This window comes from Arachis stenosperma, chromosome 5 (assembly GCF_014773155.1).
Source record: "Arachis stenosperma cultivar V10309 chromosome 5, arast.V10309.gnm1.PFL2, whole genome shotgun sequence".
Classification (NCBI taxonomy): domain Eukaryota; kingdom Viridiplantae; phylum Streptophyta; class Magnoliopsida; order Fabales; family Fabaceae; genus Arachis; species Arachis stenosperma.
The window spans coordinates 17,396,759-17,468,847 of NC_080381.1; the positions used below are offsets into that span (position 1 = coordinate 17,396,759).

Genomic DNA, 72,089 nt, shown 5'->3' on the forward strand with positions numbered 1-72,089 from the left:
TTTTGGGGAATGCTTAGATCACATATGCTAGTGATTTTGGTTTTTTACCTGAACAAGAAAGAAAATATGAGGAAATCATCCAAATGAATCGCGAAAATTACGGGAATTAATTACTATATAAGTATATGAGAGTATGGTCAAATGGGGATATGACGATGATTTTGCAAGCAGAACAACGTACTGCACCAGAATTTTGCTGAGAAAAAGGAAGGTAAGAGATCCATGTGATGATGTGATGTGATGGGCATTGATATGTTTAGCAAGATTAGAGCCATGACTTGTTGAATGTTGATTATAGGAATAGTAATCACCGAATACAATAGGAAATTAGGAATAGAGTAATAGGGTCGATCAAGGTAAGAGTATATGTCACGGAACAATTTAGTCCCATTCCATCTCATATTCACAAATACCAAAACCGGCTACTCGGCTAGCAACATTCTTCGTTATGTACAAAAATTCGAGATTATCAATTGGAAGAAGTTATACTGCAAACTATAGTACACGTGACACTAGCACCCACTCCATCCCTTAATATATATATATGGACGTTGGTTTAAGTAGTAGTGCATTGAGTTATAACTTATATACAAGTAACGGCCATTCATTCGGTCCTGTATAATACTATTGGCATACAGAAATTAAGCTTAAGAGATAGATCTCGTGATGACAATGGTGGTGTATGGCGTATTAATGTTGTGGTGTGCAATAGTTGGGCTTGCCATGAGGCCCGGGGTGATGGAGGATCAGACGCCGCTAAGGTCGTCATCATCAGCAGCTAATAGTAGTAGTTATGACTACGCAGATGCTCTGGAAAAGGCTATCTTATTTCTTGAAGGACAACGTTCAGGACAGTTGCCGTCCAATCAAAGAGTCACCTGGAGAGCAGACTCCGCTCTCTCTGACGGCAAACTTCAAAATGTATGCATGCTTTATTGCTTACATATTTGGTCACCATATATTTTTTTTATATTTTATATTTTAACATGTATTTTATATTCCATAGTTGGATTTGACCGGAGGATATTATGACGCTGGTGATAATGTGAAGTTTGGATGGCCAATGTCATTTACAGTGACGTTATTGAGTTGGGCAAATATTGAGTATCAGACTCAGAAACAGACTGATCAAAACCTCCAAAGTGCAATCCGCTGGGGCACTGATTTCATACTCAAAGCCCACACTTCGCCGACTACGCTCTTCACACAGATCGGAGATGGGAACGCCGATCACCAATGTTGGGAGCGCCCAGAGGACATGGATACTCCAAGAACACTCTACAAGATTGATTCTTCTTCCCCTGGAACCGAGGCTGCTGCTGAATCTGCTGCTGCTCTTGCTGCTGCCTCCATTGCCTTCAAGAAAACAGATCCCGCTTATTCATCAACCTTATTAACCCACTCTAAATCAGTAATGACCAACAATTCATTATGTCTTATTATATATGAATCTTTCGTCTTGAAGAATTTGCTACCTCTATATATATGACACACTACGTTCTTTAATTTGTCCATGCATGTTCATTGTAGCTGTTTGATTTTGCTGACAAGTATAGAGGATCGTACTCGCTTTCTTGCCCATTCTACTGCTCCTACTCAGGTTACCAGGTATAATCTGCCTTCAGTGCGATATGAACATAGAGAATCTCTTGGAGTTAGTAATTTTTTATTATTATTTAATTAATATAAATATTAAATTATTTTTAATAAATAATATAAATTTATGTATATAAATTTTAAAAGATATAACTGCAAACTATATATGTTTTAAATATAAAATTTTTATAAATATTAATATAAAGGGTTACTAATATAATAAAAAATATAATATTTATTGATGATGTATCATTGCTTGCGAATATATATATTCGCTTAATTATTTCATGTTGAATAATGATTGTGTGAGAAAATTAGGATGAACTGTTATGGGCGGCGTCTTGGCTATACAAGGCCACCGGAGAAAGCCAGTATTTGAACTATATTACTTCTAACCAAGGATGGAGTCATGCCGTAAATGAGTTCAGCTGGGATAACAAATTTATTGGAGCTCAAACAATACTCACCCAGGTTTATATATTATTACATTACATAGTAACTCAAATAATTAAAATAAAGAAACTAATTATATATAATAATCATCCTTTTTACCTTGATCAAAATTTCTCCAGGAATTTTATGAGGGGAAGAATGAACTGGGCAAGTTTAAGAGTGACGCTGAATCATTTGTATGCGCATTGATGCCAGGAAGTAGCTCTCAACAGATTAAGACGACTCCCGGTACACACTATTATTGTTTAATTCTACTAGTTATCAAATTAGAGGTCCACTACACATACAAAGGTTTTTGGTTTACAAGTTTTATAAGTTGGTACAAGTCCAATAAAATACACGCATTACACTCCCACATTTAAGAGTAAATAAACGCACGTTATTCAACCACTTCCTGTTTCCAAAGCGCGCTACTCACCATGCATTATGAACGACTCTTCTTCTTCCTCTATAAAAACGAGTTTCTTGCCAAATTTGAAGATAATGTAACTTCAGAAATACACCCAAACGATTACAGAAATACACCCAAAGGATTACAAAACTACAACCAAAAGATTTAAGAAATACACCCAAAATTCGTTGAACTACATCTTATGCATAATTTAGAACTCTTTCTCTTTCTCTTCCTCATCTTCTGCTGCTTCTTCTTCAAAAAATAATGGAAATCGAGAATAACGAAGAAAGAAAACAGAGAGAAAAACACGTAAATGAAGAAAGAGAAAGAGAAGGCAAGAAACGAAAGAAGAGGAAGAAGAATATGCAGCAAGAAGAAGAAGAAGGTGCAGTAAAAACGTGCAGTAACGGTTCGAAGCGCGTTAATACAAAAGATTTGTAAAGACTTGTATAAAAAAACGTTTGTATGTGGAGAATTATCCATCAAATTATTAACTAATGATTTATTCATACATATTAATCAATGTTCTGGATGAAGGAATAAAGTTAATAACAAACTATTGTGCCTACTGATCAGGCGGTCTATTGTATACTAGAGACAGTAGCAACTTGCAATATACAACAAGCTCAACCATGGTGCTATTCATTTTCTCCAAAATCCTAAGCAGGAACAACGTCAGTGGAATCCAGTGTGGCTTTTCACATTTCACTGCCCCCCAAATTAGAGACTTTGCAAAAACACAGGTCCATCTAATATATAATATACTAATTAATCTGATCTGAATATATAATATCTGAATATATTGATGATGTTATGTATATGCACTGCATGTATTATTAATTCAGGTGGACTACATACTGGGAAAGAATCCAATGAGTATGTCGTACATGGTTGGATTTGGCAGTAACTACCCAAAGAAATTACACCACAGAGGCTCATCAATCCCTTCAATCAAAGATCAGCAGGGAAAAGTGGGGTGCAGCGATGGTATGTCAAACTATTACAATTCACCAAATCCAAATCCCAATACTCACGTTGGTGCCATTGTTGGAGGCCCTGATTCCAATGACCACTTCGGTGATGAAAGATCTGACTATTCTCACAGCGAACCTACAACCTATATTAATGCTGCTTTCGTCGGTTCCGTCGCTGCTTTGCTTGCTGAATGAACCCACACACCACAGCAACGCTACTTAATATCATCATTGCATGTGTCATCAACTAATAATTCATTATATAAGCTGAGTGATACTACCTAGGTACCCCAGCCACATGTATACATATATGTCATTTGAAATTTAAGATTCAAATAAACTAGTATTGTACGTTATTGTTTTAATAAGTTATATACAATAAAAATTTGAAATCAAGATGTTATGAGCTTGTCTACGTTGTTTTCAACCCCTCATTTCAAATGCATAATATATATAGTTAACATTGTGAAAGATATAATTCAGAAAAAATTAAATCATGCTACTTTAATTGGACCGAAATTTGAACCAAGGATAGATATTTAGTATTTGACGAACAGCGTACAAACTATATATAATATTAATAAAACAATATATAATAAGTTCTCTTGACTTGTTGTATGAAAAGCAAAATTATATATTGATGAAGGCGCACCCATCTAAAGCAAGTAGTTGATTGAAAGCACAATTGGCGCCTCATCTATAGATTGGTTCTCCTCTTCCAGCCTCTTCCTACTACTGTTCCTTGTGCTTGTGAGTTTGTTGGAATAGTAGTGATGGGGTGAGGAGGATGGGTGTGTTCAGCTGTGTAGGTAACTATGAAAACTTGTGGATCGGAATGGCTCCGTTCAACTTGTTTCCTAGCCAAGCATCCTTTGCAGCTGCTACACCTATAATAGCTCCGCGGATACTCTGATCCTTTTATTGGTTTCTGCCCGTATTTACGCCATGCCCATCCATCACTGTACCCTTCTTCTTCTCTCACCCGCTTCACTACCCTCTTATTCTTCTCTTCATTCTTCTTCCTTCATTTATAATTGTAATTATTACTCACACAATAATTAATTACCATCAACCCTGTATTTTGCTTGATGCAAATTAAAACAAATCAATCTTTTGTACTATATATATGTATGTCGTACCTTCTTTTACATTTAGATGGTGTTGGTTCTGAAGGTTTGAGATGGAGTACTTTGTTGACTTCAGCGGAGGTAGGGTGGGAACTAGTTGTAGTATCAACAGTAGTAGAAGGGTAGAAAGGTTTGTAAAGCTCTTCCAATTCATCATCGACGATGGCAGTAGTGATGGTTTCTGTTTCTGAGAATTGGTGAGACTTGAAGAAACGTTCATCTATTTCTTGTTGAGGACTTAACTGGAAATAGTTAAGATCACCTAGGATGTTGTCGGGTTGATGAGTATTGGTGCATCCTCTCACTATAGCGTGCAAATCCCAGTCCATGAAGCTCATTCATCGAAGAAGAAGAAGCTACAAATACAATATATTAATACAAGGGAGCATGAATGAAACTCACAGTTCACAAGCCAGAAGTTTTGTGCAAGATGACAAACAACGTTTTCGGCCATAACATATTATATTATTAAAAGGACTAAGATAATAAGATTTGTCAAAAATTGTAGCCTGTACGTTAGCGTACCTCGTGCTTTGAGCTTTTCTGTTTTTTCCGTTTTGGTGAACTGTTGGCCCTTTGAACAAGTGAAATACAAATACAAACTAGGAGTAATACATGCATACATACAGTACCCTATAGAATAATTGAGTTGACTTACTGTTAAGTCAGAAGGGTGAAAGTCTAATCCTGAAGCCCCTTTTTTCGGCCATTCGGCCAGCCTTCATATCCTATGCTATACCTAACATTCAACTCAATATTATAATAATACACTTGGATGTAGAATCTGATACGAGACAATAATGTTATTCGTGCATTTATATAAGTAGGTATCTATTTTGAGACAATTTATTAAATTCAAAAATGACATAAGTAAACTAAATAAAAATTATAATTTAATCAAATGATTATAAAGTAGATATTTAAATATTATTAAATAAGTAATTAAGTATGCAATAAAATTATTATCATTTTAAACTTTACTAGCTCTCGCTTGTGTTGTGTAGGCCGTTTTCCCTCAGTCCCTCACCGATAAAAAGTCTTTGTTTGTCGCCGTCATATTCATGCCATGCCCCAGAGGATCTTCCTCACCACTCATCTTTTCCTTATTTTTTTTCAGCTGATGAAAGGGGATTCAACTTTTTGTTTTTTGGTGTAAAAGGGGTTCAGCTTTCGCTCTTATTCTCTGGAGTGTAACCCTTTATGTTAAAGCTTATGGGTTAAAGAGCCCAAAAGAGAAGACAGAAATAAAGAACAAAAAAGTAGGCCCAGGACTAAGCCCAATGTACTTTTTCCGCTGGCAACGAAGGAGTATCGTCAAGTCCAAAACAAAGAAAAAGAAGGGGTATCGTGGGCGAAGCTGGGGAATCTGTTAGCTACTGCCTACTTATTGCTCTCTCGGGTGTATTTGTACACAAATTTATCTGTAGTTGATTTTAGTGTATAAATAATATTTTTGATTTTGTTAGTTTTCTGGTAAAATAGTTTTTTTGTTCATTTGGAAATACTGGAAATTCACACCCACAAAAAAAAATTAAATTGTGTATTAGTCATTTAAATATTTCTTCCATTTATCAATTTTTGTTTTTTGTTAATTTGAATTTTATACAATTTTAAGAACGATTATGTTATGTGTATACTAAAATTAGCCATTAAAATAAGTTATTAGTGTAAAATATATATTGGAATATAAATACACATTAAAAATAAATTAAATCACACTTGTATTTATATACAAATACATTAGTAGCTGGTTTTAGTGTATGAATGTCATTTTTGTTTTAGGAAAAAGGAATAAAGTAATTTAATGACCAGTTGACTTTGATAAATTGGAATTTAATTATCTTTTAAAATTTGTTGGTCTATATAGTTTTATCGAATTTTTAATTAGGTTCTTATATTTTTTTCTTTTTAATTAGATCTCTATATCATATCAGATTTTGTAACTACGTCCTTATCGTCTGACAAAAAATATTGAAATTAACGAAATATTCTGTTAAACTATACTAAATATCCACTCAAGTGTTAGGCATATTTATTTTGTATAATTCTAGTATTTTTGTCACGGCAGGGACTTAATTACAAAATTTTATACGGTATAGGGATTCAATCGAAAAAGAGAAAAATGTAGGACCTAATTGAAAATTCAGTGAAATTATAGGAACTAATAGAATAATTAAATATTAAAATTATATCCATAGGACATAGGCCATAATATTGGAAGATTTTCATGTGTACCTAGTACACTGGTATACAATGAATATGAATCATGGATATATTAATTTAAAAATAACGATGGTTTAGATTTGGATGAAAATTATTAATGTGAGCATGTGAGGGTATAGATTATGGTGAGTAGGCTCAAGATTCCGTGGTCTCAGAACCTTTTGACCACTTAATGGTCCCATTAGAAAACATGTTTTTAGAATTTTTTTAACAATTGCTACATAGTCCTTGAACTAATTTTAATTACAAATTAACTTCATATATTTTATTTAATTATAAAAATTGTTTTTTATTTTATAAATTATTATTTTATCAATTATCTATTATATTTATTAACAATCAAATACAAAAACAACAACCAATTATATCCTCCATTAATCCTAATAAAGCTTTTGGCCATTCCAATCGATTAAAATATTAAATTTGATCTCGTGACGTTCGTCCATGGCTTCCAAATCGTGTTTCCTTGAAATTCAATTGATTGGTTTATCAAAACAATCGATTGAATTGTAACTCAATCGATTCAATTACAGTGTATCACAAAACAATCGATTGAAAGTAGTAAGGTATAATGGTTTTCACTTAAACCAATTGATTGTTTATACTTTCCAATCGAATGAATGCGCAAAAACAATCGATTATTTTTATTACTTAATCGATTGAATTGACGAAAACAACATGGATTTGCCAAATACAATCGATTGAAAAGTGATGACATTGAAGTTTTAGCCAAATTCAATCATTGGTAATGTAATTCAGTGTTTCCTTGAAAACCAATCGATTGGATTACAGTTTATCACAAAACAATCGATTGAAAATTGCAAGACAGCATGGTTTTCGCATAAATCAATCGATTGGTTATATGACCCAATCGATTGAACGATAAATAAAAAGTGGATTTTTGTAATTCAATCGATTGTTTATACTCTCCAATCGATTGAATGCTTGAAAACAACCTAAGGTCTCACCAAAACAATCGATTGGTTTTGTTACTCAATCGATTGAATTCACCAAAACAATATGGATTTGCCAAATTCAGTCGATTGGTTGTGTATGTGAATTCTAATTCAATCGATTGGAAAGCGTTGTAAATGATTTTTTTTTTCTGAATTCAATCAATTGTTAATATATTCCAATAAATTGAAATTTGAAATGCCTATCTATTAAACAAGAAAACCATGCGTATTCACACCCAGTCTCCCCCCGTTTTGAAACGTAAGAACACCAGTTCGGTTCCTCTCTCCTCTCTCTAAAATCCAGAAAGCTTCTCACTTCTTCTTCTCCAATCTCACCAACATCTACTCCAAACTACATACATAATATAAACCCTCATCCAAATCCTTACCAAACCCACCAAGCCAATATTCCCATAATGGCCAGAACTAAGAACACCAAAAGAGCTAGGGTTGAGGGAGAAAGCTCTACCTCCGCCAGACTAATTGCTTCATCCCATTACATGGCAAGGTGGCTGCCGTCTCCGAGGACATTGAACAACTATGTGGAGAAGTTCGAGTAAAGGGAAATTGTTCCTCCCAGGTATATAACAGCCGAGTTCATTCATAATAGGCATTATAATTTGGTGTGGAATGCTTTGCAAACACAACACTTAACTGATTTTGTACAAACTAAGGATGATTATTACCCGCACTTGGTTAGGGCTATTTATAGTACTTTAAATTATGTTGTTCCTGAACCTGATGAAGAGGGTGAGGTAATGCCGTTGATTGAGTTTGATTTAGGGTCAGAGCATTATAAAGTTACTTTGGAAGAATTAGCTGAACAATGAAATTTAGTTTATCACGGGGCAACATTTACTGGAGGTATTGTGGCAGATGAGGAATGGGGTGAATATAATAGATCGGTTGGTTTGGAGAGTCTACAGTATGAGAATCCACATATAGATGCTAGAGGTAATATAAATTGCAGTGGGTTGGGTAATGAGCAGCGTATATTGATGTATTTGTTTTCATACATGTTGATTCCAAGAAAACACAACCATGGAATCTTGTTTAATGAAGATATTCTAGTGCTTTGGGCTATGGTGACTAGAAAGGAGATAAACTGGCCTTATTTTATGGTTCATCATATGCTTGAAATGAAGAAAGGAAAATCAAGTGTTGGTTTAGGATATGCTTGCCATTGGACTAAGATTTTCACCTGGCTTGGAATTGACTTGGGTGAAGAGAAAAGTGTCTCATTGAGTAATGTAGCCAAGATTGATGAAAACACTCTAAGACAGATGGGAAGAGATCAGGATGCCCAAGAACCTCAGATCCAAGGACAACCACAAGACCCTGAGGTGCAAGCACAATCACAGGAACCCCCATCACCACCCCTTCCTTCGCCATCAATGCGAGATTTGATGGATGAATTGTGAAGCATGAGAGTATATATGGAGGAGCAATTTGCTGATATGAGACAGCGTCAAGACAGGCAAACTGAAGCTATCAATTGTCAAGGAGAAGCAATTGATCTTCTATACACTAATCTAGGCATCACAAACCCAAGGGGCATCATCCCAAGGCCTGGACCATGAAGAAATTTTGTCGAAGAATGAAGAAATTCTTTTATCAGTTATGAATGTGTCATTATGTGTATGATATTGGGGTTGCTTGTGTTTGAGACTTATGTTTGGAAATTTGATGAATTTGGCTTATTTAAATCATTGAATGAATGATCTAAATTTACTGTATTTTTTTTGTTGACATTCCAAATTGGGCAATAGATCAGTTAATTCAAGGCTAAGTTCTGCAACTTGTTGAATTGGGTTTGATATTTGAGGAAACCTTGAGGAATTTACTGCTTATGTTGCATTCATGTTATTGCCTTTCTTTTGTAATCTCTTTTAAAAAAAGCTTTTGGATTTTATCAGCTATTTTTCATTGATGGATTTGCTGGATTGAATTTAGTTATTTATATTTATTAATGCCCCAATTTTTTTATATTTTGAGCTTCTGGATATTCTTTTTCATTTGATGGTGAAATTGAATGGAATCAATTCCTAATGTGGAGTGGTTACTGCAAATGTCTCCGTTCTTGATATCAATTGAGATGCATTCAATCGATTTGATTAGAAAACCAATCGATTGAAATTTGCTTGCAATCAGGTGTTTGTATGGATACAATCGATTGTTTTGGTTGTGCAATCGATTGATGTATATTCAATTGCTAATTCAATCGATTGTTTTTTAAGTGTAATCGATTGAAGCACACTTAATTACTGTTTCAATCGATTATTTTGTTATTGTAATCGATTGAAGTACACTTAATTTCTGTTTCAATCAATTGGTTTGTTGGTGCAATCGATTGAATTATCCTCAATTAATGATTCAATCGATTGTACTGTTATTGTAATCGATTGAAGTACTCTTAATTACTGTTTCAATTGATTGGGTTGTTAGTGCAATCGATTGAATTATCCTCAATTACTGATTCAATCGATTGTATTATTGTAATCGATTGAAATACACTTACTTAATGTTTCATTCGATTGTTTTGTTAGTGCGTATCAACTAGTACTAAAACTGTTTTTATTTGATTATTAACTATCCATCTAATCTTATTATTATTATTATTATTATTATTATTATTATTATTATTATTATTATTATTATTATTTGAGTATTTATCTAGTTAAAAATAATTATAGATAAGATATAATCATATGAATTAATAAAATTTACTTTGTTATATTGTAAATAAAAATTAAGATAAAATTTTATTCTTATTTGGTTTTAAACCAAAAGATAAGATAACATAGAAATTTTTAAAATTGTTCACTCTGCTTGAAATATTAAGTGGCTATTAACCAGTTTAGCAGTGTTTTTATTTAATTATTAGTGATTCGTCTAATATTATCAGTATTACTATTATCTGAGTATTTAGCTACTTAAAAATAATTATAGATAAGATATAAAATTATGAATTAATATAATTTATTTTGTTAAATTGTAAATAACAATCAAGACAAAATTTGATTTGTATTTGATTTTAACCAAAAGATAAGATAACATAAAAATTTTTTAAATTGTTTACTTAATTTAAAAATTTTAAATAAGATAGAATTAATTAATTTGATTACCTTTTTTCGGTGTATATATATGTGCTCAACCTGACTAATTTTTTATACATTGACAAATTAGTTTAAGTAATTGCCTTTCAACCAAATCTACTCATAAAATATTCTTCCGTTGATAATAATCATGAATATTCCTCCTAAAGAAGATTTAGTCCTCAACGATGCATGTAATACACAGAATATGTCACTGGCTACAGACTGTGATCTTATCACAGTTGATCTTGATGATCAAATTGGAACTACAATTCCTAGTGCTAAGGTAAGACGTAATCGATTTTTAAATTTTAGTAGAATGTATTATGAGTAATTTAATCTTTTATGTTTTCTTTTTACAGGATGACCTAGTTATCAATGACGGTGTTATTCAAAGCAAGGATCTAAATAAAAGTGAAGAATTGTCTAGTAAAGTGGAAGAGGTCCTCCGTAGAATGGAGGTAATTTAATTTGACAACCAGTAATGTAATTTATATTAGTCATACAATATATATAGTATAAACATTTTTTTATCACTCTTTTTGTATTTTTACATTTATATGACATTATTTTACCTAAAATCTTTGCAGTCAATGAGAGTTGTAAACATGGCTCGGGACGAATAGATTGATAAAATCCTTGAATCTGTAAGCTGTATTAAGACAATAATTTCACAACTCAGTCTGAACAATAATTTTAAGACTCCGACCAAGCTTTCTGTACAAAAGACACGTCCATTCTCAAATAGATTGAAGGCTAAGAGTTCAGCTATTGATATTCATACTACTATATCAGACGATGAGGATGATCTTATCGAACTGGACAAGAGGTCTTTTATTCACGATGATGCATTCAAAATTGAGATCAATATAGACAACCCAGTATCCCCAACTGTAAGAGCTGCAACAAAAAAGAAAAACATATCAAAGGTAATGCATGTGCATTAATGGACAATAACTCATATTTTTTACTATTATATTCTTAAAATGATAACAAGAATTTACTGAATCTATTTTTTTCTTAGGGTAAGACCACTATGGGGACACAAAAAAAATTACCGTTCAATCCCTAAGCGGAATTAGAAAGCCAAAGATTGAGTCCAAATCATCCAATAAATCCAAGGCGTCTTATGCACTGAGCCAATCCAGAAGTGGATATAGAAGACCTGTTTATTTCTTTTTCATTACGGACGTAATTACCACTTAGACACCAATCTTTAATTATCTAGTCTGTTATGAGTACTGCTAATTAACCATATAGTTATGTATTGCTAATACTTTTGTGTCAAACATTCGTAGTCAATGCATTGTCAATTTATGCCAACTCCAACCATGCGTCTTTTGGAAGATCAGATAAAGGCCTGTGCATATGCATTTTCAGCCTCGCTAGATCCATCGTAAGTTAATATGATATTATATTTGTTGTCGATGAATGAGGATCAATCTAATGTGTTTTTGGTTTTTAACTGATACAGGGAAGAACTTGTGGTAACAGATACAATCAGAGCAACTAGATCAGATTTTGAACATTTCATACCTGACAGACCCATTACTGATAAGGTACACAAATAATCTATTCATTAAACAACATCTGATTTTTCACACAAACGAGTACTATATTTGGATTATGGTTCAGCTTCTTGAATTAGCGGCATTGAGATGCACTGATGACCAATCTGACGTAAGTTTCAAGACAACGTGGCAACTTCCACCGAGATTTGTGGTATGTTATATAACCCCTAACAAGATAATTTTATTGATTATATGTTATAAATGTAATGCTCATATAGAACCATGCTTTATCGTGTACTAACAGTTATATTGGTTTGCATTAATGAATTAGGTGGATGTCTTCAGCAAGATAAATTTAAAGAAGAAAATGGAACACTATATTTATAAATTTATGCAACCTACTCCTGATTTAAAATTTGTAAGATTTTTTTTGGATATTCATGGTTGAATGTAGTTTTTCATCATTAACAAACATAATTCACGGACAAATTTTATGGTCTAGATATATGTTCCTATTCAAGAGGGTGACCACTGGTATCTAATGGTAATCTCGGTTTGCGATCGCACAATCTATCACTTGGACACCCATTTTAATGATGACAGAATTCACCATCGAACGTGTTATCAAGGCACTAGTAAGGATTTGAAAAAATTTTACTAAGCTTATTTGCTGATATTTTGTTTTTATTATCTAACTAGTTAAATAAAATTAGGCAAACCTACTGAAGCAAGTCATCAAGTCGAACTTTTACAAAGATGATGGCATTCAAGAGTATAATAAACAATTTCTTGACTACAAAATTACAAGTCCAGAAGATATACCTCAATGTAGTTCAAGCTTGAACTCTGCAACTTGGGTGATGAAGTGGATGGATATGACTTTTGAGTTTAAACCAAATGGTAACAATAAGGTGCGCATTTATAAAACAACTCTCTAATATTTACTCACCATTTTTCTGTACTAATTTATAGTGAATAAATTGCAGCTTGAGAATAACGATATTCGCATGATAACTGCTGTGCATTTACTCCGGAGTCGGATCAACCATAAGAAGTCACAAATTATAGCGTCGGCCAATGAGTTTTGGAATTTGCACACAAACCATGAGATGTAAAGATTATAGTAGTAATCTAGATAAAACTTAATACTTTGGTTATTGCCTATTTATTTGTTATGTTTGGTGGATGTACTTCTTTAGTTATTTTTCAATGACTTCTTAAATAGATATTTATCGTTTTGTGGCTTTTACAATTTTTCTCTATTTCTATGCAATATATAGATATTTTAGTTTAAAAAACTCATATTATTTTGATGAAGTAATGTTATTTTCATTTATTATTTCAGCAACAATGGCATACAAATATTATGTCTTGTGAATTATATTTTATTTTATGTAATTAATTTATGTAAAAAAAATTCCATATCTTTTTATTTGTTTGTATTCTATTTTGTAGTTTTCATTTGATCAAGATTTGACTTCTTTATTTTAATTAAATTTATATATATTGCTAATAAAAAAAAATCTAGATAACAGTAACCATAAAAATAATAAATCATAATTACTATATATTGCATTTGGAAAGAGATACTTTCTTAAAAGTCATCCATTTTTAGGTAATTTATTTCGAATTATCAAAGTCTTCGTTTTTATACCATTGCCCACTCAACAATGCTACATACTGACCAGGAGTGGGAATAGATTGCAATTGCAATATATTTATATTTTGTATGTGAACACTTTGTGGCTCATGAATTATCTTCAATCAAAAGATACAAACATGATTAATAATATATATTTTAAATAAGCATGTTTATGGAAGGTCAAAATTCAAAACCCAATTAATAAGCTTTTAATTTGCAATAATGATAATGAATACGTACACGCCGCAGAAAATCGATTTGGTTCGATTCGGTTCGGTTTTTTCAATTATTTGAAAAATGTAAAATTCTATCCATTCTTACCTAATAAAATTAAGCCATAATACGAACATATGAATTATAGTATGAAAAACTTAAGCTGTAAAGAAATTGACTAAATCATAGCAATAAGAATAAGGGTAGTGGAAAGCAACAACTATTATCAATCAATTACTACTTTTATATGATGTATATATATCAGGTGATTTAAAACTCTGTCTTCTAAAAATTAAAACAACATAAATTAGAACATCAAACCACAAATTCAAATTAGATAATGAACCTGACTCAGAAAAATCAAGAAGCAATAAGAAAAGCAAAAAGGGACTGAATCAGAAATAGAACCAAAATGAATAAAAAATACAAACAAACTAATTTAAAAAATTTTCATGTGGTCCACCAATTCCACAAATTCTTCCTCTTTCACCTTCTCCTTTCCTGTATTATCATTAAGTAAACAAAAAGTACAGAATCAATTCTAAGTCAAAATTACCCTAAATCAAAACAGAACAAAAAGTTCTGAATTAAAAAACAAAATAAGAATCAACAACTCAACCATAGAATCAAGAAAAAACCAACCAAGTGTTACTACAAATTAGAATTAATAAGACTGAACCAAAACTAAATAAAATAGAATCAGAACAAAAAACAAAACCTGAGGCTTAGGGAAGAACTTTATATGTTAGGGACTTCCTTTGAGCTTGAACACTGAACATTGAATAATGAATAGTCAACAACAGAACAACAATCAAAGCAAGTTCAGTAAATCAACAACAAATAAATGAACCATAATCAGAAGCAATTTCAGTAAATTAACAAGAATTAAATTAAACAATGAAGAACAATCAGCAACAAATATACATTGTTAAACTAGAGGCAGAGGGTTGCATATTCAGCTTGACAAAAATGTCAGAGCTTCCATTTCCACTAACCTCAAAAAAAGCATTGAATGAGCTAATGAGCACAAAATCAAGAAACTTAACAACAGACAAAAAAGCCAAGAACAAGCCAGTAACAGTTTATCAGTACCAATTTAGCATCAATCAATAAGCCAGTAATAGAGTTAATTAATCAAGAATAGGCTAGAACAAGCTAGAGTAGTGAGCAAACCCAATCAACCAAGAACAAGCACTAAGCACTGACAGAGCATCTAATTAACTCAAGCACAAAGTAAAAAAAAAAAAAACAGCAACACATCACTTAATCAATAATCCTCAATCAATGAAAAAAAAACACCAACAGTGAGTATTAAAAAACGACGATCGCTAACCATGGAAGAACAAGCATGAAGAACAAGCACTAGCAGTGAGCATTGACCTTCGACAGATGATGGAGAGCGGTTGAGCACAATGGACGACGGCGAACAGGCGACTGATGAGAGCGAAAAGGGGATGGAGAGCGAAAAGGTGACTGATGAGAGCGAACAGGGGATGGTGAGAGCGAAGTAACGAACGCCGATAGCACGAAGATGGAAGTTCTTGAGTGCGACGGAGGCGACTGCAGCAGTCTCTCACTCCGACAGACTGCGACAAGATTGGTGGAGGCTAGGGTTTGATTTCTTTGGTGGAGGCTTGGGCATTTTGCTGATGACTAAGAAGTAAGGAAGGAGTTGGAGAAGGGAGCCAAATGCGTGCAATCCCTTTTTTTCCTTTCAACAAAGGAAACGGCGTCGTTTCTAGTAAATCGGCCGGGTTTCGGTCTGGTTTGACTGGCCAGTTTTTGGTCGGTTCAACGGTTTGTGTCCGGTTTTAGAACAACGGTTTCTGCTAGTAAATCGAACCACCTAAGCTTCCGATTTGCGGTCAGACCGGTTCGACCGACCGGTCCGATCCGATTTTCTGACCAAACTTTTTAATAGTTTTTTTGGGTTTTCTATTTGACCGGTTCGGTTCGGTTAAGGTTTTTAGTGGCAAAACCGAAAACCGAACTGAACCACAAAAAAACAGCAAAACATAATTTTTTAGGTTTTTTCCATTTTTGGTTTACTCGGTTTTCGGTTTTTCGGTTCGATTAGTCGGTTTTGTTTGGTCTGGATTGGTTTTGAGCACCCCTAGTCAATGAGAGACATGGTGAAAAAAAAAAGTTAAAGTGATAACACTTTTTTTTCGTATTTAAATTACTTTTAGTCAGAAAGAAGGAAGAGGCCGCGGAGGCGCTGACAACAACGGACGTTACCGGTAGAACCCTAATTTACAGACTTTGAAGATTTGCTTTTTTTATTCTAATTCTGAATGAAGAACGAAGGTGGGGAGGGAGTTAGGGGAAGGGGGTTGACGTGTTACGCATTTGGTGTTGTTTTTAATCAAACCGGCGTCCTTTTTAAGAACCGGTCGTATAGCACGGTTCGGTCAAACCGGTCGGTTCAACAGTTTTCAACGATTTTCAATCTGACGATTTTAAATACTGAACCAGACCGTTTACATTGTCGGTTTGACCGATTTTTTTACCCTTTTTCGCAAACCGATATTTAGTTGACAATTATTTCATCTAAAAAGCATACGCACGACTATTGGAAGAATATATATAATTTCATTAATATAGTGCAAAAAAATAAATAAATACAAATATGGAACTGATTCATTCTGCAAAAATATTAAGTATATGGAGGTGGCTAATTATCACTATCTAACTTAGCCGTCGGTTCTGGATATACGTCGCCATCATCCGAACCGTTAGCTTCATCTTCAATAACGTTGTTGTCAATGTCCTTTTGCCAAGGACATGTTGTCTTCTTATGTCCTTTCATTTGACAAACACTACAACGTTGCCGCTTCTTCCTAGATGGTTGTCCTGAGCCTACACCGCTTTGATGCACATACGGATTGCTACATTTAGCTACACCTGATTGAGGTTGATTAGTGCCTTCGTCTGTAGCCTTGTAAGATGAGTACAATCCCATAATTAGGTCACGTGTCTCTTCATATCTCTCTGGTACTTTAGCAGCAACAGCAGCCAATTGTTTAGAAAATTCTATCATGGCACTTTGACGACTAATAACAACAGCATCCCTGGTGAACCCACTTGGATCATTGAGTGTTGATTTAACCTTTTTTGTCCATCTATCCAATACCAATGACCGGGGAATCTCACAAATGTCTCTGTCAACTAGAACTTTCATAATATGTTCGCAGGGAATTCCAAATGACTCCATTCTTAAACAGGTACACATGAAGATCATTTCTTCTTGACAAAAATCAACGGTCCACATAAAATCGGGCCTCCCATGCTTACACATAATATACTTTATGCAATCATCGTTATTCTCTATGTTTAGCACCTGCATTGATCCAGCTCTAGAAAGAAATGGCCGAAAGAAAAGAAATATCTCATGAGTGTATAACTCAGCAGCATATCTCTCTAGCAGCTCTATACAAGTCTGCATGACGGGCACCCCATGTGTAGATTCATAATCAGCATTAAATTCTTTAAAGCGCAAATGTGCAACACACCTTTGAAAATGCTCTACAAAACTTGTCAAATCATACGGCGACCCCACATACCTTGCCATAACTGAGTGTAAACCTTCACATCTTGAGGTAGTTCTAAAGCCAGCAAAGAATTTTCCTCTTATATATGCAGTAGCCCACATATGCTTCTCTTTGTACATGTTGATCACCCACGGCTTATCCTCAAGGCCAAATTCTTTAATAAGTTGAACCCACTTACGCTTAAACACGGGAATCTCGTAGTCTCCCAACATGATTTTTCTGAATTTAGATGTAAACGATGATTTTCCAACATTGCTAGTTGCATTTTGAATAAGGTGCCAAGCACATAATCTATGTCTGACTTCGGAAAATACATCTCTTACTGCATTCCTAATCGCCATGGCCCCATCAGTTATTATTGAGGTCGGGGTCTTGCCCTTCATTGCAACAATGAGCTGACGCAGGAGCTAAATATATGTATAAGTAGTTTCGTCCACAATTAACGCAGTAGCAAAAACAATTGTCTGGTTGTGGTGGTTAACCCCGCTGAATATGACTAATGGACAACTATACTTGTTCTTTTTGTACGTAGCATCAAAAGCAATAACATCCCTAAAGAGTCGGTAGTCTAGTTGGCTAATCCCATTAGACCAGAACAAGTTACGTAACAAACCTCTTGAATCATGACATACCTTGAAATATAATTGTGGATCCTTCAACTGCATAGCCTCCAACTTCTTCAACACTCGTGCTGCATCACCAGAAATTTGACGCCTTTGTCGAGCAATCTCATTGTACATATCTCTGGGACCATAGCCAACAAATTCATACCCGCCTGCTTGACTAGCTAGAAGACCAAATATCTGTGAAGTGCTAATCCCTGACTTTAGCATGTTCATCATTTGCATAATATTTGCCTCTGACATTTTTCTGTGGGTAGGCAACATAGCACTGAATTGTGTATCCAATAGATCATGGTTGTGTTCGTCAAAGAAATAAAAGATATGCCACCTTCCAGTTTTTGGTACAAATTTAACATCCATTCGAGCTTCACATCCAATTCTTGTTTCCAATCTAGGCTCCTTCTTCATTTTTTCCATCGTGTAATATTTCTCCTCCCTGAATCCTTGCCTATGACATACAAACTTTTGTTGTAAATCTCGCCAATACTATTCTTGAAGGTCTTGCTCTTCCTTGCACTAAAGTCCTTCGACTTTGAGTACTTCAGATAAAAATCAAATGCAAGCTGCAAAGTAGAAAAGTGATATTTGCCAATTTCCTCCGCAAAATTTTTACTAAACTTCAAAGTTGTAATGTCTTGCACGAAGTCAACCGCATAAGCAGCTTCAAGGATATCTTTTGACTGATTAGATTCAAAAAAATACGCTCCTTCAGTAAATTCATCTCCGAAATCTTGTTCGAATTCATTCTGTTCATCCATCATATCTTGGTCACTTACTAGCTCTTCTTGTTGGTTAAAGTCATCGTCCTCCTGGTATTACTCATTCATCTCAGTGTCCGTAAATATACCTGACATCTTAAAAATGTCCAATAAAAAAAATAATTCAGTACACTCCGTCTTATAACATTACATAAAATAGATAGATTCTAATATTGCTAGCAGGGACGGATCCAGAGATTTTAATATGGAGGTGCCAATTTTTATATAATTTTTTTTAATCGATAAAAATACTTAACATATAATTATTGGGGTTAGTTTTTTAACATATTTATTAAGATACATATAATTATAATTTTTTCCACAATTTTATTTTTAATATGATAATTACATAAATAAAATATAACAATATCAATTGTATATTATAAATTTATAAAACACCCATAATTTATAACGAGATTTGCTAAAAATTATCCCATATCTTATTAATTAAAATTCATTCTTTCAAAAGTTTTAAAAAATTTGAAAATAAATTATAAATTATTAATTATTTGAAAGACACGGTACCCTTATAGAATACAAGATATACGATATCTTTATAAAATTTTTCTTTTACTAACATAAATTTAGAAGAAGAACTAATATTTTTTACAAGAAAATAATTTCTACAGTACATAATGTGATTACCAAAACATAACTACTTAAGTTATTATTAATATAAAAATATGAATGTTAAATATATTAATATAAAAAAATAAATTATTTTTTAAGAAAATAAATATAGAAATTATTAAATAAAAACTAATTTGAAAGGTACAAAGACTTGAGGGTATGATATTAAATTAGTTGGGTAAAAATATTAGTGAATTAAACAATTAAGACATATATCTATTACATAGTAAAAAATAATACACATAAAACTATTAAATTACATAATATTTTTTTATTTTTTAAACACAAATCTTATATATAAGTATAGTTTCTTAAAATTTTGGGGGGTCCAGGCCACTACTCGCCCCATCTAGGTCCGTCCCACAAAAAATAATAACATCTATTTTTACTTTTTAGTATTTTTCAATGTCTGTGAATTAATAAAAGATAAAAAAATATTTTTTCATTACACAATCAATTTCACAAATAAAGTATCGAAACGAATAATTGCAAAATTAGAGATTCTGTTCACTGACCTCGATTTTATAATCAAAACTATGAATTATTTTCTGAACACTACAATGAAAAAAATTGATTAGACCTTTGCTGATTGCTGCAGCGATGATTGTCAATTAACAATGAACAAATAGTGGATATTAAATAGACGGATAAAACATGAAAAAAATTGGATATTGAGTAGATAGATGTTCGAAAGAAAAAAATGAAATTTTTTATAATCAAAGAGAATGATACACGATTTTAATGGTGGGATTGAATAATTGGTGATGGATTATTCACCAATTTATAATGTTAATATTAAGGAAAAGATAAGATTAGAGCATCTAAATCAAAATAAAATCTTAAAAATGGAAGATAGAATTTTAAAGATAAGATAGATGAATAACAAGATAATTTCTAAAAACGATAACAAGATTGAAATAGGCGTAGTACACGCTTTCCAATCGATTGAATTCTCATGCCAATCGATTGAATTAGAATTCACATACACAACCAATCGATTGTTTTGGTGAGACCTCAGGTTGTTTTCAAGCATTCAATCGATAGGAGAGTATAAACAATCGATTGAATTATAAAAATCCACTTTTTATTCATCGTTTAATCAATTGGGTTATATAACCAATTGATTGATTTATGCGAAAACCATGCTGCCTTGCAATTTTCGATCAATTGTTTTGTGATAAACTGTAATCCAATCGATTGAGTTATAATTCAATCGATTGTTTTGAAATTCCAATCGATTGGTTTTCAAGGAAACACGATTTTATTGTTGATCACGAACGTCACGGATCAAATATAAACTTTTAATCCATTGGAATGGCCAAGAGGTTTATTACGATCAATGGAAGATCTAATTCGTTATTGTTTTTGTTTTTTATTGTTAATAAACATAATAGATGATTGATAAAATAATAATTTATAAAATAAAAAACTGTTTTTATAATTAAATAAAATATATGGGGTTAATTTGTAATTAAAATTAGTTAAAGGACTATGTAGCAGTTGTTAAAAAGACTTCAAAAACATGTTTTGTTATGGGACCATTTAATGGTCCAAACGTTCTGGGACCATCGATTCTAGTGCCAAGTCTTATTATTTAATTTGATTAGACTTGATTCATAAAAAGACTTAGATGTGTAACATTACTCTTAATTTTGGTGGATAATAACATGAAAATTTTACAATTGTCTTTATATAAAAATATTTTTTTTATTATTAGATGATAAATTGTAGGATTTAATTTTGATATATTATAATTTTTTTTAAATATAGCTAAATAAATAAAACACGTTTTTAACACGAGACTCTTCGTCAAAAAATATTTTTAACATTTTTATTTAAGTAGATGTCTTTAATTTTATCCGACCTGATTAGTGTCAGTTCAATAGACTATACTGGCAGATTCATTTATTGTTTAGTTTTTTATTAAAAATATTTTAACAAGAGCCAAGTGAAAAAGAACTTAAATACTCATTTTTTTATTATAACCAGTGTTTTTGTCAATAATATTACGAGAATATAAATTTTTTAAAATTATATCGATTTTGTTTTGTTATCATAAAAATTTATAGAATTATATTATTTTTTAAAAATATTATAGGAGACAAAAATTTTTGTTGACTAAAAAAATCAGGATCTCTACAAAAAATATCAAATAATAAGTTTTTTAATTATTATTTTCATGTGAAAGAGTTAAATTTTTTATTAATCATTAATTTAACATTTATTATCTAAAACTTGAAAGAATTTAGTATGTATATGTTTGCATTTAATTAGATATTAAATTTGTTGTATAAATAAAAATAATTAATTCTTATGCTTGTTATTTAAAAATAATATTTTTTGTATATATATAAATAAATATAATTAGATATTAGTATAAAAAAATTTATATTTATAGTTATAAAATTAACTCAAAATTAATTTTTTTTGAAATAATTAAATCTTGATTTGAATTATTAATTATAATATTAGTATTCTCCAACAAATTAGATGTAGTAAATATTTGAAGAAAGAGAAATGAAAATATAGATTAAAAAGATAAACAGCAAAATTTGAGGCTAAATTAAAAAATTAAAAAATACATATAATAACATATTTTTTAATGTGAATAATATTATGATATTATTTTTTAATTATATTTAACTATAAATTTAATGTATTTTTTATAATTTTATAAATTTATTTAAATTATATTATTTTATAATTTTTCTTTAGAAATAGAAGGTAAAGAGAAATAGAGAATAAGAGAAAAAAAAGAGAGAAAAACATTTAAAAAAAAAGAAAGAGAGAGGGAGTTTGTTAATTTTGGAAGAAAATATTTTATTTTAATTATAATGAAAGAATATTTCGTAACACATTTTGATTTGTCAAATTAGTAATATAAAATATAAAATATAAAATATAAGTTATATATAAAGTGAAAAGGATAGAAAGAAGAGAAGGGGAGAAAGATAAATAAGAGTATAGAGAAAGAAAGTTTATTAATTTTGGAAAAAAATATTTCATTTCAATTTTAATGAGAGAATGTCTTATGATATATTTTGGTTGTTAAATTAGTAATATAATAACATAACTATATTTTAATTTTAATTTTAATTTTAATTGTAATTAGAGAATGTTATGTTATATATCTTAATTGTCAAATTTATGATTAATCATTGATAATGATATATAAGAGAAATAGAGTAGGTAGAAAAATGACAGAGATACAGAAAGAAAAAGAAATGAGAAAAGAACTCTTTAATTTTTGAGAAAAATATTTAATTTCAATTACAAATAAAAAAATAACATATGACACATTTTGAGTATAAAATTAGCAAGATATAATAGAATATAATAAATGAGTACTGGGCTAATTATTAAGGGTATTTTTCTTTTGTGCTAGTGTAAATATGTGTTAGTTGAGTTAGATCGAATTTTAGATTGAAACTAGTGTATGTTCTGTACATTGTACAAGATAATTAATAAAAATATATAAATTTTTTTATTAAAAGAGATTAAACAAAAAATATATATAATAATTATTACTATAAATATTTTATAAAATTATAATTAAAATCAAAGTTTAATTATTTTTAATATTAAAAATAATTAGTATTTATTTTAATTGATTTAGATTGGTTGAGTGGTCATCTGATCTCACCCGTCTACCTAAGTAAGTATTAGAGTTTCGAACCCCGCCTTGTGTATGTAACAACTCATTGGCTAGTGACAGAGCCTTAATAAATGGAGCTTCAATCCGTTGAGGATTAGTTCTCGACCTGCCGAGTTGAAAAATACAGTGAAAGAAAATAGTATTTGTTTTGAAAGTAGAACAATTCTCATTGATGATAGCAATACTTATGGAGATTTGTCTTGGTTGAAATTTAACTCTGACAATTTTATTTACTGGTATTATATTCATTTAGGAAGTCAAACAATATGATCAACGTTGTTACCAGTTAAAATTTTATATTTTATGACATGATTTTAAGCTTCTAAACTTATAAACTTATGTCATTACAAAAGCTATTAAATTGATTAATATTTCTTGGTAATATTTCCAAAACACCGTCGTTGAGTATATTAGTTTGTATAAAAAGAAACTATAATAACTTGTTATTCAATATATAATTTATTCTATTGAAAAATGAATTATTATTCCTAGATTGGTAAATATATTTTTTTTTCATTTTTATATCATTTTATTTGACAATAATTACCATTAAAGAAAAACGAATGACTACACTATCTTATAATATGATATACAAAATAATTTTTTATTTCAAAATTAATTCTGGTTAGTGCAAAAAAAATTCAAAATATTTTCTTACACAAATTTAAATTTAAATTTGAATTCAGAATTGATTAACAACTCACCTTTTTTAAAATTTTAATAACAGAAACAAAATTAGTTAGCTGCAAAATATTTAACATTTAATAATTTTAATTATTTAAATTTTAATTACCAAAATTGAGTTAGAAATTAAGTATAACTTAATAATCGATAATATATATATATATATATATATATATATATATATATATATATATATATATATATATATATATATTAGTACACAAATAATAATATGTAACATATACTTTAATTTTTTTAACAGAGTTAATGTATAATTTATTGAGAATTGATTTATTGTCTAATTTTTTTTATAAACTTTGTAGTATGTGAAAATAGTAATCTTATTTTTTATTATTATTTAAAAATTATTCATAATTTTTTATTATGTAATTAACTTTATTAATAATCTTTATTATTGTTTTTCTACAAAAAAAAATCATGTTGATATTATTTGTATATTTTTAATACTAATAAATATGTAGGTATTTGTAGTATTATATTTATTGTCTTAGATAATAGTTTAAGTTATTTGTTTCGTATGTTAAATAATATAAATTATATTTTATATATTAAATTCATCAATTTATCCATATTAAGAGGAGAAAAATTATGCAATAAATCGTATGTTATAAAGATTAGTTAATTTACATATAAACTATCTTTAGAAAAATAAAGAAATAATTTATCACATATAATAATCCTTGATATATGTAGTGTCATATATATATTAGGATGATCTATTTTAATTATGTGAGTGATTATTATTATTCATTTTTTCATTAAGATAGTAAATAATATTTAAAATTAAAAAAAAGATAATTAAAAATTTTTTTAGTTTGATTATAAAATCTATTGTAAGTATACCTAACTTTTGTATATACTAAATATAATCATATTTAATAGTATAATATTTATTACAGTAATGACTCAAAATATTAACTCAAGTGAGTAAGATCAACCTAGGTCTATTGTTAGGATCCTAAATCCGAATTAGGTTCATTATCTTAAAACCCAATGCAGATACCCACAATTATTTATGAATATTCTTTGAAAAAATACAAAAAAACTATAATATAATAATCATAAAATAATCAATTCAATATAATTCAACACAACTCATAATATATTTATTATAAAAAATAACATTTAAAAAAAATTAAAAATATCTTCCAACATAATAACATAATATAATATTTTAGGGCGAGACTGAGCACATAATGATGAACTTAAGAGGTAGAGAAAATGAGTTAAAGAAAGAGTAGATACAAAATCAAGACTAAGGATAAGTCTAGAAAGAAAAAAAAAAGAGTTTAAATTGGAGACAGGAATTAAGATTGCCAAATTTAAAAAAATGTATATATATATAAGGATAAATCAGTAATTTTATATTCGCATGAATTTACAGGTCCCTTGAAGAGGATAGGGGACCCATGTCCCCATCCTAGTCTATTTTATGTGGATAGGTCTTTACCCGTAAAAATTTTATTGATCTCCATTTAGTCCCAAATTGCAAGTAATCCGGCGAATATTCATTTGGCTAGTCTTTTTTATTATTTCAATTGCTAGCATTTGTTGGCTCGTGACGTGAAACTACTCTAGCCACTTAGTAAATAGGAAATAATATATTTATAAATAAATAAAAATTATTATTAAAAATTGAATATCTAGATAAAACTAAAATAAATTATAACTTGTAAAAATAATTTATAAGATTTGTTACCAAATATTAAAATGTATGAACCGTGATGTCACTAACACAAATACAAATCATACAATATAAATAAATGTATAAAAGTAGAAATAAAATCTTCAAACTCAATCAATAAATAAAAATTTTGTTATTTATCTACTAAACGCGATAGTAAATACTGGACAAAATAAAATCATATTTTTTATAAATATATTACATATAACTAAAAAATTAAAAACAAACACACTAAACAACATAGAGCATCAATGATAAAAATATAACCTAAAAAAATCACTTAAGTTCAAAAAGAACATGCATGTGATGAATTATAATAAATTTATATATGAGGAGTTAAAATAAAATAAAAAATTAAAAATAAAATAAAGAGAACAATTAAAAGAAGTAAAAAAGGTAATGTGTGGAATAAATAAAAAATGTATTGCAATAGAAGATTAATATAATCAATGAATATAAAAGATAAAAGAAAAAAATTAAAATACGATCTCATTAAACAAATTTTAAGAAAAAAATTTTGAAGAAGAACCTATTAATCAACTTTTATAAAAAAATATAAAAAATTTAAAATGTCTTTAAATAAAATAATTATATTAATCAAAATACATAAAAAAATAATTGATATAAAACAAAATTATAAAAAAATTTAGCAAAATTAAGATAGAAAAAACAAAAAAAATTACAAACATTACACCCGAAGCACAAAATAAAGAGAAAAAAGGGATAGAAAGCACATTTTAATTATATATAATTAAAATATGTTGTTGAACTATTAAATTAAAAAAATTGAATTGATGTCTAAAAATGATGACTAAAAACAATAAATTCTTATGACTAAAAATAATAAATTAAACTAAAAAAAATTTAAAAATATTATCTGATAATATAGAAATCATAGAATATATAATATAGGAGTATATATACATTAATAACAAAATAAAATCATGGCATATAGAATTAGAATCCTTCAATATTTTTAAATGAATTCATTTAAAAATAATAAATATTCATTACTACAATGACTAATACCCGTTTTATTTACTAGATTGTACTAATAAGAGAGCAATTAAAAAATATATGTAATCAATTTAAATAATTTATTTAAGTATTAATTAATTAATACATAGTATAAACTCGTTACCTTCTCAATAATTAATACTCATTTTATTTAAGTATCAATTAATTAATACTCATTTTATTATTATATATATATATATATAATAAGAAAATAAATTAAATTAAAGGAATTCATTTATTTCATTGCCTTATATATTATTTATTAAATCATTTAATATTTATGTGGTTTAATGAATCAAACAAAATTTTAGATAATTTAATATCTATTCTAATTAAATTAAATATTTGATTAGTTATGATTAATGTAATTTAATGAATCAAATAAAATATTAAATGATAGAATATTATTTATTTTAATAAAATCAAATTAAATATAATTAATTAGTTATAATTAATACAATTGAATGAATCAAATATATTAAATTAAAAAATGATTTAGCTAACTTGTCTCTTAAGGATACATTTAAAAATATTTATTTTTTAATAATTTTCATAAAAAAAATTTTTATAATGTTTTTAGCCTATGTTCTAAGGGCACAATTAGCAGAGCCTATTAAAAAAATACTTAATTAGTTAATACAAATAATTAGTATACTTGATTTGGTTCAATATTATTTATTTATTAATTATTAACTTATTATAATTAATTTCACATCATTTATTATGTGTTATTTATCTTACAAATTAACACAATCAATTAGTTTAATTATAGATAATTAATTATAATTGATATAACTCATTTCACTATACTTTCTAAAAAAAATTAAAAAGACACGTTTTAATTTTTTGTTAAAGTAAAATAAAATAAAATACATAAATTGAATAGATATAAATTTAAAAATTATAAAATTTTATTAATAATTCAAATAAATTAGTACCATAAAACTGAATTCAATGTTTATTTAAAATAATTATCGATCTTCTATTTTTCTAATTATTAATAATTTAAATAAAATAATACCCTAAACTTATTTTTTTTATTTATTTTGAGTAATTACTAAAATTTTATTTTTTTAATTATTTTCTTGTCTTATTTATCATTCATGCTTTCGATCAAATATATTAATAAACAAATAAATTAAATTAATTACCTCAATTATACTTTTAGACTATTCAATAATTCAACATAATCTTTTCAATTTGGGATTAACTACTAACCATAGAAAATAGAAAATTTAGAGTAATTTAGTATTATGAACATTAATTATGTATTATAAAATAACCTAAAATCATAATATAATTTATTTTTAAAGAAATAATCAAGCATTAATGTTAATTATGAAATAACCTAAAATTATAATGCACTTTATTTTAAAAAAAAATCAACCATTAACATCAATAAATAGAAACTATCATAAAAAAAGTAAAAATATAATTATCAGTATTTACATCATTAGAAGAATTAGCATCACAAGTAGAATTTTATATAAAAAAAAGAGTAAAATTGCATATATATATATATAATATAATGAATTTAAAAAATAAAGATTGTTAAGTAATTATGATTTTTTTTGAAATAAATAGTAAAAAAAATAAATGTCATAATAAATTATATTTTTTCGTAAGTAACTTTTTTAAGTTGTACGTTATGTTTGACATGGTTTATTTGTATATTATTTAAATTGGCATTGTTTTTATAGCGATCATTTATTCTTAATAATTGTTAGAGCTTTTGATACCTTAAAATAATTATCTATAAAAAAGAAATATATATTATTCTTTTTGCCCTATTTTCACATTAAATAAATTTATTTTTTTATCCTATTTTCACATTAAAAAATTTTTTGTTCTCTCTTTTTTTAACTATCATCATGTTATTATAATTATTAAATAATATTAAAAAAATCTTTAAAAATAGAAATAGCGATGACACTTCGAATAATTAATTTAATAAAATTATACTTAAACGAATAAGATGATTCAATTAATTATACAAATAATAATATATTTATAAATATTAATAAAAAATAGTCTTATTAATGTAAATGACCAATACAATAATTATATGAAAAAATAAATAATTACATAATTGCATAATTTTCAAGATCCTATATGATTGAATTTAATGGACAAATTCAAAAATATCTATACGATAATGTCCAAATATTTCAACATAATGTAAATCATACTATAATTTTATATATCATATTATAACTTTAAGTCAACTCCTTAAACACATGAAGTACACATGATAAAAGAGAATATTACAAAATAAAATTATAGTAAGATTATTTAAAAATATCGTAAAAAAGACATATATCTTTTGTTAATCAAAAGCTCGAAGGGAAAAAATATGCAACTAATGATGACCAACTAAAATAGATAAAAAAAATTTAAAAAATATAAAAAAATGAAATGTATAAATAGTGATAAAAGAAATAAAAATGAAATAAATTACAAAAATTATACCCTAAAGTCCTAAACACAAGAGATGAGAGAGAGAGAAAAAGAGAAAAGAGAGAAAAGAGAATGAATGAATAAAAAACACATTATGATTTCGTATAAATAGATGTCATTAAAAAAATAAACTAATTAAATTAATTCATGTATTTTGTTATCATATTTATTATTTACTAAAATAATTTGATATTTACTCCAATAAAATCAAATCAAATCATTAATATAATTAATTAAATTAATTAATTGATATAATTAATTATAATTAATCAATTTATATAAATTACAATAAATTGTGAGATTTGAATGTTTAATCAAATTAATTAATTGATATCATTAATTATTTATAATTGATTTGCTTTACAGAATTGAAAGAAATAAATCGAAAAACACTTTCAGAAGCATGCCACGTCAGCTCCATCATTAAGTGTAGAAATCCGATTGTTATATAATAGAATAGATAGATTGGACTAAATTAACTTCTGAAATGCAACATGATAAAAAAATTAAACGAATTACCTATTTAGCCTACAAACTAGCATGTTTAATATATTCTTTTAGTTAATCTAGCTTTTTCAATTAACATTTTGTCCTTTTGTTTTTAAAGACCCAGTTTTAAAGGTAAAAATCTCTTTAAGTTAGATAAATAAAATGATATGAAAATTTTGGTTAATTTTAACTACTTAGAAACAACACAGTATTATTTATCAACGAAACAAATTTCGGTTAAGCAGTTTATTGATGGATTGACAAAAAATTAAGCACATGAAGTCAAGTGGATCATGCCTTTTAGACTTTAGAAAAGAAAACAAAAGAAATATCTACCCCTATCTATCAAATGTAATGTTTGATTAGCAATCATATTGGAATGAAATGAAGGCATTATTTTCAGGACAATAGAATTGCACTATGTTACCCTTTCTTGCTGTTCTATTGGTATCTAATAAGCAATAACACCTTGTTAGTTTAATCTACATCATAAAAATTAATTTGTCTTTTGATACTCAATTAAGTGTCATGTGGGTTAATAAATGAAGGAGTCAAGAAGCACATGTAACTTCTGGATATGAACGATCGAGAACGGGATAGAGGGGGAAACGGCAGGGGAGGCAGAACTAGGGGCTTTCACCCGCAAGAAAAGGATCATAGGGTATGGAATCGTGAGGAATACCAACGACTGGAAAATAATTTGTTCTCTGTGTTCGTGGATAATCTACCAGAGAGTATCTCAAGGAGAGAATTGTATCACTTGTTTTGTTGGACGGGAAGAATTAACATATATCTTTGCCGCAAACGGAAGCGTGGAATGATTTATCTTTTTTGCCTTTGTTCGGTACACGACAAAAGGTGATGTTCTGAAGGCTATTGCTGAGATGAACCATTGGAGAATACGGGATAAGGTAATCAACGTAGGTGAAGCTAAGTTTCAAAGACCATCTCAGACGAGGGTAGGACCGAGGAGAATGGTACTCTCAGGCAAGCCTGGTGGGGAGCCAGGGGATTCCCATCATGGGAATGGCAATGCTAATGCCCACGTTGTTGCGGGACAGTTGCTGCGGGACCAGACGGCACCTATAACGAGGGGTGGCGATATGAAAAGGATTGAGGTACCCATAGCTGACTCAAATATGGATTGGTTGGTGCAGAGTTTAGTAGGAAAAACTTTAAAACTATTGCACCTGGGAGCGGTGAAGGAGAGGGTGTGTAAGCAGGTGCCTCATATTGTGGATGTCTGGGAGATCGGAGCGTCGAAAGTTCTGTTAACCTTTGATACAGTGGAGCACGCCGGCGAAGTATTTACTTTCAAAATGAATACATTGTTGAACTATTTTAACAGGATCGGGCGTTGGGAGGAATCAGAACGCTGTATCACTCGCAGAGTGTGGTTAGAGTGCTCCGGAATCCCTCTACATGCATGGTCGCCGGACACGTTTAAAAAGATAGGAGGACAATGGGGAGACGTGCTTCAGTGTGATGTGAGGACAGATAAAGGTACATCGTTTACAGCTGGGAGAATTCAAGTTGAGACGAAGGTGTTTGATGAAATTCGAGAATGGATGCAACTTGCTGTTGGGAATAATGTCTTTGGGGTCTTCGTGAAGGAGGTGGGCGCCCAGGGAGGTGGTGAGGACACTGAGGGGGGAAGTCTCAGGGTCAGGGCTGAGAATATAGTTTTAGAGGCCCCTGGTAAGGTTCGGGAGAAGGTGGCGGAGCAGTGGGATCCGGCGGTGTCACTGATCGCCGGAAGTACTACGGTGGATGAACCGAAGGAGGACAGAAGAGTAATTAGAGAGGTGATTTTGAATGATCTGAATGTTGATTATTTGAATTTCAAAAAGGTTAGTCATGTACCAGATTCAGTTAGTGGTACCAAGGACGATGGAGATGAGGTTGTTAAGGGAGTTTAGGGGATTAATGAGGGTGAGTAGGAAAGAACAGTTTTGCAGGTGTGTGGACCTGCGAGAGGGGGGTTTCTGTAGCGTGTGTGAGACCGTTTGGGGTGTACCATGTGGGTCTGGTGGGATGCCAGGCTGGGAGGTGTGTGGGGCATGGATTGGGCTGTCCTTCATCTGGCCCAATAGCTATCAAGGGTGGAATTGGGTTGGGAGATGCATATAGGGAGCGTTGGGTGAGAAGGGCAGAGGCTGGGTTGGTGAGTGGGCCAGAGATTGAGCTGGGCCAGAGTTGGAGGCTGGGTTCAAGGGCGCTTGGACCGGACACCCTTGGGGATGCCAGCGGGTCGGGGGATCCGGGTTTCCGCCAGGCTTCGCGTGTGTTGAGTGCAGCGGCGCCCAGGGATGATGCGCGAGACTGGCCAGGGTACTCCGAGGAGGTTGCTGCCGAGCTGGGAGGAGCGATGCTCGTAGCTTGGTCTTCGGTAGTGGCTGTGACCCACGAATTGTAGAAGGAGGTGGAGGGCATTGTTCTGCCTACGGGGGAGGCAGTAGAGTGCGATAGAGTGAGTGGGTCGCATGGGGGGTTGTCCGCCGGAGGGGCAGTACAGCGGCAGCCGTAGGAAACCCAGGAAGGGGGTCGTCCGGACATGGTCGATGGGAAACAGTGTGCCACAATGAAATTGAGACGGCAGGCAGGGAAGGGGGGACTTTGGGCGTGAACGGCAAAATGGAGGGTGACATACCGGCTGTGCCTGACGGTGGTGATCCCGGATGGGTATGAGCAGGGGAGGAAACAGAAACAGGGGGAGGCAGAGGGGGATGAGTACAAAGAGACACAGGACGAGCAGGTACAAGAAAATCACGCAACTTGGGCACTGGCAGTGGAATCGGGTGCGGTCTTGTATGATGAAGAAGTCGATATTATGGGAATTTTGCAAGCACAAAATGAAGAAATAGCGGCGAAGCGGAGACTGACGAAGCAAAAAGAAAAGGCAAGAAGGAGTCGCCCAAAGAATAAGAACAAGGTGAGTAAAAATTTGAAGAATAAATATAACTTGAACATGTTAGGACTGATTGAAACAAAAAGAGAAGTACTTACTAAATATGATGTTGCACGGCTTTGGGGAAGTAGTAATGCTGGGTGGGAATTTGTGGAGTCTGTAGGATCAGCTGGGGGGCTGTTATTGATGTGGGATGATGGAGTGTTTAAAGTACGTAATAGATATAAAGGTGAGCGTTGGCTATGCGTTAAAGGAGTGTTAACCAGGACCAACTTCCCCTGTGCTTTTTGTTTGGTGTTCGGAGCGCATGGGAGGGAGGTGAAGAAGGTGGTGTGGGCAGAGCTAAGCTATATGGCAGGTTTATGTCAGGTTCCATTATGCTTTTTAGGGGACTTTAATGAAATCTTACATGTTGAGGATCGAAAAGGGGGGGCTAGTTTGCCGGTATCAGCGGAAGAGTTTAAGAGTTGGGTGCATGACATGCAATTGATGGATTTGTCTCTTACTGATCGAAAGTATACATGGTCCTAGGGGACGATCATGCAGTCAGATTGATAGGGTGCTGGTCAATATTGAATGGAATGAGAGGTTTCCGGATATTCGGCTAAAAGGGGGCCCAAGGGGCTTGTCGAATCATTGCCTGCTGATTTTGGAAGGTACAAGATTAGGAGGGGGCCCTAGACCATTCCGAAGTCTGGATTCCTGGTTTATGCATGAGGGATTTCTGCGAATGGTGAAGAATGAATGGAGAAGTTTAGGAGAGGCCCAATTCACATGTAAACTGAGGGCGCTAACAGTACCACTGCGGAAATGGCACCAGGAAAACTTCAGGGACATGGATAAGAAACTCCAGCAGTTTGAGGAGGAGATCACAAGGCTGGACAGGTTGGTGAGTGATGGGATCTATGATGGTACAACAGAGGCTAGACGGAAGGCGCTTGTGACATTTTGTGAAAAATGGTACATTCGGAAGGAAATTCACTGGAAACAGATGTCTCGGTCCAAGCATGCTGCCAACATGGATAAGAATATCAGATACTTCCATAACATTGCCTCAGCCAGAAGACGAAATAACAGGATAGATGCCCTGACGGTACAGGGAAGACTTGTGCGTAATCCGACGAGAATAAAAGATGTAATTAGGAAGTTCTACAAGGATTTATATTGACAGGAATATGTTCTGAGGATTGGACTGAGGGATGCTTTGGTGAAGAATATCCAGCGAGAGGAGGCTGAAGCGCTGGAAGTGATGCCGTCGGAGGAGGAAATCAGGGAGACAGTGTAGGACTGCGAATCTTCCAAGGCCCCAGGGAGTGATGGGTATAATATGAACTTCATCAAGCAATGTTGGGAAGATATTGGGCCGGAATTCATAGCAGCGGTGCTGGGGTTCTTTCAAAGTGCTAAGCTGCCAACGGATGTGAATGTAACATGGGTGACTTTAGCCCCAAAGTTTGAAGGTGCAAAGGAGGTGAAGGACTTTCGGCCGATTAGCATGGTGGGATGTGTGTATAAAGTAATTTCAAAGGTGTTGGTGAGAAGGATGCGAGCTGTCATGCCGGGGTTGGTCGGAGAGACACAGACGGCGTCTGTGAAGGGTAGGAAAATTCATGATGGTGCACTCATAGCCTGCGAGACGGTTCATTGGCTGAAGACTCGAAAAAAGACAGCAGCTATTATCAAATTGGATTTTCAAAAAGTTTATGACAGAGTAAGATGGAGTTTTGTGGATGTTGTGCTTCAGAAAATGGGCTTTGGCCAAAGGTGGAGGAATTGGGTGAAGGAGTGTGTTACTACGGCTACTATGGCAGTCCTTGTAAACGGGTCACCATCCAAGCCATTCAAGATGGAGAGGGGACTAAGGCAAAGGGACCCACTTTCTCCACTCCTGTTCGTACTAGTTGTTGACGTTTTGCATAGGATGGTGGGGGAAGCTGTGAGGAATGCGCGTATTGCTCCATTGTTGGTAGGGAGAGATCATATTGAACTGTCGCATCTACAGTTTGCGGATGATACAATTTTGTTTTGCCCGTCGGAGACTGAAACAATTGTAAACTATAAGAGGCTGTTGCGGTGCTTCGAGTTGATGTCCGGGTTGAGCATCAATTTTGATAAGTCGAGTCTGATCTCGGTAAACTGTGAGCAGGGATGGATCGATCGTGCATGTCGACTACTGGGTTGCCAGCAAGCCGCGTTACCGGTTAGATACTTGGGTATTTCTCTAGGAGCAAATCCGCGCCTAGTGAAGACTTGGAAACCAATCATCGATAAGGTGGAATAGAAGCTTAGTTTATGGAAAGCACAGGTGTTAAATAAAGCGGGTAAGCTTGTACTTATCAAATCGGTATTGAATAGCCTACCCATATATTACCTAAGACTGTACAGGATGCCGAAGGCGGTGGCAGACAAGATTATAGCATTACAAAGGAATTTTATGTGGTGCAAGGAGGACGGTAACTCTGGTATACCTTTGGTTAAGTGGGAGTTGGTCCAGGCCCCAAAGAAAGCGGGGGGATTAGGGGTTGGTGATGCAGTGTTGCGTTATACAACACTCTTGTTTAAGTGGTGGTGGCGATTTTCCAAGGAAGATTGTCCGCTGTGGAAGAAGATTGTATGTTCATGCAACAAGTTGAACCCAGGTGTAATGCTTCCAACTCAGTCGTTGCCAGTTAGAGGAGGGCCTTGGAAAGACATTTGTCAGCTGAATATCAAAGAACCATGCATTCGTGATAAAGTGGTTAGTGGCCTGGCAATGGAAGTAGGCAATGGCAAGAAAACCCAGTTTTGGAAGGATAACTGGGTTCAGGATGGTGCTCTGAAAGTGAGTTTTCCAAGACTCTTCTCTATTTCAAGCCAACAGGGGATTTTCATTGGGGACTGCGGATTTTGGAATGGGTTAGAGTGGATATGGAATTTTCAATGGAGGAGAGAGCTGTTTCAATGGGAGCTGGAACTTCTCCGTTAGCTCCATGAGAGGTTAAGGCCAGTGAAACTGTCAGCTGGGCGCGAGGACAATGTGATGTGGAAGTTGGACAATAAAGGTGTATTTTCTACGAAATCTGTTATACAGGTCTTACAATCGGAAACGTTGTCGGATGAGATCACAAGCTATAGCTTTACAAGTACACTTTGGAAAGGCTTTGTACCTCCGAGGATTGAGCTCTTTGGGTGGTTTGTGCTAGTAGGTAGAGTCAACACCAAGGAAAGATTGACTAAACTAGGAGTTAACATTCAGAGTGATAGAAATTGTGTGCTGTGCACCAAGGCAATCGAATCGACTGAGCATCTATTTCTTCGGTGTGAGGTAACATGGCAGGTGTGGTGTAATTGGGTGCGGTTGTTTCGTCGGGAGTGGGTAATTCCTGGAACCATTAAAGAGCTATTTGAGAGTTGGCGTGGCATGCACAATAGACAACAAGGACAGAAGGTGTGGATGACAGCGTTCTTTGCAGTGATATGGAATATATGGTTGGAACGTAATGCACGGATCTTCAATAATACAAGGGCAAATATTGAGATAATTCAAACAAGGACGGTGTTGAACTACACAGAGTGGTGTGGGGGGGATCCGGTGTGAGGCTGATGGCAGTCCTGGATTGCCAGGAGCGTGGTGTGTTATGGGTGTTGCTATGTATGTTTATGTTCTTTTCTATGTATGCTCCACTTTAATGTGTTGAGCTTCCTTTAGTTCAAAAAAAAAAAATACTTGAAAAAGATTAGATGTATAAGTGCTCGTGTTAGTCTAGAGTGAAGAATGATGAAGAAGTAAGGTGTGTGAATATGTATTATTAATTGTAGAAATGGAAGAGTGAAATTTGAAATTACGAGAACAATATATAGAAAGGAAACATTCCTATTCAAATGAAAACTCATTATCCTAATGAAAAAACTCATGAAATTTTCATATTCCTATTTCAGGGGTTTGCAATGCTACTTCTCAGCTTATGGTGTTATATAATCCTTTGTCCATATAGACTGTTTCTTGGTGCGAAGCGGCTGAGCTTGGTTGAGCTATCAGGAAATGGTTCACTTTTCACATTTATTTTTGGTTCGAAAGCTTGTTCTATTGTTCTATTGTGCTGTGTTTGTTTGTCAAGACATAAACACTAATACATAGACACAGTGACACATATTTACTGTTTATTTGTTGAGATATAAATTTTTTATGAACATAGTACATAAATACACATAAAATTACGTATTTTGTATTTTTTTAAAACTACGACACTAATACACAATGGATATACATATAACACAAAATTTGACCTTTTTACCTTTTCACTATTTGTTCTCCCTCCTCCCTTTTTTCTCTTCTCTCAACCATCAATACTCTTCTCTCTTCATCCTCCTTATCTCATTCTCCAGATCTTCTTTTCTTTTGTCTAGATCGGAGATCATTGGCGTAGATGACCCATTTTATGATTATTGGCAGCAAAAGAGGAATGGGCTAGCATCCTAGGCGAGGATGATGGCAAGACCGGATCACAAACCATCAGCAAGTCACTGAAGCCTTAGACGTTGAGCATTCCCAACTCTGTGCCACCTCCATTTCGCTCCTCCACCTTCGTCGGCATACTCTCCTTTCTTTTTACCTTCTTTTTTTCTTTTTTTATTCATGTCTAGTTAAATTATTTTTATTTTTTTAAAAATAAGAATTGTTGAGTTAATTATTGATATAAATTTTTTGTTGAATTTCTAGTAGTAATTTAAGTTGATGTTAAAATTTTAGTGTATTTTTGTGTCTTTATTTTTCTATATATTAGTGTATATGTCTGTAAATCTCAAAGATACTGACCAAACACAACCTTAATTTTAATTCGAATCTATCACCAATTCGAACCTATCACCTCTGTTCATTATATTCATAGTTTAAAATTTAAATTCAGTGTTATGAATTCACAAAGTATTAAGGTTGCAACCATTTAGATTAAACTAGGTTTAGTCCAATTGTATAATAAAAAGCAAAAATAAATTAAAATTATAAATTCATTATTAGCACACAATCAAGCAGTTCAATAATGGATAGTTTTTGTATTTCATCTTATTTTTGAAAATGGATTTCCTCAAGTACAAGAAGTAGAACAAAAAAAAGGGGACGAGGAAACAGTGCTAAGAAAACATTTGATCGAGAAGCAAGACAAGTGCCATGGCGAAAGCAGGATCAAAGCCAGGATGCACAAGCAACTGAAAAATGTCCATCCCAAACGACACGTTAACGTTCTTCGTATTCGCTTCCTTCCTCTTGATCTGAGCCACCTCGCTTCCACACTCGTCCAACACCTTACACGTCCGTTGCGCGTACGAACCTTCCACCGTAAACGCCGCCACACATGGCTTATGCCGCCGGTACACGTAGGCTTGAACCTTGGGGTTTCCCTGTAAAATACTCACATGCTTCTTTACACAGCAAATTGGACTCTCCCTACCTTCCCCTTCATACACATACCAACTATGTCCGAACCCAAGCTTCTGCATATACAAGTATTATCACATCAAACATAACACGTCTTAATATATTATAGCTAAGAACAATTTATTCTGACATTACATACCTTGCTGCGGCGGCACATGGTGAGAACAGAGTTTCCAGAAGCATCCATGAGAACAACCTCGTTGGGGTTGTGGATGTAATTGTCGACCCTATAGACAAGATTTCCGTGGGAATCGATGACTGTGAAACCCTTGCAATTCATGACAAGAGATTTTCTCCATACTGTTAAGCACGTGCTCTTTAATGTTCCTTCTTCTTGGATTTTGATTACAGGGTACTCATCATTATTGTTTCTCTCCTTCTCTTGTTCTACTTGTTCTTGGTGCACTGCTCTTGATAGAGATCTCAACCTCGGAAACACCCTCATCTCTCTCTCTCTCTCTCTCTGTTCTTTACTTCTTTTAATCAACGCTGTCTTGGATTCTACCCTCGGTTTCAACGGTGCCAGCGGCCGAAAGCACCTACGAATGTTTGGCCACAAGCCACATACTTATAGATATCTTCAATTCTTCATAGTAATAAAAGCCTTTACATTGTTGACACGTGTTTAACAATTAATTAAATAACAAGTTTTATTTGCTCATCGATTCTGTTGCTACCTCCTTGGGTGACAATTATCCTGTGCTTTCTCTATGTCCTCTGTTTCTAATTTAATTTCTTATGAAAAATAATAATTCAGAATTGGACCCATTTTTATGATCTAATGTTAGATTAAATTATTAAATCCCGAATAAAACATAAGACTTCTAATTTATTTAAATGAAATTGTCAAAACTTATGTAAGTTTTAAAAAAATAAAACAATTTCATCTTTAAAATAACACTATATAGTGTAAATTTTGATCGACTCATCATCTAATTGCATTGTATTATAGAAAGAATAAGATATATATAATTACGTAACTGAGTGAAATAAATCATTTACATAGGTAGATGGTCTATTAAGACTTTAAAAATATTTAGTCTGGTATATATCTTAATGCCCAAAAAATCTCATGACATAGAACTTTTCAACAAAGAAAGTGTAATTATCATATAACATGTATTTTTTTCTCATATTATTTTGGGAGACACGATCCGATGGAAAGATATTTCGGGTAAATCAAGAAGACAAGTAATGTCGCTGAAAATTTTCATGTAATAAGTGTTGGAGAAACGTGACGCGTGGCTAGTTTGCATTGAAATTAAGCTGAAGGGGTGCTTTTTCTTAGTAAACAGAGTTTCCTTCTTTTCTAATTACGTCCGTAGCATGAGATTCTTAAGAAAGAGACAGAAATTGGAACCCACCATACTTCATCCCAGATTCTAGAGGAAGGAGGACTCATGCTAACTACTGAGGATCAGAAAGTGATCAAATAGACTTATTTATTTTCTATTTTTCTTCTTTCTTATCATTAAGTTAGAATAGTTTTTGTTATTTATTTACATGATCGAGAATGTAGAAAATGGCCTACCACCTATGATATTAGCCCTTTGAATGTCACTGTGGAGGGGCCCAGATTGAAACTTGCATGTGCACGTGCTGAGTGTTGAAAGCAATTTTAATACTTTTAGAATATATCTTTTAATATTTTTAAAAAATAATTAGTTTAAAATTAAAATTGATAAATATAATGAAATGAATCTCAGACAATAATAAAAATTCAATAAAATTTTATTATTTATATAATTATATTGATAAAATAATAAAAAATTTAATTAAATTGAAACTAAATATTATGACAAATTTTATATTTAATTCTAAATAATTATTTATAATATATTATTCTACAAAATATTACGTTAATATTTGTTGATATAATATTTTATAAAATATAAAATAAAAGCAAAATGAGAACGAGACTCATTTGGTTTGACCAAAACACAAAAGAACCAATAATCTCAAGAATAGTAATGACAGCAACGACAATGAAATGAGGCTGAACCAAACCTATATATCATACAAGTGGGTAGTAAAGAATTAAAGATTGACGAATTAAAAAAAGTCGGTCCCGAGTTTTTAGATGGTACGCTGTAAAATTAAGTTGCTTTTAATTGATTTTGACTAACCAACCATATCAATTTTTCATATTCAAGGGAACATAGATTATAAAAATATTATTTTTATATTAAAATTAATTATTAAAATTAATTATTAATATAAAGTATATATTAAAATAAATTAAATAATATATTTTTATATATAAATATATAATAATTAATTTTGATTGTTGATTTTATTATTTTAGTATATAACTAATAATATGATTATATAGATCATAACGTGTGATTGGTTCTGATAGTACAAAAGCATCTGGTGGAAACAAGAAACATGTTGGCAAAGACAGAAAAGTAAGAAAAAGAGACATTTATATATGTTATCTTAATTATTTGAAAACTGGATGCCAGTCCTGTAATAGAAGTTGAACCTAGTTAGTTGCCAACATGGACATGAATTACAAAGAATAATCTTCTTAGCGTCTCGGAGTTAATTAATAAACTATATATATATAAAACGAAAAATAATTGAATAAGCTAGGTAAGATTTATTAATTTGGAGGTACGGTGATATGATGAGGATATGAAATCTAGGGTTAGTAACTCTGGATCCTCATCAATAGATCAGATTTCTTCGAGAACACGATTTTTTCAACTTTTGTGGTTTATATGAATGGGACAAAACGCACAAAATGGCCTAGCTTTCACACCGACCCGTGCCGCATTTTAATTTCGCATTGAACCATAAAACCACAAATAATATAAGGCCAATAGTCCAATACTCTGGTGATAAACGTTGCGTTCTTCATGGAATGAAAAGATGTGACTTATACACTGAATTAGTCCGTGTATTTTTAATTTTGGAATTTCAGATATAATCTTTGTTGGTGGAAACTCATATGAAGTCGATTTTACGTAAAGTTAATATCTGAGGATCGTTAGATGATTTGACTAAATTTTCATTCAACGACTTTTAGGTATTAACTTCATGTGAAGTCTACTTCACCTTAGTTTTCACCATCTTTGTTACAGTAGAGACGTTATTTTTCTTCTCTCCTCTTTTCGTAGAGTTAACATATAAACATTTCGTGTTAATAATATTGGACTTTTTTTTAGTTATGATCGATTTAATTTATTGGTAATATTAGGTCTACTCTTATTAATTTGGTACATCTCTAAAGAAAATATTACATCATAATTTTTTTTGCCTTTTAATTTTCGTTGTGTTTTTTGAGTAGTTTTGAATAACTCTGGATGTGCATATAAAAATATCGAGAAGGACTGTTGAATAGAAACTTTGGATGTGCATGTAAAAACAAATCTAGTATCCAGAAAGTATCTTTTAGGTTTGAGTTTGAATAGAAAAAAAAAATTTTACTCACGCGGTTGGTTTTGTGTTAAAAATAAGATTTCCATAGAAATACTTATCCTTTTATTTTCTGTTAAGATTGAATTATAAAACTATACTTCACGAAAAAAAAAAAAAACTACAAAGCATATAGTTAAATGAATTCGAGTGGGTTGGAGTATAAAACCTTGTATAAATTAGAGTTTTTGTAAAAGAATTAAACAGATTTTTGACTAATAATGTATTGAATATTTAGCATGGAGATTGTTTTGTCGATTTTTAGCAAATCGATGGTGGTTCGATATCTAATGGTTTGGAAGCGAAACATATTTTTCTGTGCGAGTACCAATTTTCTAGAAGTGCATCAAAGCGTCTTCGATTAGACAAATATTAAAAATAAAAGAAACAAAATAATTTTGTAAGCTGATAAATGAGATCTAGACATTAAAATTTTGAAAATTAGATAAATGACGAAGAGAAAGTTTTGCATGAAAATTAGAAGAGAACAACAAAGATACATTGAAATAAATCAAAGAACTTTAACAGAAAGAACGAAATGTAAGAAGATAAATTAGACAAATAAAGTGAATAACACTTGATAAATATAATTAATTGAAATGTTAAAATTACATCAAAGATAAATTAAGAAAATGAAGAAGATGGAAGGAATCCTACAGAAAAATGTAACTCGATTGCAAACTCGGAAATTCGCTGGGATGTGAGAGTGCTAGAGTGTTTTTTTTTCTGAGTAAAATTTCCAACCCTTATTCCCTAACACTTCACAGTATTTATAGACTATCTTACATAACGGTTAATTTGATTACAATTAATTACAATTAAATGAAGAATTACAAATTTGAAATACAATCACTCTTGATAATCGTTCCCATTGCGTGATTGTAGACATTTCCCATATTTTCCTCCTGTGATAAAAGCCACGAACTTTCCCGCTTCCACAATTATTCGATTAGCTTATTTGAAAAACTTTACTCAATTTCTCGAATCAAGTCTTTGACTCGATTTAACTTATTCAATCAATCGAAATCCAATCGGCGCTGAATACTTTCAACCTCATACTCACGTACGTGTCTTCTCGAGAAACTGCACTTTATTTCTTCGATTCAACTCATTTATATCAAAAATATTTTTTCGATCAACAAATTGCCCCCTTGGACTAATGTGGTTGCTTTCGATAATATTATCAATAAATAAAGCACTTAATCCAAAAGACATCAGTTTTTTTTTAAATCAGGAATAATTGTCATTTAAACCCCATGATGACAAGTCATCTTATGCTAGCTTTTCAAGCATTTTTCACTTGTTTCATTAGGTTTTATGCACTTTCTTGCATTATAAGTGATTTGGAGTGAAATTGCATGGTTATGTTAAATCAATCAACCATCCTTTAATTGACACAAAATCATAAGGTTTAAGCTAGAATTAGTTGGTATTTGAATGATTTATAAACCTTGTGAATTTAGTGATGCTTTGATTGGTTGTTTTGATTACTTGTAGGTGAAGAAAAGAAAGAAACAAGGAAAGCGTGCCTATCAAAGCGTGGCCTAAGACATACAAGCGTGGCACTCACTCAAGGAAGCAAGCATAGCGCTCGAATAATGAGCGTAGCGCTCAAAAAGTGAGCGCTAGAGACCAAGCACCCAGCACCAAAAGCAAAAGGCAAGGTGTTGCGTTGATTTTTTGTAACTGAGCGCCCAAGGGAACCAAAATTCACAAGGCAAAAGCATGGCGCTCAGTTAACTTAGTTAACTTTTTCGTGGCCTCCTCATGAAGAAAGCAAGGCGCAATATCAAGGAAAGGTGGAGCCAGGATTCGAAATGGGGACCTTGTGCTAGCAAAGAAAGAGCACTACAAGGCTTGGCAAGGAGGTTGGCCAAAATGGCTTCACCAAGATTCGAAGAAGGGAACAAGAGCAAGCAAATAAGGGCGCTAAGTTAACTTATCTAACTGAGCGCTAGTGTGCAAGGGAATTGGCACAAATGGGAGAGCTAGGATTCGAAGGGGGAGTCCCACTCAAGCATGTAGAGCTGCGTTGAAACAACTAACTGAGCGCTACTCTTCACAAAGGAGATGGGCACAATTGAACTCACCATGGTTCGAAGGGGGAGTCCCACCCAAAGCTTGTAGCTTTACGTTAAAATAATGAACTGAGTGCTATGGGAAGCTTGGCACGAACCCAACAACAAAGCAAAGGGAGCACTACGTTTGGTTAATTCACTGAGCGCTTCCCTGGGAGGTGGCCTTGGTTCAATTTCAATTAAAAACCAATTTGGATCTAATTCTTCACGAATTTGAAAAGCCCACTCCAAGTTCTGAAAATAAAAAATAGAAAGTGTATAAATAGGAGTTAGTTTGATTTGTAAAGGACCTTTTTTAGCATTTTTGATTTCCTTTAGCTGAATTTTTAGTTTTCACTTTGAATTTGGGAATTGGGATTGTGATCTGAGTTCTCTTCCTCTTTGTTCTTACTTCTGCAACTTCATTCTTCTGTTTTTGAATTTTGGATTGAGATTGAAGGAATTCTGTTTCAATTCTTGATCTGAAATTCCTTTTTGTTCTTCTTCTGTATAATTCTGAGATTTGAAGAATTTAATCCAACTTTCACTTACTACTTTCATTTACATTTCTTTTGTAATTCGTTTTCTGTTTGATCAAAGGAAGAATTGAGATCCAGATATGCTTCCTGAGCTCATTGCTTTTCTTGGATCTTCAAATTCTCTTTTAGATTTTATAATTGAGCTAAGTTTCTTTCTGTTTTGTTTCTTCAAGCAAATTTTCCATTTATGTTGAGATCTGCTGCAACTTACTTCATCTTCTACTTCTCTGATCTATTGCTCTATACATTCTCTTGTTTAATTTCTGAATTCTAGCTCCCAACTCCCTTTACTCATTCAGCAATTTAAGTTTCTCAATTATTTAGATTCAGTAATTTACATTTCTTGCACTCTAAGCTTCAGCTATTTACGTTTATGGCAATCTAAGCTTCAGTCATTTACATTACTTGCACTTTAAGATTCAGCTCTTTTATTTCTTCTGCACCTTTAGATTCTGTCAAATTCCCCTCTCCCTTTTTATTTTCATGCAATTTAGTTCCTGTTGATCACAATTCACTCAAATCATCAACTGTTTGCTTAACTAAACTAATCACCTAACTAAAATTGCTCAATCCAACAATCCCTGTGGGATCGACCTCACTTATGTGAGTAATTACTACTTGATGTGACCCGGTACACTTGCCGGTGAGTTTTGTGTTGGAATCTGATTTTTCGCTTATCACCCCATTACTACTTATTCACTCGACACGTCTCCCGAGACTTACGTCTTCTCTCTCTACCACTTCATCTTCCTCGTGAAGTTACCTCCATTCATTTCAACAGTAATGGCTACAGTAACAGCTACAGTAATGCTTTAAATTTCTCATTCTCTCCTTTGTCCAAATCTCTTGAACCTCATCATTCTCTAAATTTTCCTTACATTGAGAAACTCTTCACAAAGTCTCCAACTTTATTCTCTCTTTTTCTTTCTAATAATGGCTGGCTCTTCTTCCCAAACTACCACCCAAGACAAGGGTAAAGGTCATGAGATAGCACCGCCACCACTGCCAGCTCTCCACATTCTCAATCAAGTCCATGATGAAGTCATTAACGACCCTCACTTGCAACCTAATGATACCAGAATCCTAATCCCTTTTACAATCGGTACTGATACGCATTACTTTCTCGGACTGATTGAATCTCTGGAAAAAGCAAATAAGAAACTCTCTTACTTTCCAAGCGTTGGAGGAGAAGACTTATTGATAAACCAAGCCTTTAACATCTCCCATTCATCAATCAAAAATTCTTCAGGAACAATCCAAAAATTAACCCCTGGGGATACGATTTTATAGCTTGGTATCGAAGTCTTGAACCCATTAAAAGCGCCGACTGGAAAGCTTTAGGAATTCATGAATTACTAAGGCTCTCCCACTTCTTGCTTACCACATACCCTTGGATGATTGGGGCCGTAACCTGTTTCTGGAATAGACTAACCAACAACTTCCACCTTCTATGTAGAATGATCGAAATGTCTCTTCTGGACGTGGCTACTATTACTGGGCTCCCAATCAATTTTTCAGATTGTACTCTTGGCATTCAATCAAAGCGTCACTACAATGTGCCAATTCTTACAGTGACTTTATCGCCCACAACATAGGCGTAGAAGGTGCGAAAATTACTGACAATGAACATGTTGCCTTCTTGTTTTATTCGTTAAATGCCATCCTATTCTGTTTTCGAAGTGTCCAAATATCAAAATTTTATCTTCCTTTAACTACTCTTCTCCACGAAGAAAAAACCCTCAATTTGGCCAAGCTTCTTCTAGGACATATTTTCGAAAAACTTGGTCAATTTATCTGTGATCTTCGAGACAACAAGATCATCAGCACAGGGGGTCCCCATGGCTTCTTCAACTATGGCTTAATGCCGTTTTTAAAAATTTCATGACAAAATCTGAAAGTGGCAATACTGGTAAGCAATAGATTGATGGCTTTTGATTGTCTGAATTCAAGCCCAATTTTCCAAACACCGAATCAGATGAAGATAAGTTTTGGGCTGTTTTTTCTCTTTTCCATACTTGTAAAGATTTTGACAATGACCAACTCAATTTCACCCCTTTCTTGCGTCGCTACCGTGGCCCTGCTTGGTTGGAGCGTTTACTCTTCCCTGATACTAATGAAGAGAACAAACTTGTAAATCAACATTGGGCAAATATGTTGGCTCTACAAGTAATACCAATAGGGTTACCTTTGCATAAGAAAGAAAAATTCAAAATTACCTTGTATGTCCCACATTTGACAGCCAGACAATTGGGGTTTTCTCAGGCCATTCCAACACCATAACCTTGAAATGATGATCCTTTCTGCCATATTGTTTTGACTACTCAAAAAGATTTTAATTCTTGCCTCTTAAAGAATCAACAACGCAGGGACCGTTTCAATTTTGTGGTGTATGATCGCAGCTTTTATATCACCAAATCTTGTTTTGAATGGTGGACTGCTTATTATTCTAGGTACACCCGTACCTTGGAAGAGATTCAACAAGCTGTGATTCGGACTGCCCCTGTCGCTGAGAGTTCTCCAAAAAGAACTCAAAAAAGGAAAGCCGACACTGCTCGACCACCACCATCCAAGAGTAGAAGAACACCTACCAGAACTTCTCGAAAGGTAATAATTTTGAATTTTCCACTTTAACTTAAAAACCCTATAAGTTATATATTCCTATCTATACTCAATTCTAAACCTCTTATCAGTTAGTACTACTGACATCGAATGAGAGCACTGATGAGAGTGAGCCAATCAATAAAGATGCTATTACTGTCTCTTCTCCATCAGAAGATGCAGCCGATTCTGATCCTGGTTCTCAGCTAGTATTAAGATCCAGGCTCTCTCAGGTAATACCATTATCTCTACACACATCATACTTTAATTTAAAATAAATTTCAAACTTGTAACTGTGTACCTTCTATACTAGCCTGTCAATATTGCCCACTCGACATCAACTGCTTGGATTCTTGACCAATCAATTCTGCCACAACAGCAAGGTCAAGAACAATCTACATCACATGACTCCATTCAATTCACAAGATCCACTCAAACAATTTCAGCCGCTTTTTCACCTGTTTCTCATACAACACAGGTGATTGATTCAACGACAAATCCTTTGCAACACTCTCCAGAAGAAACCCACAGACTCAAATCAACTTCACCAAATGATCAAGCTGCTTTTACTGAAGAGAACCAAGCAGTCCTAGATTTCGACTCTGCTTCTAAGGCTGCTGACAACACCAATTTAGAATCTTCTCGATCCAAAGTTTTAGAAACCCCTCTAGAGTTACAACCTGATCCTACACTCCAGACTCTTTCAGGATTAAACCCAGGGACATCGAATGTTCCTGCCGCTCCAACTAGTGCTACCTTAGAGGACTTGACTTCTGTTTTAAATAAAGTCATCCAAAAAAACAAAGTGCTGGTGCCTATACTAGCAATCTCAAGGCCTGTTACATCGAAGCCTCCAATCAAATTAGATCCCAACACTTGGAAACAACTTCGATCACTCATCAAACTCTTGGATCATCCTCTTACCACATGGGTTAATGACCCCATTCTCAACAAACTTCTGGAAGATTGCTTGAATTCCTCCTTTGTATTGCCAACTAACACACCACATTCTGCCTCAATCCAAGAATTCCAACAACTTCTCAATGAAAGTGTTGCATCTCAATTTCAACTCCAAAAAACCAAAACTGAGGAGGCTGCATCCAAATCTAAAATAGAAAGCTGTCTTGCAGTTGCACAACCAATCCAAGTTTTTCGTGAAGAGTTTGATCTCAAGATCTCCCATGCTATTTCTGTTCAAGCTTTCCATGATCAAGAAGAAGCAAGACTCGAGGCAGAATTGGGTCAGATTCAAGAATAACTTATCACTATTCGCCAAAATCGAGCCACCCTAGCCAAACCTCTGGCCGTAGCCCAACAAGAGCAACATCTTCTTATCCAGAAACTTGTCTCAATTGACACCGAACAGGGAGAATACGAAAAACAACTTGAGAAAATCCAAACTGACAAGCTCAGGCAGATTGAATTGCTTACAATCCTGGAAAGCAAAAGAACAAAGCTGCGCTCCGATTTGGCAAAACTATTGGCACCTTGAACTCCTTTTTATTTCTAACTTTATTTTGTAGTAATTTCCATCTTTTCTGAACTTTAATATATGTTGAACTTCTAAGTTTGCCAACAATAGAAGAGTTTTAAGTATTTTCCATTGATCAAATTAATCACCTTTCCTGACTCGATATCTTTAATTTGATAGGCATTTCCAGAATATGTCCCTGTTATTTGAAAGGGACCTTCCCAACTATGGGACCATTTACCTAGAAATCTCGACTTCTTTTCCATCAATAAAATTACCTTTAAAACTAATTCGCCTATATTGAAAGACTTTTCTTTAATTCGACGATTGTAACTTCGAGCCACACTTTCTTTTTGTCGAATCACATTATTGAGTGCCAGGATTCGTTCCGAATCTAATTCATTTAACTCATCAAACATTTTATTCCAATAATCATCAACTAGCAAATTACTCTGTTTTGATACCCTTAAAGTATTTAAATTAATTTCCAATGGTAATACTGCATCATGACCATACACCAATTTATAAGGTGAAGTTCCTGTTGACCCTCTTGGCGAATTTTGATAAGCCCATAGTACTTGGTTTAAAGTTTCATGCCATGTTCGAGGCTTATTTCCAATATGCTTTTTAATCAGACTTATTATAATTTTATTTGCTGCCTCTACTTGCCCATTAGCCTGTGCGTAATAAGAAGTCGAAGTAACCATATTAATTCTCCTTGAGGCTGCAAAATTCTTAACTCTCTGACCAGTAAACATGGTTCCTTGGTCAGTACTTAACGTCTGAGGAATACCAAATCGATGAATAATATGTTCCTCGACAAAGTCTATTATTTTACTTTGACCAACTTCTATTAGGGAAATTGCTTCGACCCATTTTGTGAAATAATCAATAGCTACTAAAATAAATTTGTGCTGTTTGGATGAAGGAGGATGAATTAACCCAATTAAATCCAAAGCCCAACCTCTGAATGGCCATGGCTTTATTATCGAATGTAACTCGGCTGCTGGAATCTATTGTATCGAGCCATATTTCTGACACTCTTGACATGCCTTTGCATAATTGATACAATTTTTTATCATAGATGACCAATATACATGATTGCGATATAACACCCATTTCATTTTCTTTCCTGCTTGATGTGCACCACATATTCCATTATGAACTTCACCCAAAGCAATATTTTGATCTTCTCGACTTAAGCTTCTTGTAAACTTCCTTCAATCCCTTTTTTTGTATAACTCATCAGCCATTAAAACAAAGTTCATTGCTTGTAACTTAACCTTTCTATCGATCGTAATAATGGGATCTCTCAAATAATGAGCAATAGGTTTTCTCCAATCAGAATCCTCCCATTCATCCACACATAAAACTTCTCTTTCATTTGCTGGAATTAAAATTTGATGGATACTAGATAATTTCTTCAAAGTTTTTGGACCAACCCAATATCTCAAAGCAATTTGGGCTAACTCGTTAGTAATTTCATTATGAATTTTAGGGATATGTACCAGAGAAACTTTCTGAAAAGACGTTAATAACTCCCAAGCAGTTACTAAATATTTCTGTAACGTGTCATTATTACACTTATATTCTTTCGACAACTACTTTAAAACTAACTGTGAATCCCCTAAAATCTGAACTTCTAAAGCTCCCTTTGCGATTAAAATTTCAAGACCAAAATCAGAGCTCATATTCAGCCACGTTATTAGAACAATGATACTTTAACTCGAATAAAAATTCTGATGGAGTATCCTCTGGTGAAATAATGAGGATTCCAACCCCTGCGCCATCTTTATGCTTAGATCCATCAAAATACAATTTCCAATAGTTGATTTCCACATCAACTATATTTGCCCCCCTGGTCATTCAGAGCTTTCGAATTATCCACACGAAAGTCTGCAATGATCTGTCCTTTCACAGCCTTAGCTGAAACATATTGTAAATCAAATTCTGTTAATGCCAACATCCAATTCTCCAACCGTCTCCTTAACATAGGGAAACTCAACATATAGTTTACAAGATCAATTTATGCTATAACTTTCACTGTTTTAGCCACCATGTAACACTTTAATTTTATGCAAGCATGATATAAAGATAAGCACAATTTCTCAATCGAGGAATACCTCGTTTGAATATCAGTCAAAACTCGACTAGGATAATAAACTGCTCGTTCATTCCCATTTTCATCATCTTGGGCTAACATACAGCCTATAGTAGTTTCAGTTGCTGCAATATATACTTTTAAAGGTTCAAAAGGTCGAACATTTGCCATAATTGGGGCTTGAGACAAATAAGTTTTAATTGAATCAAACGCCGACTGATGGGCTATGGTCCACTCGAAATGTGAATCATTTTTCAATTTTACTAAAGGTGCAAACACTCTAGTCCGATCTGAAAGATTCGAGATGAACCTTCGAAGATAATTCACTTTCCCCAAAAACGACTGTACTTCCTTCTTCAATTTGGGCGCAGACAATGCTAATATGGCATCAACTTTATTTTTATCAATAGCTATCCCCTTTTTATGAACAACAAAACCTAAAAAATTTCCAGCCGATACCCCAAATGCACATTTCAAAGGATTCATTTTTAATCCTTTCTTCCTTATAGTAAAGAACGCCTTTCTTAAATGGTCAATATGTTGACTTACAGAAATCGATTTGACCATCACATCATCGATATAGACTTCCATAAACTTTTCGATAAATTCATGAAAAATGACATTCATTATTCATTGATATGTCACTCCAGCATTTTTCAAACCAAAAGGCATAACTACCCACTGATATGTACCTAAAGCTCCAGGACAACAGAAGACAGTTTTAGCCACATAATCTTTTGCAATGAAAATCTGGTTGTATTCAAAATAACCGTCCATGAAACTAAGAATTTCATTTCCTACTGCAGAATCGATTAACATATCGACAATTGGCATAAAATATTCATCATTTGGAGTAGCATTATTTAAATTGCAAAAATCGATACATACTCTTAATTTTTCATTTTTCTTCATTACTGGAACAATATTCGATACCCATTCTACATATGGAGCAGTTCGAATAAACTTTGCTTTGATCAAGCGTTCTATTTCTTCTTTAATCTTAACATTGATTTCAGGAGCAAACCGTCTCGGAGTTTGCTTTACTGGTCGAGCATTAGGTTTCAATGCTAATCGATGTTCTACTAATGAACGATCGAGACCAAGCATCTCATGATAATTCCATGCAAAACAATCTTTAAAGGATCAACAAGATCTTTACAAATATACGTAATTCGAACGTCATTATGAGTCCCCAAATTAATTTCTTCTAAAGGATCCTGAGATTCGAACCCTTTATAATGATCATCCTCTTTAGTCGAATATTTTTCAAATCCCAAAGGCTCCAAATCATAAATACAATTGAAAGTAAAATCGATAGAATCATTAGAAATAGAAGAAACTTAATCTTTGATTAATTCATCACTACTTTTATTTTCTACACAATGAGCTTCTGCTACTAAATCGGCAGCCGACTCACATCATTAGTTTTATTACAAGTAATAGGAAAATCATAACTAAATTTGACTAGAAATGTCGAATCAAACATACTAAAATAAGTAAATTTACTAATCCTATCTGATTCGACTTTATCAGGAGAATCATCTTTATTTTCTAAAACTTGAAAATTATTTAAATAATTATGCAGAGTTACCAGGTAGTCGAAAACCTTCTCAACCTGGTCCATAGTTCAGCCTTCGAAGGCTTTCAAGAAAGACAGTCCCAACCTGTCGGCTCGAAACCTAAGTCTGGGTAACGCAGCTTCACTAAAAGGCCTTCCGAAGTCAGATAACACCCTTCACAATTGTAAGGATTCAGAGATCGATCAACATTTAAAGGCTTTAACTTGCGGTTATATATCATAAAATCGGCATGCATCTGTTTGACATAAAAACTCGAATATGCTTTGACAACTTCAGGATTGCCTTCCTTAGTCCATAGGAGCACGCTCTGATGCACTGTAGAAGGTACCACACCTACACTATGGATCCAATCCCTATCCAACAAGGCATTATAACTGGCCTTCAATGGCACTACTACAAACACGGAGTGCCTTTCTGATGACCCCACTTTTACAGTCAAAATGACTAACCCTCTTGCTGGCGTAGAAGTCCTACTAAAATCAGTCACAACAATATTTGTAGGAACCAAATCATTAGGATGTTTTCCTATCTTTCCCAACATCCTCTCAGGCAGAAGACTAATAGCTCCCCCACCATCGATCAACACTTTGTTTATTCTAAATCCATTCAGTACAGTGATGATATGAAGAGGGCGTAAATGGGACATTTGCCACTCAATAGGCTGAGGAAAATAGCTGGCTCATCTTCAATACGTATGAAGGAATAAGCTTCTTCGTCTTCCTGGTCATAATCCTCATCTGGATTACTTTCACATTCTCCAAGATATTCAGTTGTAATGATCGAAATTGTTCCCACCATGTCATCATCCCCTTCATCGAAATACTCCTCATCAACGTCGACATCCTTATTTTTGTCGACTCCAGAAGACTGAGCAACTGCTTTGCCTTTCTCCATCTTTATAGGTGATGGAATTTCTTTAGGATAAGTCTCCCCATCAGAAGGAAAGACAATTCGAGAATGTACAGAGGGTGTTGCCCCCTCGCTTTCCTCCTTACCTGTCTCTATTTGAAGTTTCTTACTTTGAGTAAAACTCCTTCTTCCACCTCTTCCTCTTGGGTAACTGATGAGCAGATAATTTATACGCTTTTTGGCATTGTTTTTAGTATGTTTTAGTTAGTTTTTATTATATTTTTATTAGTTTTTAGTTAAAATTCACTTTTCTAGACTTTACTATGAGTTTGTGTGTTTTTCTGTGATTTCAGGTATTTTCTGGCTGAAATTGAGGGATCTGAGCAAAAATCTGATTCAGAGGCTGAAAAGGACTGCAGATGCTGTTGGATTCTGACCTCCCTGCACTCAAAGTGGATTTTCTGGAGCTACAGAAGCCCAATTGGCGCGCTCTCAATTGCGTTGGAAAGTAGACATCCTGGGCTTTCCAGCAATGTATAATAGTTCATACTTTTCTCGAGATTTGATGGCCCAAACAGGCGTTCCAAGTCAGCTCAAGAATTCTGGCGTAAAACGCTGGAACTGGCATAAGAATGGGAGTTAAACGCCCAAACTGGCACAAAAGCTGGCGTTTAACTCCAAGAAAAGTCTCTACACATGAAAGCTTCAATGCTCAGCCCAAGCACACACCAAGTGGGCCCGGAAGTAGATTTTTATGTCATTTACTCATTTTTGTAAACCCTAGGCTACTAGTTCTCTACAAATAGGACCTTTCGCTATTGTATTTCATATCTTTAGATCATTTTATATCTTTTGATCATGTTTTTATGATTGAACCCTCTTTGGGAGGCTGGCCATTCGGCCATGCCTAGACCTTGTTCTTATGTATTTTCAACGGTGGAGTTTCTACACACCATAGATTAAGGTGTGGAGCTCTGTTGTACCTCGAGTATTAATGTAATTACTATTGTTCTTCTATTCAATTCAGCCTATTCTTGTTCTAAGATATCACTTGTTCCTCAACTTGATGAATGTGATGATCCGTGACACTCATCATCATTCTCACCTATGAACGTGTGCCTGACAACCACCTCCGTTCTACCTTAGATTGAGTGGATATCTCTTGGATTCCTTAATCAGAATCTTCGTGGTATAAGCTAGAATTGATGGCGGCATTCAAGAGAATCCGGAAGGTCTAAACCTTGTCTGTGGTATTCTGAGTAGGATTCAAGGATTGAATGACTGTGACGAGCTTCAAACTCCTGAAGGTTGGGCATTAGTGACAGACACAAAAGAATCACTGGATTCTATTCCGACATGATCGAGAACCGACAGCTGAATAGCCGTGCTGTGACAGAGCGCGTTGAACATTTTCACTGAGAGGACGGGACTGTAGCCATTGACAACGGTGATGCCCAACATACAGCTTGCCATGGAAAGGAGTAAGAAGGATTGGATGAAGACAGTAGGAAAGCAGAGAGACGGAAGGGACAAAGCATCTCCATACGCTTATCTGAAATTCTCACCAATGAACTACATAAGTATCTCTATCTTTATTTTATGTTTTATTCATCTTTTAGTCATTATCAATCCTCCATAACCATTTGAATCCGCCTGACTGAGATTTACAAGATGACCATAGCTTGCTTCATACCAACAATCTCCGTGGAATCGACCCTTACTCGCGTAAGGTTTATTACTTGGACGACCCAGTACACTTGCTGGTTAGTTGTGCGAAGTTGTGATAAAGAGTTGAGATTGCAATTGAGCGTACCATGTTGATAGCGCCATTGATGATCACAATTTTGTGCACCAGTAACCCCTGGCACGTCCTCGATAGAAAGCATATTGATTTCGAGACGGAGCTCGATGCCCCCACTGAAGATTGCGTCGATACAAATGATCACGCCTTTGGAATTCTTGTCAATTTCTTATCCACTGAACACCTATGGCCTGAGATTGACTCAAAGGTACAGTTACATCATGTTGAGGGATCTTTGAACTAGAACCCTCCATACGACGAATTGGCTGCCTCTGACGCGCTTGCTCTTTCCTATGAGCCAATTTCTTCTTCATTATTTTTTTCAAAGATTTCTGTCGCCTCAGCATCGAAGACATCATTGCACCGAGGACACATAGATACGTCTCAGTCTTTGATCTTCTGCTGCACTAAGAAATCTAGCAAGCCATCCCCCGTTCTAGGATAAACAGATCTCACCTGTGACTCAAAATCATCAAGAGCCACATTGAAATCATAAGACATGCCAACCATGTTCACCCCCAAGTAGGGCTCAACATAACTAGTATCAACTTTGAAGGGATTAACGTCAACCTTCATCTCCTTCTTGCCATCATCAAATTTCAACCGTCCTTCCATGATTGCTTCTTGAATCAAATCCCTAAAACGGACACAACTGTTAGTCGAATGACTTGTTGCTTGATGAAATTTACAGTAAGGCTTTCCCTTTAAATCTTTAACAGAAAGTAAAGTTCTATCCTCAGGTAAAACTAACTGTTTATCTTTAAGCAACATATCGAAAATCTGATCATATTTCGAGATATCAAAACTATATTTTTCACACTCTTAAGTTTTGAATCATTCGAATTTTCACTATTAGGAAGTTTTTTTAGTAAAGAGCAAACATATGGAGGACCTTTCTTAAGTTCAACTAAATCAACTTCTGTTTCGAAATCGAATTCCTCCTCTGAGGATTCCATGGTTACATAAGCAACCTTTTCTTTTCGAGTAAACGGTTTACTCTTTGACCTCTGCTCATTTCTATATTTTTCTTTTTACTTTTTCATGAGTTCGTTCTGTCGAACTTTCTCAGCCAAATGGACCAAATCAGGAATATGCATATTAAGCAATTTTCTGCGCATATAAAATTCTAACCCTATAGTCGCTATTTTCACAATCTCACTTTCAGGTAATGTCACATAGCACCAACTTCTAGCATTTTTGAAACATATTAAATAATCATTGATAGTTTCACCATCTTCACGTTTTAAAGCTACTAGATCGGTAACTGCTACATTCATCTCCCCTCGGTAAAACTGAGCGTGAAAAGCAGTTTTCAACTGATTCCATGTTGTAGTCGAATTTGGTCTAAGATTCGAGAACCAAGTAAATGCATTTTTTGTCAATGATGAAGGAAAGAATTTTATTTTTAAATTTTCATCATTGACTAAATTCCCGATCTCGACCAAATACCGAACCACATATTCAGTAGTGGATTCTCCAACTTCTCCAGCAAATTTTGTGGTTATTTTTGGATTTTTTACCCCTCTTGGCAATTCAGTCATCTGAATCACTTAAGGAAAAGCAGACAAAAAATGTGGTTGATTCATAAAACCAACATTCAGTCCAACACAATTCAGTACCTCTTCTACAATTCTAGTGACTTGATAGCGATCACCACGCAATCCATTTAAAACATCATCAACATTTTCTCCCCGGAGAACCACGCGAGGATTTTCTTGATTTGGAATATGATTTTCAGTTTGAAAAATATTTTCCACCCCCTCGTTATTTTCCCGGGCATTATGCCTTTCGCCTTCATCATAATCGACGATTCGAGCAATCCTCTCGACTTGTCTGGCAAGACGCTCGAATCTCGATTCATGATCAGCCATCATGGGATTCGAAATTGTAGTCATTTGCTGAGTCAATAAATTAACTAAGTCATGATGACTTTCCTCCACTTGCTATCGATATACTGCCATTGAATTGGCGGCATTCGAAGTAGAGCCCACATGATGATCACGAGAATACTCAGAATATTGTTGTGGGTTTTGAGCATTATTTACTCCATTTATATTCCCAAAATGGACAGGCGGCATGAAACCACCCACCGGTGGGGTATAACCAGGAGGAAGACCATAAAGAGGCCAACCAGCTCTTAATAGAGGTTGATATGGTGGCACAGGACCACGTGGATGAGTATTACGTCCAACATTTTAACGGCTATACTTTCAGTTCCAATTACACCTTCCGAACGCGAAGATACGTCGGCTTGTTGCATGGATACTGGTATGCTATCATTGGTGAAAGAGCCACCATTCACATTTGATAATTCATCAGCCATGTGAATGATCTTCCCACTTCGTAATCGCATACACTAAAATTACTGTAAAAGAATGTATTTGACACACTTCGATTTAAAAACTGTCCCACCGGGTGTGCCAATTTGTTTTGTCGATTTTTAACAAATCGATGGTGGTTCGATATCTAATGGTCTGGGAGCGAAACCTACTCCTCTGTGCGAGTACCAGTTTTCTAGAAGTGCATCAAAGCGTCTCCGATTAGACAAATATTAAAAATAAAAGAAACAAAATAAATTTGTAAGCTGATAAATGAGACCTAGACATTAAAGTTTTGAAAGTTAGATAAATGACAAAGAGCAAGTTTTGCATGAAAATTAGAAGAGAACAATAAAGATACCTTGAAATAAATCAAAGAACTTTAACAGAAAAAACGAAATGCAAGAAGATAAATTAGATAAATAAAGTGAATAACACTTGATAAATATAATTAATTGAAATGTTAAAATTACATCAAAGATAAATTAAGAAAATGAAGAAGATGGAAGGAATCCTACAGAAAAATGTAACTCGATTGCAAACTCGGGAATTTGCTGGGATGTGAGAGTGCTAGAGTGTTTTTTTTTTCTGAGTAAAAGTTCCAACCCTTATTCCCTAACACTTCACAGCATTTATAGACGATCTTACATAACAGTTAATTTGATTACAATTAATTACAATTAAATGAAGAATTACAAATTTAAAATACAATCACTCTTGGTAACCGTTCCCACTGCGTGATTGTAGACATTTCCCATATTTTCCTCGTGTGATAAAAGCCACGAACTTTTCCGCTTCCACAACTATTCAATTAGCTTATTCGAAAAACTTTACTCAATTTCTCGAATCAAGTCTTTGACTCGATTTAACTTATTCAATTAATCAAAATTCAATCGGCGCTGAATACTTTCAACATCATACTCACGTGTATGTCTTCTCGAAAAACTGTACTTTATTTCTTTGATTCAACTCATTTATATCGAAAATATTTTTTCGATCAACAGATATATATTGTTTTATAACTAACTGATTTAAAGAAGTAAAATAGGACATTTTTCTAAAATAAAATAAAAAATCATTTTAAAAGTGAAAATTCAAGTACACTTAATTGTATTATATCTGAGTTTTCACCAACTTCAAATAGTAAAATAAATCAATTCAAAAAAAGTTTTTCATCGTAGATTTTTTTTTTGAAATTTATGCAGAATCGGGACATTTTAAAATAATTTTCATGTAAATTGAGATACCATATCCTAATCTTCACTAGGGTCGAAAAAGCATTATTTGATCTCTCTAATGCTAATTATTTTTTCTCTCTCTCTCTTTCTTCCATCTTTCTAATATTTTTGATATATATAAAATTCTGTTATTTCTATTAGTATCTATATATACTATTTTTTTTATAATATAGACTTTTTATTTATTGTAATATTAATTAAAAAAATATTTAAATTTTGAATTTGAAACATCTAACGTTAAATGTAAAATAGAATTTTATTTTCTTAAAAAGAAAATAATAATTAAGAAAGATAATAATAATTGGACCTGTATGTGTTTTGAAGACTATGTTTCACTTTGGCAACAAAGTAATTGGCTAATTTATTATGTATTTTTAATTTGGCTATAAAGCAATTATAGTATGTTGTAGAATGTGATAAGATCCAATGTAAAAAACCTTAAGTAAGGATTTAAAGTTTATTATTGAAGAAGAATTTAGGAATTTTTACTGTGGTTTAATTTAGTGAGGTCAACTACCGTATAGAATTTAGTGAGGTTATGTAGGATTTAGCGATGTTAACTAAGATTTAGGGTTTAGCAATATCAATATGTAATTAGGGTTTAGGATTTGTTGAAGTCAAATAGAGTTTAGGGTTGAGCAGAGGCAATTAGGATTTAAGGTTTGTTGAAGTCTATAAGGTTTAGAGTTAAGTAAAAAAAAGTGTCATAAAATCTACGTGAAGAAAAATAATCAAATTATGGTTGAATATTTTAATTTAAATTTTGAATGTGAAATGTGAATTAGGATTTTAACTTTATTAAGACAGGACATTTTGTTTAATTATTGAATTTATACCGCGTAAAAATATAATTTTCAACAGTAAAAATGAGAATTAGTTTAAAAAAATAAAAAAAATTAAAATTGAACCAAGAATATATGATGGAGGCAATAAATGGTAAAATTATTTTAGAGTTATGGTGTTGGTTCCTAAGCCTAGTTGGAGTAAGGAGGATGTTTTTCTCCAAAGTTTAGTGATTGTAAAATTATTTTTCTCTAATGAATTATAAAGTAACAATAGTATAATTTTGTTTTATTTTTTGAAAGATATGTTTTCAATTCAAAATAGAAAAGGTAAAATAAGAGAGGATGATTTTTTATCAAAGATAGGAGACTCGAACTCACAACCTCTTAATTGAGTATGAGAAAATTATGTTATTTGAGCTATTATTCATTGGCAACAAGAAAAGATGATTTAACCAATTATATTAGGATTAGAATTCTTATATTTTGTGTTAGGACTATCAATATATTAATAATTAATAATTATATAAAAGAGTAGTATGCGGACTGTAGTAACACTAATAAATTATTGTCTTGTATAATTTGTAAATTTTTATTGGATATTTTGGATAATGTTGATACTATAAATTAAAATTTTGGATATTTTTGTGTATGTTATTATTTTTTACTTTATGATTATTTTTTTATATGTTGTCCAAATTACCATATACGTATGATTAGGAAATTAGGCGATTTTTAAAGATCCTTCAAACATTGACACATGGCTTGTTTTTTTTTTCTTTTTTTATTAAAGATAAAAAGAATTGAATCCACAACCTTTTAAATGAATATACAAATTAAAGAGTTTATGTGATTTCGACTATTTAATTTTTATATTTTATTTAAAAATTATTGTTATTTTTTTATATGTAATTATTGTCGTCCTTTCTCTTACCCAAAACGATGTTTTAAAAATCTTGTCCTCGTACCAAAAACTTCAATCTAAACCAGCTAAAATAAAAAGAAATTGAGAAACACACTTGATATTAGAAACAAAAAATGGTAATCCCTAACAAAAATAGGCAACACTATCAAAAACAGTCCAATAAACAAATTAGTCATTACCATAAGATTAAACTTAACTATCAATTTCAATTAAAGAGAAAAAAAGCTGATAGAACTGTTATGAAAAATCGATTTGTCCCCGCTGGTGTCATTTATTTAATGCACCCACGTCACTTTCATCATATGAAGAAGGGAATTACCTTCATCACCACCCGAGAATAACCCTATCAATTAATATGTCATCCAAAGAATGGAAGTCATTCTGCTGCAAAACACAAACATCCTCAAATTCAGCGCTCTGGTCGAATGAAGGAGTAGCCTCATCCTGCTGGCTAGCAAAAAATGCATCAACTCTCTTTATGCCAATGTTGTTATTTTGGTTTGAAGCATGTCCCAAAGAACTTGTGTCTCCAATAGAAGAAGAAATGCGTGCATCTAAGTACTTCTTATGTTGCTCCAAACCTTGCTGAGGGATGCTACATGAAGCCTCTATGATATTCCCAATTAGGCCTTCACTTCTTGAAGAAAGATCAACTATAATGTTCCCAACATGAGGAAAACTTCAAGTTACTATGAGGCAGTTGATCATTGTTGAAAGACTGACTAGACGGGAAAAAGTTGACACGAACTCTGGATAACTTGGTTTTTATCTGTGTGACATCGCTACACGGATAATAATCCAGCAAATTAGATGAACCACTGATGCCAGTGTCGAATGAGCCTGCTCTCACATAAGCAGTTCCAAGAGGAGAATAATTTCTAAATGTATTTAATTCATGAGTTTCTGGATAATTTCCTTGTAGCAGTGGATTATTAATTGTGAATCCAGATAAAGAATTATCACTTGAAATATTAGCTGGATTCAACTGTCTAATACCAGCTTGAAACATCACATTTGGAATATACTACATAAAAGAAAAAGTATGAAGAACTAATGTAATTGGTGTATATTGTGTACAATAAAAATATTTTTGTAATTGAAATTAAATAATAATTAAATTAATTAATTATTATTTATTTTTAATTTTAAATTCAACCTAAATAAATAGTTCATTATACACATTGTTGAGATATCTGTCAAACTATTTCATCCAAGTGGCATGTTTTCAAGTCAAAGAAACAAAACTCACTATCAAAGCCCAGTTGATTTACTGCAGCTTCGAATTTGCTCTCATGTTAAAAACTAAAATTATGACAAAATTTGAGGTCAAAATTTAGATAATTAAATCTAATGTCATAGAAGAAATGAAAATGTTATTAAATTGTTTAAAAATACAATATATATGTATATGAAATGAAGTTAACAAAATAGAATATGGTGATACTATTCAATTAAAAAATTTATTTAGGTGAAATCACATTGTTGAATTTTTTCAACTGAATTTTAATATTTATTAGTAAATTGAAAATTTTTGTACTATTAAATTTGATTAAGAGTCATTTAAACATTAATTGAAAAAAAATACATTAATTGCAAAATATTTTTTATATAATATATTTTAATTTGTTGAACATTAAACACACAAATGAGTATGTGATTTCAAGAAAAAAAATGTTCTTTTTTTCAACAAAAACTAGATATAAGTAGAAAGGATATCTAAGTGAAGTTTTCTGTTCTAACATAGGAATTTAATTACAAATTTTTAAGCTGCATGAATGTAATTAAAAATTTAATAAAACTATAAAAATTAATAGAGTAATTGAACCAAAACTATATAAGAGAAATATAAAGAATCTTAACATATAATTTTTTTAAGTAGTCTTTATCATATATAAATTATAAAAAAAGAAAAAGTCAATTAACAATCACGTTACCATTTGTGCTAATTTCACATTTACTATTATTACATGTATTTAAATCATAATTAGTACCTATTAATATGATGATAAATAAATAAAAAATAGTTAATATTTATTATTTTTATGTATTTTAGTTAAACACATTTTGATGTCTTATTTAAAATGTGTTATATGTTTATCCCCGTGACTTAGAGTGTGTTTAGTTTAGTGTTTAAAACAAAAAATATATTTAATCTACTTGAATTTTAGACTTTTTTAACGATTAACGCAAACATAATTCTCTATTTTAAGTAACAAATTATAACTTTTTGCATTCGTTTGTTAGATTGGAAAGTAATTGAACAAATTTATTTTTTGTTTGTTAATTTTGTCCTTCAATCTTATTTGTAATAAGAGATACAAAAAACAATCATCAGAATTCTTATATTCATTTTTTCATGACCATTCTTTACAAACAAATATTTTTTATACTATCATTTTTAGTACTCTTTTCTAAGTTTTGATTTTTTTAGTCAATTTTTTTGGGTCAATTTTTCATTTAAGAGTTTTTTTACTGATACATGTTATTGTATCTTTGTAATGGAATTTTTAGTACTTGTTGTTTATATAATTTTTTTAATTATTTTTATTAATACATATTTTTTGTATGGAACTTTGTTATTTTTTTTGTCTGGCTTTGTATAATTTTCATGCTGTGGTTTTGAATAAATATGTACTTTATTTATCATTGTTATTTTTAAATATAAATTATTAACTTTATTAGAAATGACAAATTAAATACAAAAAGAACATTGAAAAATTAAAACTAAAAAAAATACTAAATTTCAACATATAAATTTAAGTTCTTTTAAAAAAAATACAATCAAACAGTACTAAAAAAATGATTTGGAATGATATAAATTCATATTTTTTTAATAATTTTTATCTAACGTATTTTTGAATAATGTAATCCAAACAACATTCAATTTTATTATAATTTATCTTGATATAAAAGTACCAAATATAAATCACGTTAATTCCAACTTATTTTTTTTTATCAAAATAAAGTTTGTAAAATCAATTTAATACAAATTTTTGTTTGCAAACTTTAATCCAAATACTAACTTAATATTTTTGGATTCATCACTGAGTAAAACCCCTGATCCATAACCCTAAACCCTAACCTTTTTATGCCTATCGCTTTTACATTTTGACTTTTTGATGCATGAGAAGTTTTTTGAATTTGGCGAGGGTCATGTAGCATGAAATTTATGTGAAAAATTTATTTATGTTAAAATATATTAAACAATTGTATATCTCTCTTTGTAGGGGCATGTGATCCATAGCATAGGTATTAATGCTAGTGTTTAGAGTTGTGAAAGACCCATGTGTGATCACATTGATTCTTAGGATTCTTGATTGTCTAACAGTGAGTTTTAGTTTGGACCTAGCTGAATCAGGTTCCACATGCACCTCGTACCGTTTGACACAGGTTTTGGAATTCGTGTCCTATTTTACTTGTTTTTTTTTTTGTTTTGAGCCAATGGTGTTCTTCATATTGCGAAATCGCCTCAAATTTGAAGACAAATTCCTAATGGGCATGGACACTTTGGTCAAAAAATTGATCAGGTTGTCATATTGTAAGATTTGAAAAAAAAAAACAAGTAAAGGCCACTCAACGATGGCCTCGTGATTCGGGTATTCATGAATCTCCTAAATTTTCTAAAACTAACCCTAGAATGGTTAGTCCGCTAGTGTCAATGGTAGCCACCTTGTGATTGCATTGTGGTTGTGTTGAGTCGTTAAAGTGTTAAGATGATGTCGTGTCGGCCAGCTGTTATGGTAAGGTTATTATATTTCATTTTAGCAATAATATTTTTTGGCTCAATATTGTTTATGACATTTTGTTAGGGACGAATTTCTGTCTCTGTCAAAATGGTCCATGCCAAGTTAGTAAAAGATGTATCCTTCAATGGTTCTGTAGTGGGCGAGGAAGACTTTCGTGCAGAGCAAAAAGCACTGCTGTGCAACAAAGGATTAAACGTGTTGGATGATGTAGATTCCCAAGAAAGGAGTCCCTGATTTGTTTCCAATTCCCATGATTATCTTGGTGATAACCGGGACAAAAGATCAATTGACGAGATTGCTGACCTCAAAATCGTCAACTTTAAAGAGCTAACTGCAAATCAGATTTGAAGGCTTCATTTTTCCGATTAATCGGTTGCTTTTTTCCTTCTACAATTTGTATGCCAAAATAAATGATTTTGCTGCTAGGATGAGTCGGATACAACGCAATTTGAACAAAGAGGTGACACAACAAGAATTTGTGTGCTTTAGACAGGGTTTTAGAGATCCATGCTCCGATAACGATGCTACTCAACGCAAATAGGAACCGAAGCCTACAACTAGATGTGGATGTGGGGCAAAGATGCGCGTGCATCTACATGAGAAAACAGGCAGATGATAGTAACCTACTTTCAAGAAGAACATAACCATGAGATGCTTGATGAATCGTTAACTTTTATGCTTCTTGGGCATAGGAAGATGAATTCTATTGCAATTAATCAGATGAACATGATACTGAAAGTTGGTACTAAAACACCTCAGACTTATTCATCATTTGTACACACTGCAGGCGGATTTCAGAATGTGCCATTTTTTAAAAGAGATAATCAGATAGACAAGCAACAGAGGCTCATAGGCGGGGATACCATGGCTTGCCTTAAGTAATTGGACTCAACAGAAGAGAGCCTAGGAATGTTCGTGCGATACCTGGCAGATGATGAGGTCGATTAGTCCACCTTTTCTGGTTAGACAATTATAACCAATTGGACTACCATTTGTTTGGGAATATTATAGCATTTGATGCGACTTATCGAAGGAACAAGTATATGTGCCCTTTAGTTGTGTTTTCTGGTGTAGATCATCATAACCAAACCATTGTGTTTGCGGCTGCGATTATTGTAAATGAGAATGAGGCTACCTATACATGGTTGCATGAATAGTTTCTAGATTCCATGAAGGGAAAGACTCTTGGGTGTGTCATTACTGATGGTCATGGAGCATTGAAAAGGCCATTGAGATTGTGTTTCCAAGTGCTTATCACTGCCTATGTGCTTGGCACCTGATAAAGAATGCAACATCAAACCTCAACAACCTGAAGTTTACCTTTAAGTTTAAGAAATGCATGCTTTTTTATTATGAGGTGTCAGAGTTCGAAGAAAAATGGAAAAAGTTGTTGTCTAACTTGGGTCTTCATGACAATGAATGGGTTTGTGACCTTCATGTAAGCGCAAGATGTGGGCAATTGCTCACATTATAGGACATTTTTTTTTAAGGCTTTTGCACAACCTCTAGATAGGAGAGGTTACATTCTATACTTGGAAAATTTGTTCATTCTAGGCATAACTTTAGAGATTTTATTGAATAGTTCTTTCGGTGTATTTCCCAAATGAGATCTAGAGAGGCACAACTTGATTTGCAGTTAGTTGTTAGGGACCTAGTACTACAAAACCCATTGCATGATCTGGAGAGGTCGATAGCAAACATGCTCACAAGAGAGATATTTTTATCGTTTCGTCCAATGTTTTCGCGAGCTTGCACTTTAAAGGTACTTTCATGCACGTACACACCAACTTCTAAAATTTACATGCTTTCACGGTCTAGAAGCTTGCATAAAGAATGGCAGGTATCTTACTATCCAAATAAGGAAATCTTTAAGTGTAGTTGCTTGAGGATGGAATCGCTTGGGATACCATGTGATCATGTTGTTGTCATCCTTGTTCATCTTGATGCTACTAAGATACCGAAAGAGTCTCATTCTGGATAGGTAGTCAATGTGTGTTCATGGATTTGTGCATTTATGGATAATGGCCCTTTCTGCTGGGATTCAATGGTCACTTGTCGTAATTGGATGCTAAGCGATCTTTGCAGGGAGTTATATCTTCTTGGTTCTACTGGCAATGCTGAATTCTCCGAGTTGATGGATAAATTTCAGAATGAGATAGTACTTTTTAAGGAAAGAAAAAAGGTATTCACAGGAAAAGGATTGAGCCGCGTGCAGAGTCAACCACCCTTGAGGGTTGCATTAGGAACCCCCTAACGATGTGTCGCAATAGGTGCCAAAAAAGGGGTTCCATGAATCACTCATCACTTAGAGGCGTTAAGAGGTGTGGTCTTTGTCATTGAGTCGGATATAATAGGGTGTCATGTACTTTAAACAGCCAGAGACGCAGACATGGTCATCGTTATAATAATGCATTATAGGAGAACATTTAAAATGTTGAGGTTTGTTAATCAAATAGACTTATAGCCTTCGTTTTGATTCTACTTCATTAGTGACTTGTGGTTCCTCATTCCTATCGATGTGTAATTCTATATGTTTTTTCAAAGCCCCTAGGACGATTGTTATAGGCCAGAATGGACTAATACGGAATATTCTACTTTCTTTGGGACGGTGACGGTGACGGTGACGGTGACAGTGACGGTGTTGGTGACGACTTCGACATGGAGATGCATCTCTTTCAAACTCATATTTTAGCTCGCAACTCTAAATCAGTCGTTGATTCCCATTTAACCATGTTACTTTATTGTTGGTGGTTTTAATCTTCTAGTTCTATTGTGTGCTTTCAGACTAATTTTAATGTTATGTTCGTTTCATTTCGTTATGGTGGCGCTCAACTTTAGAGTCTTAACGTGGTGTTATCACTTTAATTGAATGATTGTATTTTTGTCTACTTTATTGTATTAAACATGTGTTCGAGGTAATATGTGTTAGGTAAAGAATAAGCTGAGCGGGGGGAATGACTTACAATAACTTAACATTAAAAGTCTTAATAAACACATCCATCGTTAGGTTAATACATCAAAATGGAACTAAACATTAAAAGTCTCAATACATAGCAAATATTCTCAACAAGAGCATAAGCTTAGAATAACTTAACACATTAAACTAAATAGTTTTCAAAGAGTGTCCCAAGCTATTACATGCGCAACAAAAGAAACAACATATGATTTTAGAAATAAGTTCAAAATGTAAGGGGTCATCATTTCCATGGTACTCAACCACCAGGTACATAACTATTGATCCGTTCAGCTGCCTCAATGGTAAGTGCATCAAAAGATCCAGAGCTATGCGCAGTCTCACGATTTTTTTTTCATACAAGGTAGTATATTGTGTTAGAAAGCGCCAGTCATGGCCATCCAATTTATTACCCAAACTGCACATGCTTCCCTAACGAAAATAAAAAATTGAGACAATCAACAAATAGTAAACAGCAGAGAAACATTTTGAATAAGGATAAATAATTTACCTCAGTTGTCCCAAAGGGAGGTCATTTGCGTTAGCAATGCCGTAGCAAGTAAGGGCTACGGCCTTCTTAGCTAATGGAGTTGAATACTCCTCAATAATAATCACTTGGGAAAGGGCCTCCCTCAGGTTTCTCACAAATATTTTTCTACAAATGCTCTCCTCTTCACCAATATTAGCATCCAAATGATACAAAATACACTATCGGAATGCCACAACCATCAGATACCAATGTCTAGATACATCCTTCACGGGGATATGAACCTAAAAGAATACAAACAATTGTGAGGCATTCATTGATTCAAGTCTTCGCCAATAATGACAACTACGATAACGACTTACGTAGTTGAGGCTATTAGAAGCCTCATTCACCTCTTCTTGTAACGACTCGTGATGCATGAGCATCTTTACCTTATTTTCTGTTTATTTTAAGTCAGAATTAATGAGTTTTAATTTAATTTTAGTTTTTTTAACCTCTTTGGAAGCTACTTTGAGTTATTTTAGGTTTTTAATTATTTCAGGTGAAGTTCGGATAAGTTTGGCAAAGTTCCTGTGCAAAAGAGAAGAGTTTAGAAGCTGTTCACTAGAGAGCTAAACGCCCAGTTGGTGTTTAGCGCCAGCAACGAAGGGAGAGATTTTGCCTCGTAGGGCGCTAAACGCCAGGGTTGCGAACTAAACTTCACCAAAAGAGCATCTTTAGTTGGATTTAACTTTTAATTATTCTATTTTATATTATTTTAGTTATTTTTAATTACAAACAAAATCTTTTAAGTTTAGAATTTATTATTTTATTTTAGTTTGAAATCAAATTAGGTTAGATATAAAAAGAAAAAGATTCACCCTTTGGGAGAATCTTATCACTTTCGCACTTTCACATTTTTCTAAACCTAGTTTTCTCTCTGAAACATGAACTACTAAACCTCCTCGGTTAAGGTTAGGAGCTCTATTTATTTCTATGGATTAAGACTATTGTTTTTCTATTTTAATTAATGAATTGATTCAGTTTCAAGGATTACTTTTGTTTTTCATCTTATGAATCTGGGTAGATCGAAAGAATAACCCTTATTCTATATGCGTTCTTGTGATTCTTGGAAGAGCTATCTCACTTGAACAATAGCTTGAAAGTAATTTCCTCCTAAATTGCTAATTACTTGGACTTAACGGGATACATGACATGTAATCTTTTTATATCTAGGTGATTCGGGTTTTTGTGGCTGTAAACTAGAATTGAATTTAACCATCTAATCAAAATTAAGTGACTAAGACATTGGCAGTTAACTAGGTTAGAGGAGACTAAATCAGTAAGACCTTAGGGTTTAGTCACTGACAGTTTGCCAAGAAATGAATCTTGCATAATTAAATTAGTTGGTAAGAAAACTTAATCCGGAAGAATAAACACCTCCGATACTTTAACTACTTTCCTATATATATATATTTCACACAATTCTCACTGTTTGCTTTCCTACTTGCTGAATTACTGTTTAATACTTTTGAACCCTAAAACACCACTTTCTGCTTGCCTGACTAAGAAATTATTCGACATTGTTGCTCAGTCTATCAATCCTTGTAGGATCGACCCTCATTCACCTGATGTATTACTCGGTACGACCCAGTGTACTTGCCAGTTAGTTTGTGGATCTAGAAATTCCGCACCAACTCGCCAGTTCCTCAACAGATATTTCGTCCCAAAAATCAACCTCTACAGTTCTTTGCTAATCATCGATAACGAAAATTAAAACTCACATTTTACTATGTCCTTGTTCTACTTGCTGCGAATCCAGGAGGCAAGGTCTAGAATTCTAACCCATCGTCTAGAATTCTACCCCATAAGTTCCACAAGTGGCCAGACTCATCCATAAAGCAAACATTTCAAAAATGCTATCATTTAGCATGTGAAGTGACTGAAGGGTTACTATGTTGTGTCGCCTCAAGATAAAAGGTCCAAACCTAACGAGATCTTCCCTACAAGGTTGTGTTTGAATCACAAATTAACAATGAGAAGCAAAATAAATATGGTTCACAAATTGGTAACATAATTGCAGAGCAATTTTCACGATTGAAACTTACATGCGGTCTCCTTTTAGGTTAGACGCATATGTAACAACTATTCTCTGCAAGTCAATGAGTTTGTTGTCTGTTGGCTTTAGGAATCGCTTGTCCGCCGGAACCCTTGACATGGCGTCCAAGCTCATTGTGTTCATCAGAAGACCAAACAATCTAATATTGGTGGATGGTGGTGGTCTTGGACCATTAACATGACCTATGAAAGGTGGGTTAACTGGGAAGTCCTATATTGGTTCAGCAGCTCCTAGTCCATCATATTTTGAGTTGCCACCAATGGAACCCGTTCTTAGTAACTTCACCGAGGTGTGCCCGTAGTTATTCTTGGTCATCATTGTAGGATATCCATGCAAAGTTGTGCGAGGGTTTTATGAGGCTCCAACTAAGCGGGTGAAATGGTTCCCTCGAGTGAATATCAACTTCCTCTCTTGGTGTGCCACAATCTCTGCCGCTGGATGCAACATCATTGTTATGCATTAAGGTTCTAATCTAGAGCATGGTTGTTCAGTATTAAGGTAATTACTTTTGTTACAACCCGTTGTAATGCAAAATAACATTAAAATGTCGTTTTCGATCCGAATAGTGGCCCAACCACAAGCTTAATGAGCCTTATAAATAAACCACGTATCCATTTCAATTTTTTTAAAAAAACTTATCCAGTTACAAACATGACATATCCAAATTCTAAGAAAGTATCCTTTCTACACTTTGCCCATACCAAAAAATAAAAAAGATAATTTTCAAGTTATCTTTAACACCTAAAAGAAGAACACACTTTTCTTCAAGTCAGATTTGACCTCAATCTGTCCAAAAAAAGTTAAAAAATACCCTAAAAAGGACTTTTTTGGAATCTTCCCAAACCAAAAAAAAAACAAATAAAAAAACATGCATTTTTTTATTACAATGGACCTAACAAAAAAATAACACTTTTCTTAAAGTCAATTTTCAGAAGAACCAAAAAAGAAAAGGACATCACCATACCTTGAATGATCCTTGTTGACCACCGCTCTTTTGGTTTTTGTTGTGGATAGCGGTTGACTGCGATGGCCTCATCGGTGGGTTTGTCGTCGATTCGTCATCATCATGGATGGATATAGGTACAATAATGGTTGTGTTGAACTTGTCCAGATTACCGTAGCTCTGACTGTCTACCGTTCTCTTAGGTGTTGTCGTAGGCAAATTTCCAATAACGTTTGAATACTCCTTCTTTATTTTATTTGTGACCCTGGCCTGGATACTAAGAAGAATAGAATGCATAATGTGTACTGCCTGGTCGTGCTCAGGCTGGCTGATTTCACATGCTTCAACCTGCGGCATCCGTTGTGTGAGGCCTAACTCCTTCTCCGAAGGAGGTGAAGCCTTGTTGGCCTTGTCTCCATTGGTTTTTAGAGATTGGTCCTTCGAGTTTGCAGAATGACTTTCATGGCGAGATGACATTTCTTAAAGAAATTGGAGAATGGCTTAACTTTCGTTGCTCCTCTATAACTCCAACAATTCTTTTAAAGCGTTTCCGGGCAAGCAATGGCTTGCCTCACAAAAATCACTTGTCTCAGCACATAGATGACCATTGCCATTACCACTATTGGAATCCGGTATAAGTGAATAAAGATATCGTCGAAGTAATTTCGTTATTGTGTAACATGCAGTGTCAAGTAACTTTTTATAATAGATCAACATCAACACAGTCAATGTTACTAAGTCGGGCAGATTAAACCTGAACCATATCACATATCGAGGAGCATCATAGACTACTAAAGATTGATCGCCAAATATAGTTCTTCTCAGAAAATCAAATATGGCAACAACATTTCGAATCCTACGCCTTGTCGAAAAAATACTATGATAATGTTATCGCATCTATTGCCAATCATTAAGTGGAATACAAAGGTTTTATCTTTGACTCGTGGAGTTTTCAATTTAACCATGATAACATGTTTGAAACGGGTTAATGGTATGTAAAATCCGAAAGGTATTCCAATTTAAATTTATTAATCATAATTTTCTTTGCACCAAAATGTCTTTGTAATGCTTCAAAATCAATTTAATGTTAATAAATAATATAATGATGATGTTTGCATATGTGACGTTAGGATTTTTGCTAGTAAAGAATTTTATAAAGTCGCGTTGTAAGTATAGATTCTAAACCAACAGAAATTCCTTCGTACAAACGTTTCGGTTGTCACAAGTAACAAACCCCTAAATAAATTGATAACCGAAGTATTTAAATCTCGGGTCGTCTTCTCAAGGAATTGCAGGGAGGTATGTTCTTATTATTGGTTATGGGTTTTGTAAATCGGGATTTTAAAGATGAGGAACAAGTAATTTAAATGGCAGATAAAATAAATAAATAACTGTAAAATAAACTCTTGGCAAGATATGAAAATTCGGAAGTCCTATCCTAGTTACTCCTATGAGAATGAAAGTTAATCCCACTTAGTTAACCTTTGCGTAAGCAAGGGAAAGTCAAGTGAACCAATTGGTTAGATTTCCCAAGTCCTAGCCAACTCCTAAGGAAAGACTAGAGTTAGTGAAATTCTAGTTAATTAGCCGACATAACAATCAATCATGAATAGTTGATAACTCAAGAGCTTCCAGTTAATCAATTAAAGCCAATAATATAAAAAGCTAAATATGAATCTTAGATCTGAAATACCTCAAATAACATACATTCAAAGCAATAAAATCTAACATGGACAATATTCATAAGCCAATTGGGCGACATAAATCAAATACAAATAAAAGCATTAAAGTATCTCAAAGTAGAAGAGAAGTCAAAATAAAGGAATATTGAACCTGATGTGAAGATGAGATAAATCCCTAATTTCTAAAAATCCTAATCTTAAATCCTAAGAGAGAGGAGAGAGCCTCTCTCTCTAAAAACTACATCTAAAACTAAAATTATGAATTATGAAAGCATATCATGAATGGATGCATTCTCCCTCTTTATAGCCTCTAATCTGTGTTCTCTGGACCAAAAACTGGGTCAGAAACAGCCCAGAAATCGCTGATTGTGAAATCTGGTCTGTACTGGTCGCGGCAGAGTGACGCGGAGGCGTCATCCACGCGTTT

At 33.0% G+C, this 72,089-nt stretch overlaps 5 protein-coding genes across 5 annotated transcripts; 1 reads left to right on the forward strand and 4 right to left on the reverse strand.

The window, feature by feature from the left end:
- The first annotated feature begins 605 nt into the window (after positions 1–605).
- On the forward strand, positions 606–3,716 carry LOC130982798 (endoglucanase-like). Its single transcript, XM_057906893.1, has 7 exons — positions 606–921; positions 1,007–1,411; positions 1,531–1,608; positions 1,915–2,067; positions 2,169–2,277; positions 3,020–3,186; positions 3,289–3,716. Exons 1-7 carry the CDS (start codon positions 667–669, stop codon positions 3,610–3,612), a joined length of 1,491 nt encoding a protein of 496 aa, XP_057762876.1. The 5' UTR covers positions 606–666; the 3' UTR covers positions 3,613–3,716.
- A 233-nt stretch (positions 3,717–3,949) lies between these two features.
- LOC130983146 (probable WRKY transcription factor 29) lies at positions 3,950–4,920 on the reverse strand. The gene is made up of 2 exons (XM_057907331.1): positions 4,557–4,920; positions 3,950–4,439 (listed from the first exon to the last, which is right to left on the reverse strand). Exons 1-2 carry the CDS (start codon positions 4,880–4,882, stop codon positions 4,115–4,117), a joined length of 651 nt encoding a protein of 216 aa, XP_057763314.1. The 5' UTR covers positions 4,883–4,920; the 3' UTR covers positions 3,950–4,114.
- Positions 4,921–16,858: 11,938 nt separating this feature from the next.
- On the reverse strand, positions 16,859–18,076 carry LOC130980491 (protein FAR1-RELATED SEQUENCE 5-like). The gene has a single exon (XM_057904162.1). It carries the CDS (start codon positions 18,074–18,076, stop codon positions 16,859–16,861), a length of 1,218 nt encoding a protein of 405 aa, XP_057760145.1.
- Positions 18,077–18,142: 66 nt separating this feature from the next.
- On the reverse strand, positions 18,143–18,766 carry LOC130980493 (protein FAR1-RELATED SEQUENCE 5-like). The gene has a single exon (XM_057904164.1). The coding sequence runs from the start codon at positions 18,764–18,766 to the stop codon at positions 18,143–18,145; it is 624 nt and encodes a 207-aa protein (XP_057760147.1).
- An 18,906-nt stretch (positions 18,767–37,672) lies between these two features.
- On the reverse strand, positions 37,673–38,600 carry LOC130982875 (protein LURP-one-related 8-like). The gene is made up of 2 exons (XM_057907002.1): positions 38,214–38,600; positions 37,673–38,130 (listed from the first exon to the last, which is right to left on the reverse strand). Exons 1-2 carry the CDS (start codon positions 38,517–38,519, stop codon positions 37,771–37,773), a joined length of 666 nt encoding a protein of 221 aa, XP_057762985.1. The 5' UTR covers positions 38,520–38,600; the 3' UTR covers positions 37,673–37,770.
- Between the last annotated feature and the right edge of the window lie 33,489 nt (positions 38,601–72,089).

Coding starts and splice junctions, on each gene's coding strand:
- LOC130982798 (XM_057906893.1), top strand. CDS start 667: ATGACAATGGTGGTGTATGGCGTATTAATGTTGTGGTGTGCAATAGTT. Junction 922..1,006: donor CTGACGGCAAACTTCAAAAT/GTATGCATGCTT, acceptor TATATTCCATAG/TTGGATTTGACCGGAGGATA. Junction 3,187..3,288: donor GAGACTTTGCAAAAACACAG/GTCCATCTAATA, acceptor TTATTAATTCAG/GTGGACTACATACTGGGAAA.
- LOC130983146 (XM_057907331.1), bottom strand. CDS start 4,882: ATGAGCTTCATGGACTGGGATTTGCACGCTATAGTGAGAGGATGCACC. Junction 4,440..4,556: donor CCATCTAAATGTAAAAGAAG/GTACGACATACA, acceptor TTATAAATGAAG/GAAGAAGAATGAAGAGAAGA.
- LOC130980491 (XM_057904162.1), bottom strand. CDS start 18,076: ATGGCGATTAGGAATGCAGTAAGAGATGTATTTTCCGAAGTCAGACAT.
- LOC130980493 (XM_057904164.1), bottom strand. CDS start 18,766: ATGAAGAAGGAGCCTAGATTGGAAACAAGAATTGGATGTGAAGCTCGA.
- LOC130982875 (XM_057907002.1), bottom strand. CDS start 38,519: ATGAGGGTGTTTCCGAGGTTGAGATCTCTATCAAGAGCAGTGCACCAA. Junction 38,131..38,213: donor CCATGTGCCGCCGCAGCAAG/GTATGTAATGTC, acceptor TTGTATATGCAG/AAGCTTGGGTTCGGACATAG.